The sequence below is a fragment of the Triticum urartu genome, chromosome 5A, assembly GCF_056163025.1.
Source record: "Triticum urartu cultivar PI428250 chromosome 5A, HENAU_Tu73, whole genome shotgun sequence".
Lineage (NCBI taxonomy): Eukaryota > Viridiplantae > Streptophyta > Magnoliopsida > Poales > Poaceae > Triticum > Triticum urartu.
This window is the reverse complement of record NC_141877.1, coordinates 54280598-54352030: the sequence shown is the minus strand read 5'-3', so window position 1 is coordinate 54352030 and position 71433 is coordinate 54280598. Positions and strand designations below refer to the sequence as shown.

The 71433-nt window shown below is 45.9% G+C and overlaps 2 protein-coding genes, 2 long non-coding RNA genes, 1 other non-coding gene and 1 pseudogene across 10 annotated transcripts; 4 read left to right on the top strand and 2 right to left on the bottom strand.

The window, feature by feature from the left end:
* Positions 1 to 38125: 38125 nt before the first annotated feature.
* On the top strand, positions 38126 to 51315 carry LOC147967985 (uncharacterized). Of its 4 annotated transcripts, XM_087525470.1 has the most exons (10): positions 38126 to 38358; positions 39516 to 39582; positions 39653 to 39742; positions 39837 to 39905; positions 39973 to 40074; positions 40188 to 40277; positions 40675 to 40809; positions 40899 to 41081; positions 50241 to 50338; positions 50503 to 51315. In XM_087525470.1, exons 2-9 carry the CDS (start codon positions 39525 to 39527, stop codon positions 50264 to 50266), a joined length of 753 nt encoding a protein of 250 aa, XP_087381596.1. In that variant the 5' UTR covers positions 38126 to 38358; positions 39516 to 39524; the 3' UTR covers positions 50267 to 50338; positions 50503 to 51315. The 4 variants fall into 4 exon arrangements, with proteins under 4 accessions (XP_087381596.1, XP_087381594.1, XP_087381595.1 ...); XM_087525468.1 differs by lacking the exons at positions 50241 to 50338; positions 50503 to 51315 and adding an exon at positions 42198 to 42442 and having other exon boundaries at positions 40899 to 42120; XM_087525469.1 differs by lacking the exons at positions 50241 to 50338; positions 50503 to 51315 and having other exon boundaries at positions 39985 to 40074; positions 40899 to 42442.
* On the bottom strand, positions 38659 to 50156 carry LOC125507819 (uncharacterized). The gene is made up of 3 exons (XR_007283046.2): positions 49403 to 50156; positions 48355 to 48549; positions 38659 to 39229 (listed from the first exon to the last, which is right to left on the bottom strand). It is a non-coding gene; the product is annotated as an uncharacterized LOC125507819 (long non-coding RNA).
* On the top strand, positions 42451 to 44701 carry LOC147967986 (uncharacterized; annotated as a pseudogene). Its single transcript, XR_015603143.1, has 4 exons — positions 42451 to 42623; positions 42698 to 42790; positions 42858 to 43782; positions 43869 to 44701. The product of XR_015603143.1 is annotated as an uncharacterized LOC147967986 (transcript).
* Positions 51316 to 52595: 1280 nt separating the features above from the next.
* Positions 52596 to 56566, top strand: LOC125507816 (uncharacterized). Its single transcript, XR_015603954.1, has 4 exons — positions 52596 to 54472; positions 54560 to 54775; positions 55160 to 55841; positions 56337 to 56566. It is a non-coding gene; the product is annotated as an uncharacterized LOC125507816 (transcript).
* Positions 56567 to 57248: 682 nt separating this feature from the next.
* On the bottom strand, positions 57249 to 61469 carry LOC125507815 (DEAD-box ATP-dependent RNA helicase 9). Its single transcript, XM_048672322.2, has 7 exons — positions 60961 to 61469; positions 60082 to 60209; positions 59567 to 59975; positions 58951 to 59049; positions 58621 to 58845; positions 58325 to 58486; positions 57249 to 58244 (listed from the first exon to the last, which is right to left on the bottom strand). Exons 1-7 carry the CDS (start codon positions 61357 to 61359, stop codon positions 57816 to 57818), a joined length of 1851 nt encoding a protein of 616 aa, XP_048528279.1. The 5' UTR covers positions 61360 to 61469; the 3' UTR covers positions 57249 to 57815.
* A 1097-nt stretch (positions 61470 to 62566) lies between these two features.
* LOC125507814 (uncharacterized) lies at positions 62567 to 66226 on the top strand. 2 transcript variants are annotated; one of them, XR_015603952.1, is made up of 5 exons: positions 62567 to 63221; positions 63897 to 63966; positions 64057 to 64482; positions 64854 to 64955; positions 65801 to 66226. It is a non-coding gene; the product is annotated as an uncharacterized LOC125507814 (long non-coding RNA). The 2 variants fall into 2 exon arrangements; XR_015603953.1 differs by having other exon boundaries at positions 64057 to 64511.
* Positions 66227 to 71433: the final 5207 nt, after the last annotated feature.

Genomic DNA, 71433 nt, shown 5'->3' with positions numbered 1-71433 from the left:
GGCCTGCCCTGGCTGCCTTTCCTCTTCTCCACTTTAGGCCCATGAGGCCCATTAACCCCCCGGGGGGTTCCGGTAACCCCCCGGTTCTTCGGTTTTATCCAAAACTTCCCCGGAACACTTCCGGTGTCCGAATATAGCCGTCCAATATATCAATCTTTATGTATTGACCATTTCGAGACTCCTCGTTATGTCCGTGATCATATCCGGGACTCCGAACAACCTTCGGTACATCAAAATACATAAACTCATAATGAAACTGTCATCGTAACTTTAAGCATGCGGACCCTACGGTTCGAGAACAATGTAGACATGACCGAGACACGTCTCCGGTCAATAACCAATAGCGGGACCTGGACGCCCATATTGGCTCCTACATATTCTACGAAGATCTTTATCGGTCAGATCGCATAACTACATACGTTGTTCCCTTTGTCATCGGTATGTTACTTGCCCGAGATTCGATCGTCGGTATCCAATACCTAGTTCAATCTCGTTACCGGCAAGTCTCTTTACTCGTTCCGTAATACATCATCTCACAACTAACACATTAGTTGCAATGCTTGCAAGGCTTATGTGATGTGTATTACACCGAGGGCCCAGAGATACCTCTCCGACAAACGGAGTGACAAATCCTAATCTCGAAATACGCCAACCCAACATGTACCTTTGGAGACACCTGTAGAGCTCCTTTATAATCACCCAGTTACGTTGTGACGTTTGGTAGCACACAAAGTGTTCCTCCGGTAAACGAGAGTTGCATAATCTCATAGTCATAGGAACATGTATAAGTCATGAAGAAAGCAATAGCAACATACTAAACGATCGGGTGCTAAGCTAATGGAATGGGTCATGTCAATCAGATCATTCAACTAATGATGTGATCCCGTTAATCAAATAACAACTCTTTGTCTATGGTTAGGAAACACAACCATCTTTGATTAACGAGCTAGTCAAGTAGAGGCATACTAGTGACACTTTGTTTGTCTATGTATTCACACATGTATTATGTTTCCGGTTAATACAATTCTAGCATGAATAATAAACATTTATCATGATATAAGGAAATAAATAATAACTTTATTATTGCCTCTAGGGCATATTTTCTTCAAAACCTCACGCAGGCTGTCGAGGAGCAGCCGGCTCTGCTGATGGCGGTCCATGCTGGGCTGGTGCAGATCGCCGACGAGCCAGCACACGAGCATGTCAACCTGAACGAGGAGAAGGTGATCCCTACGGCGAGCCCGACTGATGTGTGGTACCTCGATACGGGGGCCAATAATCACATGACCGGAGACCGCAACATGTTCTCATCCATCGACGAGACCGTCACTGGAACCGTCAAGTTCGTTGACGGGTCGGCCGTCGACATCTGCGGCAGAGGCTCCGTCAAGTTCATGTGCAAGAACCAAGCACACCGCGTCCTCACGGAGGTATATTTGATTCCTAGATTGCAAAGTAACATTATAAGTCTAGGACAGCTTGATGAGGTGGGATGCAAGACCGTGGTTGAGGCCGGCGAGATGTGCATCTTCGACGCCGAGCGCATGTTGCTGGCGAGGGTGAGGCGATCACCCAATCGCCTGTACAAGTTGCATCTGCAGATCACCTTCCCCGTCTGCCTCCTTGGGAAGGCGGACGACGCACCGTGGCGCTGGCATGCACGCTATGGGCACCTGCACTTTCGTGCCCTGCACGACCTCGCCGCGCGAGACATGGTCACAGGCATGCCCATGCTTGATCGGGAGCAGCAGTTGTGTGATGGGTGCGCCATAACGAAGATGCATAGGGCTCCGTTCCCGCGCGCATCCTCATATCATGCGGAGCAGGGGCTAGAGCTAGTCCACGGAGACCTATGTGGCCCCATCTCACCGGCGACACCGAGCGGGAATCGGTTCTTCTTGCTGATCGTCGACGACTACAACCAGTTTATGTAGGTCGAGATGCTGCGCACCAAGGACGAGGCCTTTCGCTTCTTCCGCAAGATCAAGGCGCTCGCTGAGACGGAGCACCAAGTGAAGCTAAGGGCGTTCCGGAGTGATCGCGGTGACGAGTTCAACTCCCTGGAGTTCAAAAGCTACTGCGACGAGAACGGCATCAAGCGGTACACGACGACTCCCTACTCTCCGTGGCAAAATGGAGTGGTGGAGCGCCGCAACCAGACGGTGGTGGAGATGGCGAGAAGCCTACTCAAGTCTATGTAGGTTCCGGCGCGCTTCTGGGGTGAGGCGGTGAAGACCGCCGTGCACATTCTGAACCGGGCGCCGACGCGTGCGCTCTGTGGTGTCACACCGTACGAGGCATGGCATGGACAGAATCCGGACGTCTCCTACCTGCGCACATTCGGCTGCACCGCATTCGTGAAGAAGGTCGGGCAGGGCGTCACAAAGCTCTCGGACAGAGCGGCGTCAATGGTGTTCGTGGGGTACGAAGACGGCAGCAAGGCATATCGGGTCTATGATCCGGCAACGCACAAGCTGCACGTCACCCGCGACGTCGTCTTCGACGAGGGCAGGCCATGGAGCTGGGATACGGCGCCTACTGATGCTGTCGCAGCCGCGACACATGCTGCACCGAGCACTTTCACCGTGGAGTACACGGTCACCGCGCCCTCCGACGACGACCCCGCAAGCGAGGCAGGGAGCGGTAGCGCGACACCGGCGACACCAGAAGAGCCGTGTATGCCGTCCCCTGGTACACCGGCTGCACCAAACGAGGCGGCGTTCGTCACGCCTCCCACCGGCGAGTCTTACGACTCCGAGGGGTTGCCGCTCCGCTACCGCACGTATGAGGAGCTGATCGACAACACCGACCCGTACGAGCTGGAGTACAGCGGGCTGTGTCTCGTGGCGGCCGAGGAGCCAGCCAGTGTCGATCTGGCGCTGGAAGAGGCGTGCTGGAAGCGCGCCATGGACGAGGAGATGAACTGCATAGAGGGCAACCAGACTTGGGAGCTCACCAATCTTCCTCAAGGACAGCATGCGATCGGGCTAAAGTGGGTATTTAAGGTGAAAAAAGACCCACAAGGTAACGTGATTAAGCACAAAGCTCGTTTAGTTGCAAAAGGCTATTCACAAAAACCAGGAGTGGACTTCGACGAGGTGTTTGCACCCGTGGCGCGCATGGAGTCTGTGCGGGTGCTCATCGCGCTCGCTGCTCGGGGCGGCTGGGAAGTCCATCACATGGATGTCAAGTCCGCGTTTTTGAATGGAGACCTTGCCGAGGAAGTGTATGTCCGGCAGCCGCCGGGCTACATCGACGACAAGAACAAGCACATGGTGCTCAAGCTGCGCAAGGCGCTGTATGGGCTTCATCAAGCTCCTCGCGCATGGAACGCGAAGTTGGACAGCTCTCTGGTGGAGCTCGGCTTCGAGCGGAGTCCCTTGGAGCATGCAGTCTATAGGAGGGCGAAGGAGAACGACTTCCTGATCGTGGGGGTGTACGTTGATGACTTGATCATCACCGGCTCCCGTGCGTCTGACATCGTCGAGTTCAAGGAGTAGATGAAGGCGATGTACAGCATGATCGATCTGGGCCTCCTCTCATATTACCTCGGCATCGAGGTGAATCAGACGGAGGAGGCGATCACTTTGTGCCAGAGCAGCTACGCGCGGAAGATTGTCAAGTACGCGGGCCTAGAGGGTTGCAACCCTTGCCACACACCCATGGAGAACAGGCTGAAGCTGATGAAGAATGACGGCAGCGACGCCGTCGATCCCACTGAGTATCGGAGCATTGTTGGGAGCTTGCGGTACTTGGTGAATACCCGGTCGGACATCTGCTACGTTGTTGGACTCGTCAGCCGCTACATGGAAGCTCCAACAGCTCTGCACATGGCGGCTGTGAGGCATATACTGAGGTACGTTAGCGACACGGCGACGTACGGCTGTCGTTATGAGCGGCATGGTTCGTCGCGTCCACGGGTGGTGGGCTACAGCGACAACGACTTCGCTGGTGATCCGGATGACCTCAAGAGCACCACCGGCACAGTTTTCTTCTTCGGCTCCAGCTGTGTACGTACTTTGGGCATCACAGAAACAGAAGACGGTGGCTCTCTCGTCGTGTGAGGCGGAGTATATTGCAGCAGCTACGACTGCCTGCCACGGTGTGTAGCTCGGCCGGCTGGTCGGAGAGCTCCAAGGCGAAGCACCCATGGAGTCCAAGCTCCTCGTCGACAACAAGTCCGCGATTGCGCTGTGCAAGAATCCGGTTCACCATGACCGGAGCAAGCACATCGACACTCGCTATCATTTCATACGCGAGTGCGTCGAGGAGAAGAGGATCAATGTTCAGCACGTGAGGACGGAGGAACAGGTTGCTGACCTTCTGACCAAGTCGCTCGGGCGTGCAAAGTTCGTTGAGTTCAGAGAGAATCTCGGCATCGTCGACGTGAAAGGAGCAAGCCACGACTGAGGGGGTGATTTGTTAGCATTCATTCGTGTCATAGACAGTCTAGGTGCATATTTGTTTTTCTTTTCTTGTACGTGTTCATGCCGTGCGCATGTTGCATAGCTGCGTGCGTGTGTGTAGCCCGGGTCGTGCGCTAGGTAGCCCGGGGCACTGGCCACTACCAGTTCAACGTGGGATGGCACGTTGTGCGTGTTGGGAGTGCCGGAAGTATAGGATCAGCTGTTAGCTTAGTCTGCATGTAGCTCAAGTTATAAGGAATAAGGAGAAAAACAGAAAAGCCGCAGGAAGTGTGCGCGGCACAAAAATCTCTTGTCATCGTGTTTCAGTTACAGGGAGTGTGAGAGTCCATCTTCAGTGAGAGAGAGATCGCCGGCGATGACATGTAGGCGGTGGCGGAGCATCACCACTGATTCTAGGTTCCTCGGCCGCTTCCGCGCGCACCACCGCAAGCCGCCGCCCCTCGGCGCCTTCGAGTACATCCAGGGCGACCTCGTCTTCACCTCCTTGCTCGACCGTCCCGACTGCATCCCTCCCGGGCGCTTCGACCTGGGACGCTACAGCGACCACCGCGACTACAGCGTGCTCGGCTTCCGCCACGGCCGCGTCCTCGTCTTAGACCATGTGCGCAAGGACCTCGTCATGTGCGCCCCCGTCACCGGCGAGCAGCGCCGCGTGGCTGTTCCACCCGAGTTCAAGATGGGCTCCCTCAACGGGGCCGTGCTCTACGCTGCCGGCGACCCTGGCCACGTGCACGGTGAATGCCACTCCAGCCCCTTCAAGGTGGCCTTGGTATCCTTGTGCAGACATGACTATAGACCCCTCGCCAGTGTTTACTCCTTGCCTCCTCGGATACCGGGGCATGGAGCAACCTCGTCTCGACGGCGGCTCCATGTCAACTGTTTGATGCTGGTATGGATGGCTCACTCGTTGGTAAAGCACTTTACTGGTTGCTTACAACTATGGAGGCTGGCATTGTTGAGTTTGATTTGGAAGAGTAGAGTCTAGTTGTGATCAAGGGGCCACCCGTTACAGATGGTTTCCCTGGTGGTGGTACCCATCGGATCATCAGGCTGAGGATGGCGCTGTTGGCTTCGCCATGATGTCTTACCCACACTTCCAAACGTGGCAAAGGAACGTCGATGCTCATGGTGTTGCCACATGGGCGCCGTGGAAGACCGTAGATTTGCGTAACATTCTCGGGCCCCGTCCTCAGATTGGGAGAACCAGAAGGATGGCGCGATTGACACGAGGCTGGGACTATGTCAAGGGGACGGGAGGTATAATGTGCTATGTTGAGGATACTGATGTCATTTTTATACATATGGACGTCAATGTTTACATGATTCAGCTTAATTCAATGCAATCCAAGAGTATTCCTGGAAAGCGTTTTAGAAGTGCCTACCATCCATTCATGAGTTTCTATACACCAGGTAATTGCTTGTCCTTAGTCCTAATATTGTATGAGCTGCCAAATTCAGTTATGTTTCATAAATGGTTGCTCAAACATCTTAATTCTATCTCTTAAGTCACAGACAACTTAAGCCTAATCAGCAATTATCCGTTTGATAGATAGACAAACTTAATCTATAGCCATATTTTCCTTATGTTCTCATTAGCTTTCTTCATTCCTGGAAGGTCCAAATCAAATGTCAAATGGTTAAAATTGCAAAATCAAATGTCACTTAGTAACTTAATTGAGATGTTTGGAATATCAAAGCTAATTATATTCTTTTATCCCTTACTTTTTAAACTCGATAAGAACAACTTTGGTTGAATCCATACCTTAAATGATATTCCTGTCATTCCGATATCTTGGGTTTATTAGGTTTTGCTAAGACAAGACTTTGACTTGGTCGCAAAAGAAAGGCTTTGACCAAGAATTACTTCTTTACCGCATGGTTTATATGATGTAATATTGCAATTCTCAGTACACTCTTTTGAAAACAAATCAAGTGGTACCAAGTTCATGTCATAAAAAGGAGTGAATTGCAGAAAACCACCATATTTGCGTATAGGTTTGCAGAAAATACCGGTTTACGAATTTCTGTCAGAAACCACTGATTCTCGGCTTAATCTTTTGCAAAAAACACTATTTGATGACTTTGTTCGTTTTAATGACGATTATAACAGATGGAGCCCACTCTATGCTGATGTGGCGTAACGGTTCATGATAAGCGCCATTAGACAGGGTCTTTTTGACAAAAACTCCAAACCTTTCTAAAAAAATCTCAGTGCGTCCTTGATCCAGATCGGAATCCAAATCTCTCTCGTACTCCCGATGGATGTGCCGCTCCTTCTCTCTCTCGTTCTGCCGGCGGATGCCCGGGCTTGCTCGCTGGCCTCGCGGGCCTCGGACGCCACCAAGAACGCCTCGCCGAGCAGCAGCAGCTCCACCGTGCCTCCTCTGCGCCGGCCAAGCCACGAGCAGCAGCAGCTCCACCTGCTACTGTTGACGCCATGCTCGACCTGCCCAAGCCCGACGATGACACCGCCCTACGCCCGCGCACACCGGTCGCCGCCGCCTTGCCGAGAGGGCTCGCCCTCGTGTGCGCCGACCTGCTGCACCGCACCTCGCCGAGAGGCTCGTCCTCGCGTGCGCTCCTCCTACCGGTCGCGGGAACTGCTAGACCTGCCACGGCGGCATCCTGCGCTCCTCCTACGGCGAGTCCCCCCACTGGCCTCCTCCTACCGGCTGCAGGGCTGCCAGACCACGGCGGCGTCCGCCCCCTCCCCCCGCGAAGCGCAGACCTGCTCGTCGCCGGTGACCTGTTCGCCTTCGTAGCAGGCGTCGCGGCGCACGGGCGTACGTAGTTCTCCATGCCCAGCCTGGTGCTCGACCTCGACGCCGGCGAGGTCCATCTGCCGGCTTGGCCGCCGCCCCAAGCCGGCGACGAGAGCCCATGGGAGCCGTGCTGCAGGTTCTGTGCACGGGGTTTAATTGCGTTTTTGCTTTATGATTGAGGGGTATCTATGTAAAATTTCAGGGACTAGTTTGTAATATTAGATCAAACGCCGTCTAACCTGAGCCGTTATGCCACGACGTCAAATGTGCGCCCCACATGTCATAATTGAGGTTAAAATGCCCAAAGGGACAGGTTAGTGTTCTCTGTAAAAAAATTAGGCTGAGAATCAGTGGTTTCTGGCAAAAATTTGTAAACCGGTGTTTTCTGCAAATCTAGCTGTCAATGTGATGATTTTCTGCAATTCACTCCATAAAAAGGCATATTAACAAAGTAATTATTCATCAAAGCCTCATCTTAATGAAACCTAATACGTGAGAATATAGTATTTATTTTTTGTCACTTGTAGACCCTCTTGTAAGTGACTAGTACTCGCTCTGTCCGTGTTTATTAGGCCTGCTAACCGAAAACTCTGGGACCATGATGGGAAGGGAAACTAGAGTATAAGCTTGTTTGTTGCTAATTAATTAGCTTGCATTGCATAACAATATCTGCCTGTGCAGTGAAGCCGAACGTGGCGCGCACGCCTTGCACCTTTCTATGCTCCCATCGCTAACTAATTCCGTTGCATGCAGCACTTCCCTAATTTCGTCACAAAAAAAGTACTTCCTAATTAATTTCATTGCACGTGGCCTAGCAAACTTGAACGTCGTTGGTTGCCCCGCTGACCCAATAAACACTATGGATGGACTATATTGGTAGCACACAAAATAAATTGCATTTCTTGGCTCTAATCATGCTCCAATTATTTAAAACTGCATACCTAAAGTCACATTTGTTGCTAAAGTTTATTAGTTTGGTGTTCTAATTGTGTTGGTTGACAACTTGACATGACTAAGGACAAGTTTACATGAGATAAATTCTGTACCATGTCTTGGTTTTTCTTATTGGCTAAGTGTACTGTTTCTAGATATTCCTTGTTAGTATAAAAATGAGCTATAAATCATCTATAAAATGTGAGTTACAAAAGTGATTTCTTTCGCTCAAGTGGTGTTTCTAGCTATCCATCTGTCTTTTCCTTGGAACTATTTTTAATTGGCTGACTTCTTGTGTCTCCAGGCACAGCCATTGCTGGTGGATATAATGAAGCTGGGAATGGCTGACTGGTTTGATGTGTGGATGGCGACGGTGTCAGGTGCTCGGAGAGGAGCCGAGGAGTGCGCTGGTTCAGGAGCGAGCTCTTCTCGCTCGGGCTCCGATCCAGAACGGGCAGGAAGGCAGAGGAGGGTTGGATCGAGGGGAGACCTCGGGTGGAGTCCGGTTGGTGGGATTGGATCGGGGGAATGAGGGGATCCCAAGGAAGAAAGGTAGGTGGGCTACGACGGCGTGGGGATTGGACCAGATCCCTAGAAATTAGGGTTGCTGGTTAAATAGTGAGTGGGTTAGGTTAGGGGCTAAACGGATCCTCCGATTTAGATTGGACGCTCGAGATAAATAGGCTAGGGAGACCAAAAAGAAAAACGGAGGTATTTTGTAGATGTTTGGGGATGAACCGGATACAACGGTGACGACTGCCCGGGTCGGGTTCGGGACAGCTTTCGGACGCGCACGTGAGGGGGTCGATGCACTGTGCAAGGAGGGGTTTCAGGGCCTGGCGGTTGATAGCGGACTGTGCAGAAAGCTTTGGGCTGAGAGAAGAGAAGAGAGAGAGACCCGGCGACTGTTTTCGGAGACCGAAAACGTCCGATGTTTGGCCAGCTATATTGCTGCTATAGTTTAATGGTTGGGCTATCAAACGGACTCTGAATGCGATGAAACTTGGCAGGCGGTCTACTGACAATATAACAACACCGCATGCCAACTTTCAACCTATTTCGAGAACATTTTCCGGCCACTTATAAAATAATATTTCTGACATGCCGCGGGCGCGTGCAAGTGTGGTTGGGCTCAGAACGGACAACGGGGAGAATGGGGAGACACGAACAAATGCAAGTTTTGAAAACATGATGATACAATGCACATGATGACATGACAAGATGCAACACGCAAGCGAATGACATGACAACGACAGCGAATAACTGAAAGACACCTGGCGCAACGGTCTCGGGACGTCACATAAGTCACAGACAATTTAAGCCTAATCAGCAATTATCCCTTTGATACATAGACAAACTTAATCTATAGCCATATTTTCCTTATGTTCTCATTAGCTGTCTTCATTCCTGCAAAATCCAAATCAAATGTCAAATGGTTAAAATTGCAAAATCAAATGTCACTTAGGAACTTAATTGAGATGTTTGGAATATCAAAGCTAATTATATTCTTTTATCCCTTACTTTTTAAACTTGATAATAACAACTTCGGTTGAATCCATACCTTCTTAAATGATATTCCTGCCATTCCGATATCTTGGGCTTATTAGGTTTTGCTAAGACAAGACTTTGACTTGGTCGCAAAAAAAAAGGCTTTGACCAGGAATTACTCCTTTACCACATGGTTTATATGATGTAATATTGCAATTCTCTGTACACTCTTTTGAAAACAAATCAAGTGGTACCAAGTTCATATCATAAAAAGGCATATTAACAAAGTAATTCTTCATCAAAGCCTCATCTTAATGAAACGTAATACGCCTGCATATGAGAATATAGTACTTATTTTTTGTCACTTGTAGACCCTCTTGCAAGTGACTAGTACTCCCTCTCTCCGTGTTTATTAGGCCTGCTAGCCGAAAACTCTGGGACCATGATGGGAAGGGAAACTAGAGTATGAGCTTGTTTGTTGCTAATTAATTAGCTTGCATTGCATAACAATATCTGCCTGTGCAGTGAAGCCGAACGTGGCGCGCACGCCTTGCACCTTTCTATGCCCCCATCGCTAATTAATTCCGTTGCATGCAGCATTTACCTAATTTTATCGCAAAAAGTACTTCCTGATTAATTTCATTGCACGCGGCCTAGCAAATTTGGACGTCGTTGGTTGCCCCGCTGACCCAATAAACACGATGGATGGAGTATATTGGTAGCACACAAAATAAATTGCATTTCTTGGCTCTAATCATGCTCCAATTATTTAAAACTGCATACCTAAAGTCACATTTGTTGCTAAAGTTTATTAGTTTGGTGTTCTAGTTGTGTTGGTTGACAACTTGACATGACTAAGGACGAGTTTACGTGAGATAAATTCTTGGTTCTTATTGGCTAAGTGTACTGTTTTCTGGATATTCCTTGTTAGTATAGAAAATTAGAGTTACAAAAGTGAGTTCTTTCGCTCAAGTAGTGTTAGCTATCCATCTGTCTTTTCCTTGGAACTGTTTTTAATTGGCTCACTTCCTGTGTCTCCAGGCACAGTCATTGCTGGTGGATATAACGAAGCTGGGATGGCTGACTGGTTTGATGTGTGAATGTGCTGAAATGGTTCAACATGTAAGAAATTTTTCTGAATATAGCTTGTGAGATTTGGATTTTTCGATTAGTTTTTTTTGTGTAAAATATCTGGCTGCATCATGGGTAACATGCACTCACAAGCTATTGTCCATTTGGCTATAAGGATTCACACATATGAATAGCACAGAGAAGAACTAAAATGTATGATGATGCCAAACTAAAATGTCTCCTTTTTTTATCTTACATGATATACAGGGTTGAATATGGGGTGTGGATGTTAAAATTACACGCGTCGTATGTGCCTATGTGGGCACTCATAGAAGTTCTCCTTGGCTTAGCCGCGTTTCAAATGAATATTCCATTGGACCATTTTCTTGTATAAACAGTAGCATAGGAGACATGGAGTATCTACACCCGAGCTCAAATGCTCCCTCATGAACAGTAAGTTTGAGGCTATACAAGTTGGGAGTGTAGAATCTGGATCGATGATTTTGCTTTTTCCAGCTATACATTAGTAGTCCATTTTCCTGTTATTATATAATGTAAACATCAGTAAGTTGGAGGCTATATATTAGTATTGCCTATCAGGTTACTAATGGATTGGCATCTTTCCTTACTCCGGGTGAAGGAACGGCTGCTGCAGTTCTTGCTGAGTCCATCGCATCGCATCAATGTGTTTGACAAAAAAATTAACTATCTAAACGAACTTGCTGAATGTGTGCTAGTCTACCAAAGTTTCGAATGTAACCGTGTTAATAGAGGGAATTTCAGCTTCCCCGGGTGATATGGTTGTGGTCATGTCAAATCTCATTGATTTTTTGTTGTTGGCAAAATGTTGTGAGTACTACTTTTCATTCATTAAGAGAACTGGCAGAGCCATACAGAGTACATGGAAGATACTCTCTCCGTTTCATAATTCTTGTCGTGGTAACTAAAAACTTACCACAACAAGAATTATGGAACGGAGGGAGTATAAACATATAAAACTTACCACGACAAGAATTATGGAACGGAGGGAGTATAAACATATGGGCAAACGAGCAGAGCAACGGAAGTGAAAGAAAGGAGAAGAAACAAGAATGTAGAGAATAAAGTTCAGGGAGGCTCATGGATAAAGAATGGGGCTATAGCTCCAATCTTGGTTTGATGCCAACATCTCACTTCTTGCATAGTCTTGTCTATGAGCTGAGTCGCGCTGATGGCTTTGTTATCAAACAAACAGTGTTCCCCTTCTTCTAAATCATCCACCAGGTGAGCATCATAGTTGAGTTCCAAGCTTCTTGGAGCAACGGCAGTCCAACCTTGAAGCCAATTCGCGTCCACCAGGAAGCCAAGTTGGCCGTGAGCTGCTGGGGCGCCAGCGAGGGCCTAAGAGCCTTGTACTTTGGTACAGAGGTGCTTTGGGAAGGTGTTTTATAAATTAAACCGAATTTTCTCACGCACAAGTGAGTATCTCTATATAAGGGGTTCCTAATTAAGTCTCTAGCCTCTACAAGTAAGCACTAGTGCTTAATAAAAACTGGTTTATTTTTTCTAAGCACCTCCCGTAAACACATTGCACTGTGCAAGGCTCAAGGGCAACTCCTGCTGGAATTTAGTCTATTTTGGGCAGCCCAATAACTATTTCAGAAATTCCTAATAAATCCTAGAGGCCCACTTAGCCCATTTGTGCAAGGCAAGGGATACTACTAAAGTTTAGTCCCACATTGCTAGTTTAGTGGGAGTTGGACCTCCTTATAAGGGAGGTTCTTTCCCCACTTGTACGAGCATGAGAACAAGAGGGATATCCAGATGGGTTTGTACTAGATGGTCAGGAAGGAAAAGTATGCAAATTGCTGAAGTCTTTATACGAACTTAAGCAAGCACCCAAACACCTCGTTGTTTTGAGATGAAGGATTTAGGAGTGGCTGATGTCATTCTAAACATCAAGTTGTTGAGAGACGACGATGGTGGGATTACATTGCTTCAATCTCACTATGTCAAAAAGATCTTGAGTCGCTTTGGCTATAGTGACTGCAAGTCCTCTCCAACACCATATGATGCTAGTGTGTTGCTTCGAAAGAATCAAAGAATTGCTGGAGACCAATTGAAGTATTCTCAGATTATTGGCTCGCTTATGTACTTAGCCAGTGCTACAAGACCTGACATCTCTTTTGCTGTTAGCAAACTGAGTCAGTTTGTTTCAAAACCAGGAGATGTGCATTGGAAAGCTCTAGAAAGAGTTTTGCGTTATTTGAAAGGCACTGCAAATTATGGAATTCACTCCACTGGGCATCCAAAGGTGCTTGAAGGGTATAGTGACTCAAACTGGATCTCAGATGCTGATGAGATAAAGGCCACGAGCGGTTATGTATTCACTCATGGAGGTGGCGCTGTTTCTTGGAAGTCTTGCAAGCAGACCATCTTAACGAGGTCAACAATGGAAGCAGAACTCACAGCACTAGATATAGCTACGGTTGAAGCAGATTGGCTTCGCCGGCTCTTGAATGACTTGCCGGTTGTTGAGAAACCTGTACCGGGTGTCCTTATGAACTGCGACAATCAAACTGTGATCATGAAAGTGAGCAGCTCAAAGGATAACATGAAGTCATCAAGACACGTTCAAAGAAGGTTAAAGTCTGTCAGGAAAATGAAAAACTCCAGAGTTATTGCGTTGGATTATATCCAAACGTCTAAAAATCTGGCAGATCCTTTTACCAAGGGTCTATCACGTAATGTGATAGATAATGCATCAAGGGAGATGGGTATGAGACCCACAATATGAGTTGTTCACAGTGGTAACCTCTTCTTTGTGATCGAAGATCCCGTGAATTAGATGTGGAAGACAAGTTGTTGGTCAACTGAGAGGAGAGTATTCGTACTATTCATAATACCACTCCATGAAGATGCAATACTCTCCTAATCTGCATGGCAGGTTGATGTATATCTTAATGTGTTCTAAGTGGCTTATTTAAGTAGATATGTTATCCTGCAGAACATCTTTTGAAGAACACACCTATATGAGTCTAATTGTCAAACGTCGCAATCTATGAGAGTAGGGTTCTCTCTAGTAAACTCATGAAAGGTCACGGAGTATGACGCATAAGCTCCACCCGCGGGGAAGATCCACGGTAGCCACGTATCGGTCAAGGCTTTATGTGAAGCTAGATTCGTAGAAAACTTGCAGTTCAAGGCCCAGTCCACTGTTCAAGTTGCTTACTATTGTAGCATAGAGTTCTAGGTGGAAGTTCAACTTAACAGTCTCCACTGCAGTACCGGTATATAAAATAGTGTTTTGGAACCAAAAGCAAATTTCTGTGTGCCTCTGGGATCTAGTGGGGGATTGCTGGAATTTAGTCTATTTTGGGCAGCCCAATAACTATTTCAGAAATTCCTAATAAATCCTAGAGGCCCACTTAGCCCATTTGTGCAAGACAAGGGATACTACTAAAGTTTAGTCCCACATTGCTAGTTTAGTCGGAGTTGGACCTCCTTATAAGGGAGGTTCTTTCCCCACTTGTACGAGCATAAGAACAAGAGGGATATCCATGCGCGCTCCTCCTCCGCCGCCCGCCTCGCCTCGTCACGACGTGCCGCGGGTTGCGGGAATGAGCCGAGCTGATATCTAAATTTTTGCCACGCACAATGGGTATACGAAAGGTCACGTGGGAGTTGAAACGTTTTCTGTAGTGGACGCTGAATTCGAACGGCGCGCCTCTTTGGCCTGTTCGCTTCGTCTCCCTTCGTTGCTTGACCTCCTGCCACAGCCTCTTCGCATCCTTCTCCTGTGCCTATATAAGAGAGGTCGCTCCTCTCTAGAGAGACACAACAGAAGCTCATCTTCCTCTCGCCACAAAGTTCCGACCATTGCGCTGCTGCTACGTTCTTCCCCATCCCGTCTTGCGGCATGCACCGCAGGTCGGGACAGTAGGCCTCCGAAACCGCACCTTTTCAGTCATGTACTGGAGAAGGGTGATAAGGTTTTTGGGGAGTGCTCAGCGCGACTACTGGCTGCTTCATCACGGACGATCCGGTCACCGACGACTACTTCCCCGACGACGACTTCTTCCCCGACGTCCACGACCTCCTCGACGACATGGGAGGCGAGGACACCGACCCCAAGTACAGCGCTTCTGCTGCTGTTGTCCCGTACATGTTCTTGTCTTTCCTGTTAAAGGTTCTGCTGCAGTTCCTTGTTCTAGTCCTTGTCCTACACATGATAGGTTCTACTTCATATATGCTACTTGCTATACTGTCTGTTTTAGATTTGATAGGCTACGGTTCATATATGCAGAAGCTATTTACCTTCTCTCTGTTAGAACGCATGACTTGTTTTATCTCTACTATATTAGTCATGATTTATCTAGTATTTCTGTTAATAAAATCATTTAGTAAATTGCTCATATTTCCAACAATCCAAAAACCTTATTATAGGCAATTTACCCCAATTGGTTTTGCTGCTTCCATGAGACCTCCTATGTTTGAGGGTATCCACTATAAGAGGTGGCGCGTGAGAGCAGTCTTATGGTTTCAAACCATGAGTTGCTATGATGCCACTCTCGGCAAGCCTGAAGGAGAGCTTGATGCTCAACAGGCACAAGCTTTTCAGAAAATGGATACTCTGTTTAAGGATGCTCTCTTGAGTGTTCTTGGTGAGAACATAGTTGATGCTTATGCGTCCATTGATAATGGAAAAGATATGTGGGATGCACTCGAGACCAATTTTGGGGTCTCGGATGCTGGCACTGAGCTGTACATCATGGAGCAATTCTATGATTACAAGATGACTGAAGAGCGCTCCGTGGTTGAGCAAGCTCATGAGATATAGTCATTTGCTAGAGAACTTGAGCACTTCAGTTGTATGCTACCAGACAAGTTTTTTGCCGGAGGTATCATCACTAAGCTTCCCCCTTCATGGAGGAACTTTGCAACCTTGCTGAAGCATAAGAGGAAGGAGTTTTCCGTCCCGGATCTCATTGGCACTCTTGATGTGGAAAAAAAGGCGAGAGCAAAGGACACAGTGCTCGAGGTATTGAGGGAGGATCTAGTGCCAATGTGGTACAGAAGCAGAACTTCCAGCCCCACAAGTTCAAGAACAAGGGCAAGTTTGATGGAAAAGCAAAGTTTGATGGGAAGAATAAGGCTGTGCAACACACGAACTTCAAGAAGAAGAATGGCAACAAGAAAGGTGCTTGTCATGTGTGTGGGGATCCTGATCATTGGGCTCCTAGTTGCCCTAATCGCTATGACAAGCGTCATCCTGGGAAAGGCGGCAAGACCGCTAATGTTGTCATTGGAGACACTGACATGAAGGATGCTGGGTATGGTATATTTCCCACTATTCTTTCAATATGTCATTCTCCTGACTGGTTGATTGACACGGGTGCTAATGTGCATGTATGCGGTGATATTTCCATGTTTTCGTCTTATCAGACCGTAGGGACTTCAACCGTGCCGATGGGCAACGGTTCAAGTGCTTCTGTTCGTGGTGTTGGCACGGTCAATCTGAAGTTTACTTCGGGGAAGATCGTGCGGCTGAAGAACGTGCATTATGTCCCCTCCGTCAATAAAAATCTTGTTAGCGGATCTCTTCTGTGTAGAGATGGCTACAAGCTTGTCTTTGAGTCGAATAAATTTGTAATATCCAAGTATGGAACCTTTGTTGGTAAAGGCTATGAGTCGGAGGCTTGTTTCGTTTATCCTTATCAGATGTTTGCAATAAAGTTGTTAATCATATTTGCAACAATAGTGAATCCAATGTGTGGCATTCACGTCTTTGTCATGTTAACTTTGGTTGCATGTCGCGACTAGTGAAGTTGAACTTAATCCCTAGTTTCACCACCGTCAAGGGATCTAAGTGTCAAGTGTGTGTGCAAGCTAAGCAACCTCGTAAGTCTCACACGACTGCGGAAATAAGAAATCTTGCACCACTAGAGCTCATACATTCAGATCTATGTGAAATGAATGGTGTGTTGACAAAAGGTGGAAAGAAATATTTCATGACGTTAATTGATGACTCCACTAGATACCTTCGTGTGTATCTTCTGAAATCTAAGGATGAGGCTTTGAATTTTTTTTCAAGATCTATAAAGCTGAAGTGGAAAACCAACTTGATCGGAAAATCAAGAGGCTTAGGTCCGACCGTGGTGGAGAGTATTTTTCCAATGAGTTTGATGCTTTTTGTGCGGAACATGGTATAATCCATGAGAGGACGCCTCCCTACTCACCTCACTCAAATGGGGTGGCCGAAAGAAAGAACCGTACTCTAACTGATTTGGTTAACACCATGTTAGACACATTGGGTCTCTCCAAGGCATGGTGGGGGGAGGCGATATTGACAGCATGTCATGTCCTGAACCGAGTCCCCACAAAGAAAAAAGAGATAACTCCATTCGAGGAATGGGAGAAGAAAAGGTTAAAACTCTCTTATCTGCGAACATGGGGTTGTTTGGCGAAAGTCAATGCTCCAATTTCAAAGAAGCGGAAGTTTGGACAAAAGACTATGGATTGTGTTTTCCTAGGATATGCTTTTCATAGCATTGGCTATAGATTCTTGGTTGTAAAATCTGAGGTACCTGACATGCATGTCGGTACGATCATGGAGTCGAATGATGCGACTTTCTTTGAAGATATCTTTCCCATGAAGGATATGGCTACCTCATCTAATCAGGAGATGTCTAGTTCATCAAATCAGGAACCAGTTACAATTACCGAATCTACAATTTCGATGAAACAATTTGAAATTCCTATGGAGGAGAACAATGAAGTTCCTATTAGGAGCAAGAGACAGAGGACTGCAAAGTCCTTTGGTGATGATTTTCTTGTGTACCTCATAGATGACACTCCCAGTTCTATTTCAGAGGCCTATGCATCTGAAGATGCTGACTACTGGAAGGAAGCGGTTCGTAGCGAGATGGATTCCATCTTGGCAAATGAAACTTGGGAGATAACTGATCGTCCTTATGGGTGCAAACCTATAGGATGCAAATGGGTATTCCAGAAGAAGCTTAGGCCTGATGGTACTATTGAAAAGTACAAGGCTCGACTCGTGGCTAAGGGTTATACCCAAAAGGAAGGTGAAGAATTCTTTGATACTTACTCACCTGTGGCTCGACTGACCACTATTCGAGTTCTACTTTCACTAGCTGCCTCGCATGGTCTTCTCGTTCATCAAATGGATGTTAAGACTGCTTTCCTAAATGGAGAGTTGGACGAGGAAATTTATATGGAACAACCAAATGGGTTTGTACTAGATGGTCGGGAAGGGAAAGTGTGCAAATTGCTGAAGTCTTTGTACGGACTTAAGCAAGCACCCAAAAAGTGGCATGAGAAGTTTGAAAGAACTTTAACAGCTGCAGGCTTTGTTGTGAATGAAGCTGACAAATGTGTGTACTATCGCCATGGTGGGGGCGAGGGAGTTATCCTGTGCTTGTATGTTGATGACATACTGATTTTCGGAACCAATCTGAATGTTATTAAGGAGGTCAAGGATTTCCTATCTCGTTGTTTTGAGATGAAGGATTTAGGAGTGGCTGATGTCATTCTGAACATCAAGTTGTTGAGAGACGATGATGGTGGGATTACATTGCTTCAATCTCACTATGTGGAAAAAAAATCTTGAGTCGCTTTGGCTATAGTGACTGCAAGCCCTCTCCAACACCATATGATGCTAGTGTGTTGCTTCGAAAGAATCAAAGAATTGCTACAGACCAATTGAAGTAATCTCAGATTATTGGCTCGCTTATGTACTTAGCCAGTGCTACAAGACCTGACATCTCTTTTGCTGTTAGCAAACTGAGTCGGTTTGTTTCAAAACCAGAAGATGTGCATTGGAAAGCTCTAGAAAGAGTTTTGCGTTATTTGAAAGGCACTGCAAATTATGGAATTCACTACACCGGGCATCCAAAGGTGCTTGAAGGGTATAGTGACTCAAACTGGATCTCAGATGCTGATGAGATAAAGGCCACGAGCGGTTATGTATTCACTCATGAAGGTGGCGCTGTTTCTTGGAAGTCTTGCAAGCAGACCATCTTAACGAGGCCAACAATGGAAGCAGAACTCACAGCACTAGATACAGCTACGGTTGAAGCAGATTGGCTTCGCCGGCTCTTGAATGACTTGCCGGTTGTTGAGAAACCTGTACCGGGTGTCCTTATGAACTGCGACAATCAAACTGTGATCACGAAAGTGAGCAGCTCAAAGGATAACATGAAGTCATCAAGACACGTTCAGAGAAGGTTAAAGTCTGTCAGGAAAATGAAAAACTCCGGAGTTATTGCGTTGGATTATATCCAAACGTCTAAAAATCTGGCAGATCCTTTTACCAAGGGTCTATCACGTAATGTGATAGATAATGCATCGAGGGAGATGGGTATGAGACCCACAATATGAGTTGTTCACAGTGGTAACCTATTCTTTGTGATCGAAGATCCCATGAATTAGATGTGGAAGACAAGCTGTTGGTCAACTGAGAGGAGAGTATCTGTACTATTAATAACACCACTCCATGAAAATGCAATACTCTCTTAATCTGCATGGCAGGTTGATGTATATCTTAATGTGTTCTAAGTGGCTTATTTAAGCAGAGATGTTACCCTGCAGAACATCTTTTGAAGAACACACCTATATGAGTCTGATTGTCAAACGTCGCAATCTGTGAGAGTAGGGTTCTCTCTAGTAAACTCATGAAAGGTCACGTAGTATGACGCATAAGCTCCACCCGCGGGGAAGATCCACGGTAGCCACGTATCGGTCAAGGCTTTATGTGGAGCTAGATTCACAGAAAACTTGCAGTTCAAGGCCCGGTCCACTGTTCAAGTTGCTTACTAGTGTAGCATAGAGTTCTAGGTGGAAGTTCAACTTAACAGTCTCCACTGCAGTACCGGTATATAAAACAGTGTTTTGGAACCAAAGGCAAATTTCTGTGTGCCTCTGGGATCTGGTGGGGGATTGCTGGAATTTAGACTATTTTGGGCAGCCCAATAACTATTTCGGAAATTCCTAATAAATCCTAGATGCCCACTTAGCCCATTTGTGCAAGGCAAGGGATACTACTAAAGTTCAGTCCCACATTGCTAGTTTAGTGGGAGTTGGACCTCCTTATAAGGGAGGTTCTTTCCCCACTTGTACGAGCATGAGAACAAGAGGGATATCCAGACTAGTAGAAAAAGGGTCAATCGTGAAGCACATTAGTGCCGGTTTGTATTTGAGTCGGCACTAATGTATACATTAGTGCCGGTTCCAACGGCTAGCCGGGCCGCTTTCATTAGTACCGGTTCGTGGCGAACCTTTAGCACCGGTTCGTGCCACGAACCGGTACTAATGAGAGTGGTGGTAGGATGTTGTCAGAGTGGGGCCCCTCCAGCACCTTTTGTACCGGTTTGTGCCACGAACCGGTACTAAAGGTCGTCCTATATAAACCCTTCGTCCACCAGCACTCTGTTCTTCCCCCTTTCCCCTCTCCGGCCCTCTCCTCTGTTCTTCCCTTCTTCCTCTCGAGTTCATCACAAAATTTGCCCAAAATTTGTCAAGATTTGAAGGCCGTCATCCATTCAAATGATCACAAAGGTTAGAAACTTTGTCCTTTCATCTCTCATTGCTAGATTAGCTCTTGCATTGGTTTATATAGTGATTAATTTGTGAGTTTAGTAATTTGGGAGGATATATATATATGTGCTAGTATTTGATTTATATGCAATCTGAGGTCAAAAATAACACTTAGTTTGCATATGTAGGTGTGGTTTACTTAGTGCCTTCTAAATCTCCATCGTAGCCACCGTCGATCGCCCGCACCGTCCCGTCACCGGCACCACCTTGTGGTGAGCCTCTTGTTCATGAAATTTTATATAAAAATTGATGTGTGTGATTTGGATATATAGTTACTCGTATAATTATCTTACCCGTACGTTGTTTGTTATACATATAGTGCCATGGTTTTGATATCCGTCCCCGTCGGCCCTAGTCCTTGTTATGATTCGGATGTGGTATGTATATTCTCTTTTAAAACTAGTTGCATTTCGTGTTTATGACAAATTATGCCCATCAAGTTGACATAGAAATTTTTTCTAGGAGGTATCTGAACCTGAAATTCCAACCGACCCTATTGCCGAGAGGTTAAATTTAGTTGAAAGAGAAAACGAGTACTTGAAAGAAAAATTGAAAAGAATTGAGGGGGATAAGATGGAATTGGAGTTGCATGTTGCCGATGTCGTCGATGATCACAAGATCAAGATGGAGAAAATGCGCTTGAAGATTAGAAAGATTAGAAAATATGCCATCGATAGTGAGGCTTGGTATCATTATGCTGTTGGATCCATTGTTACCTTAGTTGCGATCTTGATCGTATTTGTTGTTGCATTTAAATGCTTTAGCTAGAGAGTTATTTGTTTGTTGCATTTAAGTGTTGTATGAACTTTATGTATGAACTTGTATTAATTTGGTCTATTCGGTGTTGTGTAATGAAGATGAGCCGGCAATGGATGTACGATGACCGATGCTCTCCCCAGTTCGTTGAGGGTGTGCGTACTTTTCTGCTTGCGGCTGAGGCAAACAAGCGGGCGGATGGTTTTATGCCTTGTCCATGTGCTCGCTGTAAGAATGGTCACAATTACTCTACGTCAAGAACCATTCACGTCCACCTGTTTAAGACCGGTTTCATGCCCCCATTATAATGTTTGGACCAAGCACGGAGAAAGAGGGGTTATGATGGAAGACAATGAAGAAGAAGAGGACGATGACAGCTATCCTGGCCATGGGTTCCCTGAATACGATGATACAACAATGGGGGAAGAAGCTGAGCCGGCAATGCGGGAAGAAGCTGAAGAAGAGGCATCAGATGAGCCCATTGATGATCTAGGTCGGGCCATTGCCGATGCAAAGAGAAACTGCGCAAGTGATTTGGAGAAGAAGAAGTTGCAGCGCATGTTAGAGGATCACAAAAAATTGTTGTACCCGAATTGCGTAGGTGACAAGAAAAAGCTGAGCACCACACTGGAATTGATGCAATGGAAGGCAGAGAATGGTGTATCTGACAAGGGATTTGGAAAGTTGCTGGTAATGATAAAGGATATGCTTCCAAAGGACAACGAATTGCCCGAGAGTACGTACGAAGCAAAGAAGGTTGTCTACCCTCTAGGGTTAGAGGTGCAGAAGATACATGCATGCCCTAATGATTGCATCCTCTACCGCGGTGAGTACGAGGATTTGAACGCTTGCCCGGTATGTGGTGCATTGCGCTATAAGATCTGCCGCGATGACCCTGGTGATGTCGAGGGCCGGCGCCCCAGGAAGAAGATTCCTGCCAAGGTGATGTGGTATGCTCCTATAATACCACGGTTGAAAAGTTTGTTCCAAAACAAAGAGCATGCCAAGGCGATGCGATGGCACAGAGAAGACCGTAAGAAAGACGGAAAGTTGAGAGTACCCGCTGACGGGTCGCAGTGGAGAAAAATCGAAAGAAAGTACGGGAAGGAGTTTGCAGATGACGCAAGGAGCGTATGGTTTGGTCTAAGCACAGATGGCATTAATCGTTTTGGGGAGCAGAGCAGCAACCATAGCACCTGGCCTGTGACTCTATGTTTGTATAACCTTCCTCCTTGGTTGTGCATGAAGCGGAAGTTCATTATGATGCCAGTGCTCATCCAAGGCCCTAAGCAACCCGGCAACGACATTGATGTGTACCTAAGGCCATTAGTTGAAGAACTCTTACAACTGTGGAATGGAACAGGTGTACGTGCGTGGGATGAGCACATGGGGGAAGAATTTGACCTAAAGGCGTTGTTGTTCGTGACCATCAATGATTGGCCTGCTCTCAGTAACCTTTCAGGACAGACAAACAAGGGATACCGCGCATGCACGCACTGTTTGGACGATACCGACAGTATATATTTGGCTAATTGTAAGAAGAATGTGTACCTGGGACATCGTCGATTTCTTCCGAGCAGGCATCCCGTAAGAAAGAAAGGGCAAGCATTTCAAAGGTGAGGCAGATCACCGGACGAAGCCTCGCCACCATACTGGTGCTGATGTACATGATACGGTCAAGGATTTGAAGGTGGTCTTTGGAAAGGGTCCTGGTGGACAACCTGTTCCGAATGACGCCGACGGACGCGCACCCATGTGGAAGAAGAAATCTATATTTTGGGACCTGCCCTATTGGAAAGACCTTGAGGTCCGCTCCACAATCGACGTGATGCACGTGACGAAGAATCTTTGTGTGACCCTGCTTGGCTTCTTGAGCGTGTATGGGAAGACAAAAGATACACCTGAGGCACGGGAGGACCAGCAACGTATGCACGGAAAAGACGGCATACATCAGGGTCATGCAAGCTACGCTCTTACCAAAGAAGAGAAGGAAATCTTCTTTGAATGCCTGCTCAGTATTAAGGTACCGTCTGGCTTCTCGTCGAGTATAAAGGGAATAATAAACGTGGCAGAGAAAAAGTTCCAGAACCTAAAGTCTCATGACTGCCACGTGATTATGACGCAACTGCTTCCGGTTGCATTGAGGGGGCTTCTATCGGAAAACGTTCGATTAGCCATTGTGAAGCTATGTGCATTTCTCAATGCAATCTCTCAGAAGGTAATCGATCCAGAAATCATACCAAGGTTACAGAATGATTTGGTGCAATGTCTTGTCAGTTTCGAGTTGGTGTTCCCACCATCCTTCTTCAACATCATGACACACGTCCTAGTTCACCTATGCGAAGAGATTAACGTTTTGGGTCCTGTATTTCTACACAATATGTTCCCCTTTGAGAGGTTCATGGGAGTCTTAAAGAAATATGTTCATAACCGTGCTAGGCCAGAAGGAAGCATCTCCAAGGGCCGTCAAAATGAGGAGGTCATTGAGTTTTGTATTGACTTTATTCCTGACCTTAAGCCGATTGGTGTTCCTGAATCGCGGCATAAGGGCAGACTGGATGGAAAAGGCACGCTAGGAGGGGAACAAATAATATGTATGGACGGACATTCTCTCACTGAAGCACACTACACAGTTCTACAGAATTCCGCCTTGGTGGCTCCGTATATGGATGAACACAAGAATTTGCTACGCTCCAAACACCCGGAGCGGTCTGATGACTGGATTACACGTGAACAAACCAGGAGTTTCGCCAGCTGGTTGCAAGCACGTACCATGCATGACACCTCTATTGAAGATGACCTGTACTTGCTGTCCCAGTTACCATCTTCGAATATAATGACTTTCAAAGGGTACGAGATAAATGGTAATACATTTTACACAATCGCCCAAGATAAGAAGAGCACCAACCAAAACAGTGGTGTCCGCTTTGATGCAGAAACCAAGACGGGAAAGGAAACATATTATGGTTATATACAGGACATATGGGAACTTGACTATCGACGTGGTTTGAAGGTCCCTTTGTTTCGGTGCAAATAGGTCAATATGACACGAGGCGGGGTAACGGAAGACCCGCAGTACGGAATGACAACAGTGGATCTCAACAATCTTGCATATGCAGACGAACCATTCGTCCTAGCCAATGATGTGGCACATGTTTTCTATGTGAAGGACATGTCTACCAAGCCAAGAAAAAGAAAAGATAAGGAAGCGAATGCATCGTACGATGAGTCAAAGTGGCACATAGTTCTTTCTGGGAAGAGAAACATCGTGGGAGTGGATGACAAGACAGACAAGTCAGAAGATTATGAAAAGTTTGATGAAATTGCTCCATTCACAGTGAATATTGACCCGAGCATCCCGTTAAATGATGAAGATTTTCCATGGCTATGACGCAAAGGGACACACGCGAAGAAAAAGTTTCACACCCAAAGATCTGGGATGTGATCGGCTTAGCTATCATCACTTTCTTCTGTGTTTCACACCCAGGAGGGAATCTCTGTAATAGTTAGGGTAGCTAGTTATGTGTTTTGGCATTTGAAACGCGAAGAAATTTTATGTGCAAGCAAATTCTTTCATGCATTTATTGATTTTTTTCAGCTAAATGACCCTGAAATTGAAAAGCATTTCAAATGAACTCAGAAAAGGATGAAAGTTGGCATGGTATCATAATTTCACCCACATAGCATGTGCAAAAAAGTAGAGAGGGTTACCGCAAAAACTGGATACACTTCGTGTACAAAATGGACAATCTGTTTCGAAGTATCAGGGTTTCGGACGAAAACTCATCCGTTACAAAGGCATTTCATTTTTAAATAACTTAAGCATTACCAAATTGAATATAATGATAAAACACACTAATATTAAACATAAGAAAAAAGAATCACTGGAAAATGTATTTTTAAAGTTAAGTTATTCACAAACTAGTGATTCACACAAATTTCAAATAATTCAAAATTTAAACTATTCAAATTTAAAAACTACCGGCACTAACTGAAAGTTTCTAAAAACTATCAAAAATATTCACAAAGAAACTCTAAATACAGCAAAAAATAACTAAAAATAAATAAAACAAAATAAATAAAGCAGAAAAGAAAAAACTAAATGAAAAAAGCCCACCTACCGGGCCACAGCGGCCTGCATACGACTAGAAACCCAACCTGTTGTTGGGCCAGGATGCAGGCCCGCAAGCCCAATAGGCCCCACAGGGCAGAGTAGCAGAGGTAGGCCCAGAAGGCCTGCTTTAGAGAGGAGCTCGAGACAGCAGCGGTGGCGGGGCTTATATAAGAAACACTTCGAAAATTTTCAGTTTCTCATCTCCCACTTCTCTCTGCCGCCGCCCCGTCCCGCGCCGTCGCCGCCCCCGTCGCGCCGTCCCCGTCGACTCCGCGACGCCCCTGTCCTCGTCGCGTCGTCCCCGTCGACTCCGCGGCACCCCCGTCGCCGTCCCGGTCGCCGATCCCCTCGCTTCGCCGTCGCCGTCGCCTTTGGATCGACCTCGCCCTCGCCGTCGCCGTCGCCTCGACCTTGCATGCGCGCGCTGTGAGCCCCTCCCCTGGCCCCTCTCCTCCCTCCAATCGATCGTAGCGCACACCGGCGCCGGCGCCGGCGCCGATCGTAGCGCACACACACGCGCGCGCGCACACACACACACACTACATGCACACACACACACTACACACACACTAGACGCGCGCACACACACAATTTTTCTGTTTTTAGCTTTTAGTTTTTTCTGTTTTTCTGTTTTTCATACAAAGTTTTAGATGAATTAATTAATTAGATTGGATTAATGTCAAATAGTATGTATAAATGTTAGTTATAATATATATAATGTCAAATGTTATAGAAATGTTAGTTATATAGAAATGTTAGAAATTTTGGAAATGTTAGTTTTAGCTAGCTAGATGAATTAGATTAATTTCAAATTGTTAGACGATGATCGATGTTTTTTAGTTTCTTATATTTTTAGTTATAAAATTTAGAATTTGCATATATGAAATCATCACAATCCATCATTTAAAAAATGTTACTTTACTTTTGCGGCATATAGTATTTTGTTGTCGACGATGCCGGGCCCGCATCCTCGCCGTCGACACGTCCGCGACGACGTCCTGCTTCAGAGGACCCATGTCCGGGACTGGGCTCCGCCGGGCTGGCACTGGGAGGTGCTACCTTCAGGGGCGCGACGCTTGGTGAGGAACCCGGCCCCGGGTCCCGTCGTCGACCCTCATCCCCTTTGGTGGCATTCACGTGGGCCACTTTCGGTGCGGAGGGAGCCGGCCCCGCCGGAGGTGGTACGTCGCCGTGTCAGGGAGGAGGACGAGCACGTCCATCGCTACATGGCTGCTATGGACGTCAGGTTCTCCAATACCTGGCAGGTTCTTTGGGGAGATCACCCGAGCTATGATCCAGTGATGGTTCCAGCAGATCTCAAAGACAGGAATGGGTACGCTTGTCAGAACACTATTCACAATTTTTACACCATTATCGATATCTAGTCACACAACTAATACACATGCATATTGATCTCCTTCTTAACAGTTCAAAGAGGTGCGGGACAAGCTCCTAGAAACGGAGCGCGTAGAAGCACTTCAAGAGGAAATAGCGGGATTTTTGCTCGACCAGGTCATAAATCCGAAGGGAGAATACTATTACCCGCTACCGCCCCCATCGAACATGTCATGAACCACTTCCAATTGTCATCGTGCTCCGAAGGCACCAATTAGGCTAATGCCACTGGCTCCGAAGGCAACATGCATATGTAGGAGAAATTGTATATAGCTATACATGTGTGTATGTGTAAATTAATATGGTGGTTTGTGAGACATTGATGATATATATATATATGATTGGTTCTACTAGAAATTCTATTTATATATATATATATATGCATAACGTGTACAATGTGTAGTACCGTAAAATACCAGCAAACGAAAAAGAATTAAAATGGAAAACATAAATTTAAATGAAAAAGAAATCATAAAACCAAAAATCCCCCAAACATTTTAGTACCGGTTGGTGTTACCAACCGGTACTAAAGGTCTCCCGGCCCCCGGAGCTGGCTCGTGCCACGTGGTTGCCGTTTAGCACCGGTTCGTGCTGAACCGGTACTAAACGGGGGGGCCTTTAGTGCCGAAATGTTAGTGCCAGTTCCGAAACCGGCACTAAAGGGCCTTACGAACCGGTGCTATTGCCCTGTTCTGCACTAGTGCCACGCGCGCTCCTCCTCCGCCGCCCGCCTCACCTCGCCACGACGCGACGCGCCGCGGGTTGCGGGAATGAGCCGAGCCGATATCTAAATTTTTGCCACGCACGACGGGTATACGAAAGGTCACGTGGGAGTTGAAACGTTTTCTGTAGTGGACACTGAATTCGAACGGCGCGCCTCTTCGGCCGCTGCCTGTTCGCTTCGTCTCCCTTCGTTGCTTCACCTCCTGCCGCAGCCTCTTCCCGTCCTTCTCCTGTGCCTATATAAGAGAGGTCGCTCCTCTCCAGAGAGACACAATAGAACCTCCTCTTCCTCTCGCCACAAAGTTCCGACCACTGCGCTGCTGCTACGTTCTTCCCCATCCCGTCTTGCGGCGTGCACCGCAGGTCGGGACAGTAGGTCTCCGAAACCGCACCTTTTGAGTCATGTACGGGAGAAGGGTGATAAGGTTTTTGGGGAGCGCTCAGCGCGACTACTGGCTGCTTCATCACGGACGATTCGGTCACCGACAACTACTTCCCCGACGACGACTTCTTCCCTGACGTCCACGACCTCCTCGGCGACATGGCAGGCGAGGACACCGACCCCAAGTCCAGCGCTTCTGCTGCTGCTGTCCCGTACGTGTTCTTGTCTTTCCTGTTAAAGGTTCTGCCGCAGTTCCTTGTTCTAGTCCTTGTCCTACACATGATAGGTTCTACTTCATATATGCTACTTGCTATACTGTCTGTTTTAGATTTGATAGGCTATGGTTCATATATGCAGAAGCTATTTACTTTGTCTCTGTCAGAACGCATGACTTGTTTTATCTCTACTATATTAGTCATGCTTTATCTAGTATTTCTGTTAATAAAATCATTTGGTAAATTGCTCATATTTCCAACAATCCAAAAACCTTATTATAGGCAATTTACCCCAAGTTGTTTTGCTGCTTCCATGAGACCTCCTATGTTTGAGGGTATCCACTATAAGAGGTGGCACGTGAGAGCATTCTTATAGTTTCAAACCATGAGTTTCTATGACGCCACTCTCGGCAAACCTGAAGGAGAGCTTGATGCTCAACAGGCACAAGCTTTTCAGAAAATGGATACTCTGTTTAAGGCTGCTCTCTTGAGTGTTCTTGATGAGAACATAGTTGATGCTTATGCGTCAATTGATAATGGAAAAGATATGTGGGATGCACTCGAGGCCAAGTTTGGGGTCTCGGATGCTGGCACTGAGGGCATCTCCAGCCGCGCCCCCAGGAAGGCCTCCCCAGGCGATTTTTTCGTGCCGGTGCCGAAAAACGGCCCAGTCGCACCCCCAGGAGCCCGATTTTCGCCGGCTTGGGCCGAAAACAGCGCCGGCAGACCCAGGCCGAACCCGACGCGCTGGGGGCGCCCGGGGGCGCCGGGGCGAGCTGTTTTGGCGCGAAAAAGCCGCGGGCCAGCCGCGTCAGCGACTCGGCGCCTCGTCTTTCCCCAACGGCCTTGGTTCCCGTGGGGAATCAATGGCAAGGCTGCCGCCGGTCAGCCTTGCCATTGATTCCTCACGGGCGGCGCGTCACGGGACGGCGCGCCGACGCCTTCCCTCCCTCGCACGCGTACACACGGGCGCGGCGCGGCTATAAAAGCCGGTGGCCTCCACTCGCCTGTGCCCACACCAGCCCCGCCCCTCGCCGCCATCCAGCCCCTCCCTCTCCCTACCCCTCCCGAGCGCCGCCGCCCAGCCCCTCCCTCTACCTCTCCCGAGCCCGCCCAGCCCCGCCGTCGCCATGGCAGAACGCTTTCCCGGAGACGAGGCGGCGGCCAACGGCTTCGGCCGCCGTTCGCTCCGCAAACAGGAGTCCTGGCTCCTGTTCCAGGCGAACATCTCGGCGCCGCCGGACATGCGCGCCGGGCCGATGGGGTGGAGACTCAGCGCCGGGGGAGTACCATTCCCCCGTTGCCCGACGCCGCGGCGAAGCCGAAGTACTTCGCCGAGGAAGTCGAGGTCGTGCGCGCCTCCCTCGCCGACACGCAACTCTCCCTCCCCAGTACGCCGCCGACAACCACGCGGCATGGGCGGCGTATTTCGAGCGCCGCCAGCAGCAGCGCTTGGCGTCCACCAACGGCGCGCCGGTGGTCGGCGGCCGGCAGAACAGCGAGGGCCGCCACCTGTGGTGTGGCGTCCCCGGCCGCACACTCGAGGGCGTGCTCACGTACCTCGAGGGCGGCAACGACCCGCCGTTGGCGTACCCCCCGGCGAGGGTGGCCGCCCCGGCACAGCACCGACGCACCGGGCCATGGGCGCCAAGGAGGTTAGGGTCCTCCTCCTCCTCTTCTTCCTCCCAATCCTCGTCGCACTCCTCCGGCCTCCGGCCCTGCTCGGCGTCAAGGCCGAGCCCGCGGCGGAGACGCCGCTTGGCCGGCGCACTCGCAGCGCCGGCATTGTCATCAACGAGGGCGGCCGGCGCGCCTCCCCCTCGTCGGCTCCTCCGCGCTTCGTCAAGCCAAAGACGGAGCCGGGGCTGGCGCCGGTGAAGGCGGAGTTTGAGGACGACGACGCGGCCCTAGAATGGGCGCGCCAGGACTCCATTGCGATGGAGAAGGCGCGCCGGGAGAAGGAGAAGGAGCGCCAGTGCGCCGCCCTACACCGCTTCGAGGAGCGCCGACGCGGCCGCGATGAAGGCAGGGTCGTCGTCTTATGCGACGGCGACGACGATGCGCCGCCGCCAGTCCGCCATGGCGACGCCGGGCAGGGGTCCAGCAGGGGCGCTCGCGTTAAGGAGGAGAAGGCCGACGACGACGATGGCGGCGACGTCGGCGATGACTTCAGCCCCTTTCTTTTTTTAGATTAGGTTAATGTAATGAAAATGCGCGAATTTTGCCGAAATTTGCCATGTTTGGCCAAAATTTAACTAGTTTTATCATAACTTCGCCGAACGGTCCTTTTTTTTAATACGCGCCTGGGGGGCGACGGCTGGGGACCGACTCGCCCCCAGGGCCATTTTTTGCGCCGGCTCACCCCCAGGCGGCGCTTTTTGACGCCCCCTGGGGGGCCAACGGCTGGAGAACAATGAAGTTCCTATTAGGAGCAAGAGACAGAGGACTACAAAGTCCTTTGGTGATGATTTTCTTGTGTACCTCATAGATGACACTCCCAGTTCTATTTCAGAGGCCTATGCATCTGAAGATGCTGACTACTGGAAGGAAGCGGTTCGTAGCGAGATGGATTCCATCTTGGCGAATGAAACTTGGGAGATAACTGATCGTCCTTATGGGTGCAAACCTATAGGATGCAAATGGGTATTCAAGAAGAAGCTTAGTCCTGATGGTACTATTGAAAAGTACAAGGCTCGGCTCATGGCTAAGGGTTATACCCAAAAGGAAGGTGAAGACTTCTTTGATACTTACTCACATGTGGCTTGACTGACCACTATTCGAGTTCTACTTTCACTAGCTGCCTCGCATGGTCTTCTCGTTCATCAAATGGATGTTAAGACTGCTTTCCTAAATGGAGAGTTGGACGAGGAAATTTATATGGAACAACCAGATGGGTTTGTACTAGATGGTCGGGAAGGGAAAGTGTGCAAATTGCTGAAGTCTTCGTACTGACTTAAGCAAGCACCCAAACGGTGGCATGAGAAGTTTGAAAGAACTTTAATAGCTGCAGGCTTTGTTGTGAACGAAGCTGACAAATGTGTGTACTATCGCCATGGTGGGGGCGAGGGAGTTATCATGTGCTTGTATGTTGATGACATACTGATTTTCGGAACCAATCTGAATGTTATTAAGGAGGTCAAGGATTTTCTATCTCGTTGTTTTGAGATGAAGGATTTAGGAGTGGCTGATGCCATTCTGAACATCAAGTTGTTGAGAGACGATGATGGTGGGATTACATTGCTTCAATCTCACTATGTGGGAAAGATCTTGAGTCGCTTTGGCTATAGTGACTGCAAGCCCTCTCCAACACCATATGATGCTAGTGTGTTGCTTTGAAAGAATCGAAGAATTGCTAGAGACCAATTGAAGTATTCTCAGATTATTGGCTCGCTTATGTACTTAGCCAGTGCTACAAGACCTGACATCTCTTTTGCTGTTAGCAAACTGAGTCGGTTTGTTTCAAAACCAGAAGATGTGCATTGGAAAGCTCTAGAAAGAGTTTTGCGTTATTTGAAAGGCACTGCAAATTATGGAATTCACTACACCGGGCATCCAAAGGTGCTTGAAGGGTATAGTGACTCAAACTGGATCTCAGATGCTGATGAGATAAAGGCCACGAGCGGTTATGTATTCACTCATGAAGGTGGCGCTGTTTCTTGGAAGTCTTGCAAGCAGACCATCTTAACGAGGCCAACAATGGAAGCAGAACTCACAGCACTAGATACAGCTACGGTTGAAGCAGATTGGCTTCGCCGGCTCTTGAATGACTTGCCGGTTGTTGAGAAACCTGTACCGGGTGTCCTTATGAACTGCGACAATCAAACTGTGATCACGAAAGTGAGCAGCTCAAAGGATAACATGAAGTCATCAAGACACGTTCAGAGAAGGTTAAAGTCTGTCAGGAAAATGAAAAACTCCGGAGTTATTGCGTTGGATTATATCCAAACGTCTAAAAATCTGGCAGATCCTTTTACCAAGGGTCTATCACGTAATGTGATAGATAATGCATCGAGGGAGATGGGTATGACACCCATAATATGACTTGTTCACAGTGGTAACCTATTCTTTGTGATCGGAGATCCCATGAATTAGATGTGGAAGAAAAGTTGTTGGTCAACTGAGAGGAGAGTATCCTTTCTATTCAAAATACCACTCCATGAAGATGCAATACTCTCCTAATCTGCATGGCAGGTTGATGTATATCTTAATGTGTTCTAAGTGGCTTATTTAAGCAGAGATGTTACCCTGCAGAACATCTTTTGAAGAACACACCTATATGAGTCTGATTGTCAAACGTCGCAATCTGTGAGAGTAGGGTTCTCTCTAGTAAACTCATGAAAGGTCACGTAGTATGACGCATAAGCTCCACCCGCGGGGAAGATCCACGGTAGCCACGTATCGGTCAAGGCTTTATGTGGAGCTAGATTCACAGAAAACTTGCAGTTCAAGGCCCGGTCCACTGTTCAAGTTGCTTACTAGTGTAGCATAGAGTTCTAGGTGGAAGTTCAACTTAACAGTCTCCACTGCAGTACCGGTATATAAAACAGTGTTTTGGAACCAAAGGCAAATTTCTGTGTGCCTCTGGGATCTGGTGGGGGATTGCTGGAATTTAGACTATTTTGGGCAGCCCAATAACTATTTCGGAAATTCCTAATAAATCCTAGATGCCCACTTAGCCCATTTGTGCAAGGCAAGGGATACTACTAAAGTTCAGTCCCACATTGCTAGTTTAGTGGGAGTTGGACCTCCTTATAAGGAAGGTTCTTTCCCCACTTGTACGAGCATGAGAACAAGAGGGATATCCACGCGCGCTCCTCCTCCGCCGCCCACCTCGCCTCGTCACGGCGCGACGCGACGCGGGTTGCGGGAATGAGCCGAGCCGATATCTAAATTTTTGCCACGCACGACGGGTATACGAAAGGTCACATGGGAGTTGAAATGTTTTCTGTAGTGGACACTGAATTCGAACGGCGCGCCTCTTCGGCCGCTGCCTGTTCGCTTCGTCTCCCTTCGTTGCTTCACCTCCTGCCGCAGCCTCTTCGCGTCCTTCTCCTGTGCCTATATAAGAGAGGTCGCTCCTCTCCAGAGAGACACAACAGAAGCTCCTCTTCCTCTCGCCACAAAGTTCCGACCACTGCGCTGCTGCTATGTTCTTCCCCATCCCGTCTTGCGGCGTGCACCGCAGGTCGGGACAGTAGGCCTTCGAAACCGCACCTTTTGAGTCATGTACGGGAGAAGGGTGATAAGGTTTTTGGGAGCGCTCAGCGCGACTACTGGCTGCTTCATCACGGACGATCCGGTCGCCGACGACTACTTCCCCGACGACGACTTCTTCCCCGACGTCCACGACCTCCTCGACGACATGGCACGCGAGGACACCAACCCCAAGTCCAGCGCTTCTGCTGCTGCTGTCCCGTACGTGTTCTTGTCTTTCCTGTTAAAGGTTCTGCCGCAGTTCCTTATTCTAGTCCTTGTCCTACACATGATAGGTTCTACTTCATATATGCTACTTGCTATACTGTCTGTTTTAGATTTGATAGGCTACGGTTCATATATGCAGAAGCTATTTGCCTTCTCTCTGTCAGAACGCATGACTTGTTTTATCTCTACTATATTAGTCATGATTTATCTAGTATTTCTGTTAATAAAATCATTTGGTAAATTACTCATATTTCCAACAACTCCAAGTCTTCGACGCCGGTCATCAAAACGAACAAAAATGCTCATCACACAACCCAAGACCCCTGCCCCTCCTCCCCGATTTGGGGCTGGCCTTAAGAGATTTCGAAAGGCCAGGTAATTGCTCATTCTTGCTATGTTTCCTACATTATTGCTCAAACATCTTAATTGTGCCTCTTAAGTCACCAAGGCCTTGTACAATGCAAGACACTTAGGGAAGGAATCCTTGCTCATCATGGCTCTGCAGAGCTAAACAAGTGAGTAGTGTTGTGGCCACCGGATCAGTGTAATAAGAATTGACGACCTCTTGTGTCCAATGTGATTGCATCGTTCGCGATATTTGAATCGAAATTGCAAGCCCACCATCCTTGCCATGTCTTTTCTCTGCAAATCTGTATTAAGATTCTGATCTTGGAGATGACAAAGACTATTATGATCGGGAATAATAATGAGGGCCCCCCCTCTACAAATAAGCACGCCACTTGTCCACACCATTATGACAGCTAAAAACTCCTTCTCATACACCGATAACTTCTCGTTCTTGAATATTGGCTTGTTGTGGAGGGAGTTGGCGAGGGGGGAGGGATGGAGCCTTCCCTTTTTCCTTCTACAGTTAGCTTAAGATGCGTGGTTTAGATGAGTAGGCTATTTTCTTTTGGTTCTCCTGTAAGACTTGGTGATTTCTATATTAATGAAAATCGGAGAGATGTCTCTCTTTTATCAAAAAAAAAAGAATCCCGAGACAAACTGGGTTAAGAGTGGCTAAGTTCACAGAAGGTCCAGAATCCAATGGGTCAATCAATTGATACAAACCGACAGAAACTAGTGGAATGTGGACTTGGTGAAGCAAATGTTCCCTGCATATGATGTCGAAGCCATATGTGCGATCAAACTCCCAGCATGGAAAACAGAGGACTGCATAGCATGGCATATGGAGAAGTCTGGTATTTTTTCAGTTAAAAATGCCGACAAGTCGGCTACCCAGAGAGAGAGAGAGAGAGAGAGAGAGAGAGAGAGAGCCCACCAGCCTCGAGCTCTTCTAATGAGGCATATGACAGAAGCATATGGAACAGGGGCGGAGCTAGACTTATTCAAGGGTATGCAATGCATACCCAACAATTTTGGCAAAAGAGAATCAGTATATATGTCCATACATACATGTATATGCATGATAGCAGTCTTTTCACGTGTAGAACTCAGGAAAAAACAAAATGCATAGCCATCCCGTGCCCTCCCACTTCATTCCTTACGTGTCTGGGCCTAAGTATTAGCTTGAGCTGCTATCGGATCAGTAAGACTTTTAAACTTGCAACAGACCTTGAACTGCCTATATACCAGCCCTGCCTCTTGCCCTCCTGCTATATCCCAATATCACGCCTTGTCCTCAACAAGCATGGCGCATGCAGCACACTCCACGTCAACAAGGCAATAATGTAATTATGTGAGCTTTTCATCTGGATTTGTTATTTTTGAGAACATAGAATGATTTGTAATGTATTGATTGATTTTCTTTCAGAATAATTTTATTAGCTAATTCAATGTAGTCTGTTGCATTCAATCAAATTTAAGCACTAATTTGCATTTGTTCGGTTAACACTTGAGAGAGGAGCTAAATTGACTTGGCAGTTGGCAGTGATATTGGAATTGTAGACTATAGTGTTAAATTATATTTTTCTCCTTATTTTCAAAATGCCACCAAACTATTCGAGATTGTTTCTAGAAAGACAAATTGTAGTTCATCATGGTCATTGTGAACTTTCATGTCATATATTATTATATGTTACAAAAAAAATATAGCTTCGCATACCCATGTAAAAAATCCTGGCTCCGCCACTGATATGGAATCTAATCTGGCAAGCAAAAGTTCCATAGAAAGTTAAGATAGCAGGTTGGTGGATCACCAATGAATTGACGGCTACGAGAGAAGATAAAATGCTCCATCTGTGGCATGGAGGATGAATCGGAATTTCATGCGGTCATTGCATGCACTCCGGCGAGAGCACTCAGGGGTGAAACTAGGATAGTATGGCAGCTGCCGCCGGAAAGATGCTTCTGTTATACTGGAGAGGATTGGCTCCTTTGTTTACTTAGTACCTGTGCTGAAGTCATGCATGCCAGAGTTCTGCTAATCATTTGGAGACCATGGCATCTTCGGAATTTGTAAGCGTTGTGTTTTCCTCAAAAAAAAAAATCTACACTGGAGAAATTATGTGACCCAAATACTGAATGTTGGACTGAGCAAAAGAGCACTTTGACATCTTGGCATACAATTGTTGTTCGCGGAGAATTCCCAATACCTGACGCAGATGCTCCATGTGTTGCTCCCAATTTTGATTGTAGACTTAGGATATCATCAAGGAATATAATCACATATTCCTAGTTGTCCTCTTTCACGACGTATTTGGCAACGGATCAGCCTCTCTCCTTCAAGTACCATTGATGGACTCTGGGACTACCGCCTACCTACACAGGTGGATGCGGTAATCTGGCACTCCATCCTCCTCATCATCCTATGGAAGATTTAGGATTCCAGAAATGGTATGACCTTCAAGCAACAAAATCACCACAGTATTCTCACCCTCAGGCGCATCGTGGATGATCTCATGCTCTAGATGCACCGGATGAAGAAACCGGTACACAAGCAGGCCGCTTCCTCCTGCGTTCCTACCTCTTATCACGACTTCACGTGCTTATGTAATTCCCCTTTGTAATCAGTCTGACGATGGGTTACAAACTTGAGAAATATATTCAGGTGGGGAGCCCCCCCGGTGATTTTTCAAATATATATATATATATATATATATATATATATATATATATATATATATACTTCTAAGGGAGCAGTTGATAGTCTCTCTTTCAGGGTTTTTTTAGTCCCATCTCCCACGGTTTTTTTTCGTCCTAAAAAAATCTGCGAAATTTCGTAGGTTAACCAGGGACAACTCCCACCTTTCAGGTTTTTTTTTGTCTCACCTCTCATGGTTTTTTTTGGTACCTCGTCCCACCTCACACTAAGCCGCCACGAACCGCAAAAACCGCCTACCTTAGCCAAATCAACAAATCTCTCTCATTAATGCAATTTTCTTTAGGAAACAAATAATAGATTCTTTCCTACCTTAGCCAAATCAACGGATCTCTTCTATTAATGCAATTTGCTTTAGCAAACAAATAATAGATTCTTTCCTACCTTAGCCAAATCAACGGATCTCTCCCATTAATACAATTTGCTTTAGCAAACAAATAATAGATTCTTTCCTACCTTAGCCAAATCTACGAAATCTCTCTCATTAATGCAATTTGCTTTAGGAAACAAATAATAGATTTTCAGGAAACAAATAATCTCTAATAATTTCTACTCCTAATGAAGCAGTTGGTAGTCTCCTCCCACCTTTCATGGTTTTTTTTGGTAACTCCTCCCACCTTCGTTGGTTTTTTTCGTAGATTTTTTTCGTCCCCTCCCTCACTTCATCGGTTTATTTTGGCGTCACCCTCTCACACAACGAAAGAAATCTAAACAGATCAGAACTTTCCATACTGGCGCAAGTTATTTAGTAATGTAGAATCAATCACGAACAATCTCTAAAGATCAAATCTAAATTAATTAACCTTACCTTAAATCACTGAATTACATTAATTAGAAACAAATAATTGATTTTCAAAAAATCGCTCAATCACGTAAACCTTACCTTAACTCACGGATGGTAATCAATCTCCAAACAAAGGAAACAATACATCGAGGGAGCAGTAAATAAACTCCTTTTCTTATGACATGTATATGACCTTTCCTTCCCTCTACGTTGTGGAGCGTTCTTGATTCTCGAGGCCGATACTTGGGCTGCGTCACTGGGTCGCGACGGTGCTGGAGGATGAGGACGGCGAGGCCGGGTGCCGCGGCATCGCGTTGGCCGCGGCCGGTGAAGGGGGCAAAGAAGGGCGGCTTCCCTGGCCCTGGCCATGGCCGTGACCCTGGGAGTTGGTGCAGTGGAAGTGGCACTTGAAGGACACGGCGTGGGTGGCCGATGCGCAGACGCGCTTGGAAGCGGGCCCGTGGCCCGTGCCGGACGGCGCCGACGCCGACCCAGGCCACCTCCTCCGCGTATTCTTGGAGCTGTGGCTGGCCGATTTACATGAAATTAATTCCCTCAGTTGTGGTGGCAAATATAATACATATAATCCATATTCTTATGTACTAGCGTGTGTGTGTGAAATAGATGGATTATGGTCCCGTACCCAATAAGATGGATATGTGTGTGTGTTAGAGAGAGAGAGGGAGAGGGGGAGAGAGTGAGGAAGAGGAAGGCAGAGAGTGTGTGTGAGGAATTGATGGTAAAAAGGTCGCCAATGTCACTTGGTATATATGAGAATATTAATATTGAACTTTTAAAGTTAATGTGGCCCCGTTGCAACGCACGGGTGTTCTTCTAATATATATCTCTGCTCCTAATGGACGAGCTGGTTGAATAGTCCCCCCACTTTCGTCTGGTTTTTTTTCAACCGGTTTTTTTCGTCTGGTTTTTTTTCCATCAAATTACCCCTACCCCCACGCCCACACACCGAACCCCACCCACGCAGGTAGCCAAAGAAACTGCGCCCTGCCGCCCATCAGGATCCCCATGCCCCATACCCCGCCGCCAATCCCCATACCCCGCTGCCGATCAGATCTGCGCAGCCGTCGTGCGATCTGCGCACTCCACAGCACCGCCGCCGCGGAACGACTTGACAGTGCCGCCGCCACGTTTCTGGATCGCTGGCAGTTTTTGGATCACGCGCCGCCACGGAACGTGCGATCGGCGACGCTGTACGGTTTCAACCCCGGGTATGAACACACATGTGTTGTTTGTTTGTTATGTCTACGTGTACAGATCAGGGCGATCCTGATGGATTCGTGTTCAAACTAAATCAACCCATGCCAGACTTCTTTTTCCACCTCCACCGCCGGCCGCTGCCCGCGCTCGGACCTCACAAATCAAACCCCTCTGTAACTAATACAAGAGCTTTTAGGTCACTACTTCCGTGACCTAAAAGGCCTCATATTAGTTTACAAAGGATGTACCTCAATCTAGATAACATGAAAAATACTTTTAGTACTGAAATGTTGAATTGCACGACATAGAAATAAACAATCTCCCATCCAGAACTCCTTGGGTATCATCTGAATTGGTTATCCTTCGTAAAAAAATATTAACAGTCACTGAAACATTACAACATAGTTGCATCAATCAATACCTTGCTGCCTGGATCACTTGTTTCTGTAAAAATTACACCACAACTTCATGTGCCCACGATATTTGAGGTTCAGAGCAGTCCTTGAGAGTAGTTTGCGAATCAATTACGGAGAAGGATTCCAGAGTGATTTTGACTGGATTTTGACTGGATTCCAGAGTGATTTGGAATTTGGGATTAATACATGTCCGCGACAGCGCATTAGTAATGAAACAATTCTCTGAAAGAATCAGCAAAGTAGAACTTGTGACGTTTCATTATGTCCCTCCAAATAACCTTGATGGATATCCTTGTCAGAATAGCAGAACCGCATACGAATCAATTAACACAGCAATGGGAAGATAAATAATCATTCTGAATAGCAAAGAATAGGTAAGTTCACATGAAAAAATAGGTCACCTTTCTAAATTCTAAACCTGTACAATAGCAAGCTGCGCTTGTGATCTTCGACGGCCTTCATCTGCCTGCGGTCAGATGAACAGGACATCTTAGCATCTTGAATTCTTAACTTGTATCCAGCAGAGTCAGTTTACAAAAAAATGGAAAGTAGCAAAGTCCGTTGGACATGTCTTTCTATTTTCATATATATAGCAAAACTCATAAATCTGTAACAATCTGCCCGTATGGACTGGATTTCTGTACAATGGGAACGGGCCTTTAGTACTGTTGGTATTTCACGTGATCTGCTTGCAGAGTCAGTTTACAAGTTTTTGCTATATACCTGAGTCTGTTGGACATGTCTTTTTTTAGTAGTTACATATGGGGACTCCACACAGCAAGCCAGCGGAACAGACGACTTCATCACATGTACCTCCAGGTATATGTTCACCTATAAATTGTGCTACACAAGTCAAACATATATATGTTCAACTATATATGTGTTGCAGGCCCGATGGAGGGGACAAGTGTTGACGACTCTAACGAAGGGATTATACCCGTAGCCGATGATGTTGACAAAATTTACCCACGTAGTACAGGTATAAGGTTTATTTTTATCCTTTTTAGTTGAAAAATCATACCTAACAGACTTGGGCACAACCGATTCTAATGTATCAACATCTTGACTTCTAGGAGTCCATACTACTCCCTCCGAACGTATGATACTTGAGACCGATGGTGATAGCACATATGATACTCCAGGTATATATCTACCTCCATATATATGTTCAGCTACATATTTTGTTATACATGTCAAACACCATCACAGGAGATGTTGCAGGCCCGATGGAGGGGCCAAATGGTGACGACTCTAACGAAGGGGTTATACCTGGAGTCGACGATGTTCACAAGAATTACCCAAGTAGTCCAGGTATTAAGGCTGTGCATATATACTGATATTGCTTTTATGCTTTTTATGTGATAAATCATACCTAACAGACTTGGGCAGAACCGATTCTAAAGGATCAAGCATGTGACTTGTAGGAGCCCATATTACTCACTCGGACTGGATGATTCTTGAACAGGCCGATTGTGAAAGGACATGTGTTCATCAACCTTCCCATCTGATTTCGGGTAAGTATTATGTTGCCGAAAGGTTAAGACCATGTGCCTACAACTTTGCCTTATTTCGGTCCAATATATATTTATGTTAACATGATGCAGACAACCCTCCAATCTCATTCCTTTATAATGTAGATTCGTTGCCAGCTCTCAGTAATCTGACAAAATAACTAGGTAGCATGCAACGTGACAGTTGGGAAGAGAGGTCGCATAATGTTCCACGCCACTCACAGTGATATCACTAATGCAGATCATGCAGACAACCCTCCAATCTCATTCCTATATAATGTAGATTCGTTGCCAGCTCTCAGTAATCTGACAAAATAACTAGGTAGCATGCAACGTGACAGTTGGGAAGAGAGGTCGCATAATGTTCCACGCCATCCTCACAGTGATATCACTAATGCAGATCAACCACCCTCTGTGGACCTTGACGAAAAAAGAAAGGTGATAAAAACTCAGAGGCGAACTGCTTATAGAAAGAAACAAGAGGAGGCTACCGTCAAGCAACAAGATGAAAATATGTCTGCCCTTACGATATCAGGTAAGAATGCTTTATGGGAAGGCACTGCGATGATATTATATATACTCCCTCCATTCCACAACATAATGTGATTATCATTTCACATGCAGATATGCTGAATGTGGGTGGGTTACCTCTCGGTGATATCACTAATGTGTGTCAACAAACCACGGTGGACCTTGACGAGAAAAAAGAGCAAAAAAAGGCTCGGAGGAGAGCTGCTTATCGAAAGAAAAAAGAGGAGGAATCCAGCAAGCAACAAGATGAAAATCTGACTGGCCTTACGATATCAGGTAAGGATGATTATGTTTATGATGACCATATGTATACTTTCTTAGTGAATAATGTAGGCGACACATGTTTCCTCACCCCAACCCCATGAATAATTGACCAAGAATATAGAATAAAAATAATTGACCAACACAATTCCTGATCATTTAGGTTCAATTTGATATAGGGCAGACATACGACTTTTGAGTACATATAGACTTTATGTATGGACACGGAGGGATTCTATAAAAAATAAACCTAGATTAAGAAGTAGCTTCAACCAGCCCTGTTACCTCTCGGTGAACAATGAAGACCCTAAACCCTCCGGGCAGATATGCAAAATGTTCCCCTGTTACCTCTCGATGATACCACCCCAACTACATCCAGCAATACATCATCGTTTAACCAGACCGTGCAGATATATAAAGTAAGCGTTTGTGTAGTACATGAAATCTTCTTGAACAATGAAGACCCTAAACCCTCCGTGCAGATATGCAAAATGTTCCCCTGTTACCTCTCGGTGATATCACTAATGGGTGTCAACCATTCTCGGTGGACCTTGACGAGAAAAAGAGCAAATAAAGGCTCGGAGGAGAGCTGCTTATCGAAAGAAAAAAGAGGAGGCAGCCAACAAGCAACTAGATGAAAAACAGCCTGATAAAGAACACAATTGTGACTTAACAGACAAGCAAATTGAGCAGAGAAACGCGCGGAGGCGAGCAAGTTATCGGAAAAAAGTGGGTGACGGAACGATCGATCTTCAACAAAAAAATCAGAAGTTGCAAGAATGGCGCGTGCAACACCCTAAAACCATGACTGAGGATGAAAGGGGGGAGTCAAGTGCAAAGAGAAAGGCAAAGTATGCTGCAAAGAAAAACATGCCGTGTGCTGAATCGATCGCAATGCCACGTCCAGATTTAACTAGCACATTGTCCAACCCTCACACACATTGTCTGACTCTCGCACTTTCAGCCCTCACGCAACAATTCGACAGTGAACAAATAGATCATGCTCCTACGGTCAATGTGGCCCCCACATACATTCGCAACACCGAAACCGATGGTACATATCCTATCAACCATCATCTTTCATCATGTAATCATTCATGATATATAAATAATGATTCGATGATGTTGTAGGTGCATATCTAAGCAGAACCTTCGGTGATGGTGCTATACATGGCAACCTCATCGAAATCAATGTGCACCTACAAAATGCCGACCAGCAAGCCAGTGATCCGGTAACAATAGCGGATAATGGAGTGGACGAGCAGAGTCATGAGTAAGCAGCGCGTGGGAGGAGAGAGCGAGCTTGCAAGGGAGGTATGGCGGCAAAGAAGCGTCAGCAGAAAATTGGCAAGCAAAAAACATGTACGCAGGTACCGCGTGGTGAGAGGAATGCTCTACGCGATCGGCGTAATGAAAGGTTTGCAGGTAGGGTGATGACCCCAACTGTCAGGTCCATCTCCATACCGGAAATGAGCTCAACTGGACAACCTACCGTAGTGGAAGCACACGGTGCCTCGACCTCATCTAGCACGCCGGAGTACACGATCAGAAGTGAAGGTAACACTCCCATCCTTACTCTCCTTGCGTCCCTTGAGACTAAACCCTCATTTATTGGTTTCGCACCTGAGCAGACAACATGGACGCTTACCTTAGTCGTCTCATGAATGATAATGTCAACCCTGATAGCCTCTTTGACGATGAGTATTACCTGTTTGCTGGTGAAGGTATGTACACCCACTTGAGCAGCTCGCCCGTTTGAAATATCACACTAATTATAAACATTGTTTGCAGGCTCAGATGCTGATGACATGGAGCATGACGAATTGGAAGACTCAAGTCACAATACCTATGTCGACCATGATCCATTGGACTATGTCTACTCAAACCTCCCAGACCACACACACATCCTGAAGCATGCCGCAAATTGCGATCACTGCAAAGCCAAGAAGTTTGTCCGAGGCCCCGGGATTCTGCTGTCGTAGTGGGCAGATCCAGCTGAAGCAACCGGAGCCCATCCCGGAGCTAATGAGGCTTTGGTCTAGCATGGATGCAGACTCAAGGCATTTTCGGGAGAACATACGGTTCTTCAACGGCCACTTCTCCTTCACAACCCTCGGGGTCAGCCTTGATGAAAGCTACACAAACATGAAGTCTGGGGTGTACACATTCCGGGCGCACGGCACCATCTACCACAACGTTCATTCCTTCAGGCCAACATCACATCCAGATCATCTACAATTGTACTTCTATGACGACGACCCAGGCCTAACCCATCGCAAGGCTGCCACCGAGCAATTAGACCAAGATGTCGTCAGAAAGTTAGTGGACATACTCAGGGAAAACCCGTACTCCCAGCAGTTTACGAGTTTGGGTGCACACAGGGACAACCTCGACAATTACAGGATAGACCTCAACACTGACCAGAGACTAGACCAACGGAAGTATAATAGACCTCTGTCATCTGAGGTCGCTGCAATTTGGGTGGAGGGCACTGACCTAGCGAAGAGGTTCGATCGTAGGATTACACTTTGCGGGAATGACAACCAGAGGCATAGTATACATGTGACGGCTGGCTCGTATGACCCTCTCTCTTACCCACTCCTCTACCCAAGGGGGGAGCTCGGTTGGCACCCGAAACTTCCTAAACGTGATGTCCCTTGGCCAGTTGTGCAACAACCAAGAGGTAGAGGTGATGATGGTGATGATGAGGACGCAGGTAAGCCTTATGCGTATTCTGTCTTTTAGATGAATTGTATACTTCTCATATGAATCCTAATGTCCGCGTTACTCATCCATGTGCAGAGGGGAATAGCAGGTTATGCGTCTCGGTGAGAGACTACTACTGTTACATGCTCCAGACACGACCTGGGATATTCAATCCCATACTCTGTGGAGCACGATTGCTCCAGCAATGGGGGGTGGACATGTACATCAAGATTGAGAGTTGTAGGTTGAAATGGTACAGGAAGAACCAGACAAAGATCCGTGCCGACCTGTATAAAGGAGTTGTTGATGCAATTACATCCGGGGAGACCCGGGCAAGCGTTGTTGGAGTAAGGATAGTGCTCCCTGGAACGTACCCAGGTGGCAACCGTGACATGAAGCGAAGGCATATGGATGCCATGGCAATTGTCCATACCTACGGGAAGCCTGACATCTTCTTGACCATGACCTGCAACCCTAACTGGGAAGAGATAACAAATGAGTTGTTTCCTGGCCAGACTGCGCAAGACCGACCTGATCTTGTGGCTCGTGTGTTCCATGGCAAGCTAGAGGCTATGAAAGAGATGTTGTTCAAGAAGAATATCCTGGGTGTTGTTGTCGCACATGTATACGTAGTCGAGTTCCAAAAGAGGGGCCTCCCCCACGCACACTTTTTGTTGATCATGGACTCTGCCTATAAGCTTGTCGTTCCGGAGCAGTACGATCGACTCATTTCTGCCGAGCTCCCAGACAAGCAAAAGTATCCTGAACTCCACGCCTTGGTGGTGAAACATATGATGCACGGACCATGCGGTGCTCTCAACCCCAAAAATGTTTGCATGCAACAAAACGAGTGCAAGTGCAAATACCCGCGGCCGTTCAATGAAAACACGGCACAGGGCAAGGACTCATACCCTGCTTATCGTCGTTGAGATAATGGTCGGCAGGCTAAGGTCCGGGGTAAAATGTTGGACAACAGATGGGTTGTGCCGTATAACCCTTACCTTCTGCGGATGTTCAATTGCCACATCAACGTTGAGGTTTGCTCCAGCATAAAGGCCGTCAAATACCTTTACAAGTACATATACAAGGGCCATGATAGGGCTTCTTTCAGCATCGACCAGCCAGACGCCGATGGTAACATTGATGAGATCAAAAGATACGTAGACGCGAGGTGGGTTACTCCTCCAGAGGCGATGTGGAGGATATTTGGCTTCCCCTTATGTGCCAATGACCCGTCTGTCCTACAGTTGCCTCTTCATCTCCCGAATATGCACAGGGTGGCATTCAATGAGCAAGCTCACTTGACCGATGTAGTCGCCTCTGAGAAAGCTTCCAAATCCATGTTGACAGAGTATTTCAAAGCTAACCAAAACCATCCGTGGGCTAGGAATATATTATACAAGGATTTTCCTGGAAGGTTCACATGGCAGAAGGGTAAGAAGTATTGGAAAGAGCGGGTGGAGCGTTATCAGATAGGTCGAATTGTGTCTGCCAATCCTGCAGAGGGGGAGCGATACTATCTGCGTGTGCTGCTAAACCATGTTGCTGGCAAGACATCCTATGAGGACCTGCTCACCGTGGACGGTAGGCTATGCGGGAGCTTTAGAGAGGCTGCCGAAAGGTTGGGACTCATCGAGGCAGATAACACGCTCGACGACTGTCTTACCGAGGCAGAGCAGTGGGCAATGCCATGTTCGCTCAGGAGGCTCTTCGCAACAATTTTGGTGCACTGTGAGCCAGGCGACGTGCGTGGTTTATGGGATAGGCACTTCAAGCCTATGTCTGATGACTATCGGCGATCACACACGTGCCCGATTGAGGTGGAACAGATGGTGTTGCTTGACATTAGGGGTATGTTGCAGTCCATGGGCAAAGACATAGCTGATTTCGCTCTTCCATGCATTGACGATGCGTTCGACCCAACCGAGGGCGAGGCCAGAGAAGTGATCGAGGAATCCAACGTCGATTTTGACATCAACGACACTAAATTGGCTTCGTCGCTAAACTCGGAGCAGAGGGTTGCATACGACGAGATACTAGCTTCTGTTGAACGCGGTGATGGGGGTGTGTTCTTTGTTGATGGACCGGGAGGTAAAGGGAAGACCTTCCTGTACAGGGCACTGCTCGCCAAGGTTCGAAGCGAGGGAAACATCGCTATCGCTACCGCGACATCAGGCGTCGCCGCTTCTATCATGCCTGGAGGCAGGACTGCCCACTCGAGGTTCAAGATCCCATTGAGCTGCGACGATGGCGCCTCATGCACCTTCACGAAACAGAGTGGTACCGCCAAGCTACTGAGGATGGCCTCATTGATACTATGGGACGAGGACACCATGACTAAGCGACAGGCGGTCGAGGCACTGGACAACAGCATGCGCGACATCATGGGAAGACGGGACCGACCCTTTGGAGGAAAAACTGTTGTGTTTGGCGGGGACTTCAGGCAGGTGCTTCCGGTCGTCAGGAGGGGGTCCCGGGGTCAGATAATTGATGCAACCCTCCGAAGTTCACACCTCTGGAAGGGTATGCGCCAGCTAAGGCTCGTCATCAACATGAGGGCTCATAATGACACCTGGTTTGTGGATTACTTGCTAAGGGTAGGCAATGGCACCGAGGAAGTTGACGATCAAGGAAACATACGACTCCCTGAAGATATTTGTGTGCCATCTACAGGCGAGGGTGACGACCTGGAGAAACTGATTGACCATGTGTTTCCGAGACTAGATGACAACATGTCCGATCCGAATTACATGACTTCACGCGCAATCCTCTCCACCACAAACGACAACGTCGACAAGATAAACATACGCATGGTAGAGCGTTTTCGGGGAGAAGAAGTAATCTACCATAGCTTTGACAGTGCAGAAGACGACCCGTATGGCTACTACGCTCCCGAGTTCCTAAATGGATTGACTCCCAACGGTCTGCCTCCGCATGCACTCAAACTGAAGCTCAACTGCCCTGTCATACTTCTGAGGAACATTGATCCGGCTAATGGTCTGTGTAACGGGACGAGGCTTGTGGTGCGAGGTTTCCAGAGGAACGCCATCGACGTAGAAATCGTGATTGGACAACATGCGGGTAGGAGGGTTTTCCTTCCTCGAATACCCCTATGCCCGTCTGACAACGACATGTTTCCATTCAAGTTCAAGAGGAAGCAATTTCCTGTAAGGCTTAGCTTTGCTATGACGATTAACAAGGCTCAAGGACAGACGATTCCGATCGTTGGCGTGTACCTACCTAATCTGGTGTTCTCTCATGGTCAACTCTATGTTGCATTGTCTCGAGCCACCGCAAAGATCAACATAAAGATCCTCATTGAGAAGGAGAAGGAGAAGGAGAATGGCAAGAAGCAAAGCAGTAAATCAAAGAAGCGAAAAAGACCTGCCTTGTCCTTACAGACCTCGATGAAGAACATCGTCTATAAGGAAGTCCTTACAAGCTGAACTCCGCTCTTAGATATGACAGGGATTTACTCTTATGCTACATATAATTTGGTGCTCTTCGGTGTTCTTGTACAGATCTCTATCTTTCGATGTAACCAATTGAACTTTATTATGTTTATACTACAAGTCAAGTAATAATATATTGCCTCGAATTTGAGACTTTGCAAGTTGCCAAATTTTGTTGTATGTGACATTATTTTTCGTTTTGCTGGTTTGCTTATGTATATTATTCTTTTGTTGTTTTGTAATCAATCATCTACTACATCTAAACTCAGCTCTGTTTTCCTGCACAAATATTGCACACTGCCTGGGTCACTCTGTTGTTGTAAAACTAGACTCCACTGGAGTGTTCTACATTAGAGAAATATTTATGATGCGGCCCCAAAGCAGGCACGGACATTGTTATTTATTTATTTATTTTTGCTATGTTATTTATTTCCCTTAAGCAGAATAACTCTGGTTGCTTGATCATGACCGGAGACTATCTTTGGTATTAGAACTACAGTTACACCAATGGTTATTTGCATCTCAAGTTAAATTAGTCACTGTTAATCAACAATGAAATGTGGCCGTTGGTTCTTTGATAATTGATGGTACAGATGGGCAAAGCAGCAATAATATACCACACTGGATTCATGATACAGGTGGTGAAAGCAGGGATGATATACCACACTGGATTGATGTTACAGATTGGACCCAAATACCTCCCTATTTTTTTTCCAAAGGGTGTGATACTGGACCACCACACAATATCGAAACTACATCTTTATATTATTTATCATATGTGGAGGTCTCTGTATATTCTCTTATTTCCCCCTTATTTGAATTTTATAATCCTTACTTTTCAATACATATCTGGACATTGGTGGGACAGAATGTAAACATAAAAATATAGACTTCTTGTTGAGATTAATATGCACCTTTATTACATCCAGGGATAGGGTTTTGGAGAATTTTCATCCGCTTGGTTACTTTCTCACGCCGTGCCCGTAAAAGAAAGTAGACTTTCAGCGACCAGATTTGTAGCTTTTGTAATGGGGAGTGTGAATGTGTATCCATGGGATGTATAAGAATATGCAAATTCAAAAAGAATACATTCAGAATAGTCAAAACTGAAAATTGTGCATTGAACTGACCGTTTCTGCAAGGCTATGGCTGTCAGTTGCTTGACCCCTTCTTGCCCTCACATGGATGAAACCTTGCTTTGGTGGTGGGGGATTTTGACCAACAGCCTTAGTAGTATTTCTTGAATTAGCTTCAGTATCTTTTCTGAAACTACCACTCTCATCACTGGACCTATGTGCCTTGAAACACTTTGCTTCTGTATCAGTCTGCACATTAAGATTCCAGTGAATTAGCGATTAGGACAGACGGGAGAAAGAACAATGATCACTTGCTCTCTGTATAAGCTGTGCTGTGGGCATTTTTCTTTATTACTAGAATATAACAAAAATATTGTAAACCACCTTCTAGCCTGCCAAGTGAAACAACTATTAAACTGTCAATCGGCACAACACAACTTTTATAAGGGAAACAAAGATGGCACCACTGAAATCAAATATCACATATGACAATAATGATAGCTTGCAGACCATCACGAATATGATGCCTGCTAAAATATCACAGTAGGTTATCATGTTTATACTCAATCTATACTGTACTCACTGGACGATTTATACTCCCTCTTCAGTTATAAAAAAATACAGTACTCTGTATTCCCGAGTACTCTCATTGCAAACAATAATATTACACGAAAATATCACAAATATATTAACTTTGATCTCTGTTACTAATTAGGAAGAAGGTCATTTCTACTGAAACCACAATGACAATGTCAATCCCACTCCTAGAGTTGTTGCAGATCAACAGCTGCTGTGAGTACAAGAACTCTCCTCCTATCTGCAAGATCAGCAGTACAAGCAATACATTTTCTGAGTATATTTTCATATTTTCAGAGTACTTGAAGCAAGATTACTAAAGTTACTGAAATTTACTTCAAGCAAGATTACTGGAGTAAAACACGCTCACTATGTTTACTGAAATTTTACTAAAACTGTGCCCACAACTACATCTCCTACTCCTAATCTGTACCCATACGCATACAAATAAATTGTACCCTATTCCTAATCTGAACCAAAACGCACGGGCAACCATGAGTAAAGGGAGGGGACAGGGGAAGCTCACCACGCGCTAGAGATGCTGGCGAAGAGGAGCATCGTCGAGCAGGATATCCTCGAGCAGATGTACGTCGTCGAGCAGGATGTCCACGATGCCGTAGGAGACGAAGGGGAGGGCGTACCCCATGCAGCCAGGCCGTCGGCGACTGCTCCTCCCGCTACTCCTCACAGCACCATCTTCAAATTCAGAACCGCCGCCTCCACTCCTCACCATCTTCAGATGTGCTCTTGCTCCTCCCACTCATCCTCATCGCGGGGACGTCCAGACACTTCAGATGCAGCCATGGGTACAACTCACCAGCTGCTCCTCGCCTCCGCTTTGGTAACAAAAACAATCTTGTGGCGACCTCGCTGGTGCAGGCGACGCGGGTGAGAGGGAGCGGCGAAGACGTCACAGGAAGGCGGCGGCGGCGACGCGTGTGGGGTGGAGGCGAGCGTCGACGTCGACGCGGGCGAGATGGCGGCGGCGACGCGAGCAAGAGAGGCGAGCGGCAGCGACGCGAGCAGCGGAGTGAGGCGAGCTAGGGATTTGGACGAGACAGTGCGGAACGAGTGAGTGAAGCGAGTGAGGCAAAATTGAAAACGGACGAAGTTTCTATTACCTTTGTTCCGAAATATAAGTATATGTGACGATAAATGAACGTGGATTCTAAACGCTCTTATAAAAACTTTACGGAGGGAGTGTATGTTCATATATTTATATGAAATCAGCAGTATCCAGTTTTTTATTGCAAATGAAAAATGTGTTAGTCTGACTTTTGTTCTAAGATATTATATTTATTTATTTATTTAATGCAGTATAAAATATTCTTTGTATTTTTATATGTTCCACTTTTGTTCATCAGAGATAAAAAGTGATGGATTCCAATGATATTTTAGAAATATCATGCACATCGGCACTAACGTAACGATGACGGGTCGAACTGAGACACAACGAGAAGAGGTGCATACCACTAATTCTTCTTTGTATGTATGAAATGAAATGAATTCCTCTTCATTCTTTTGTGCTAAAATAAGAAAGTTAGATTCGGCGATGCCCCTCCCCTTTCGGGGCGCATTCCGATTATGTTATTCAAAAGGTGTATTTTTATATGATTATTTTTTCAGGACATGGGAGAGATAAAGATGTATTCTAGCGACGTTGAAAAAGAATTCATCAACAAGGGTTATGAGACGATGTCGTTGGAAGGGGACGAAAGGTTTCGAAGTTTTTTACAACACAATGACATTGAAATTGCAGGGATTTGTCTGGCTATTTTGGTTTTCATTTATGCTCTCGCGAAACGGTAAAAAACTGGTGAAGCTGGTTGGCGCGGTGAGTATTGTCCGTTACAGACATTTTTAGACCTTCCATGTGAAGTATTCATGTTAACTACATATATTTCTTTTGCATGATAGGTATGAGTTGAGAAAGTAGTTTTTATTATACTTGCTCAAACATCATGTGAATGAAGTTAAAGAGCACTTTTATGATATTGTGCGGGAATTTCTTAAGCCCGTCAAGTAGATCTTAATAATTTATAACATATTTTTAGTTTGGTCATCATTTTATATGTATACATTGTCAATTTGCCATTTTGTTATCGGTTTAAATTACAAGTGAAGTGGACTTCAATTATTATGCAATTGTGACCGTGTTATATTATCTCTACCTGTGAAATTTAACATGCATTATCTTTATATAACTTCAACTAAATATTTCAGCAGCCCGTGGCAACGCACGGGCATTCTACTAGTAGGTAAAATAGATGGGGCACCTAGGTGCCTGGGCACCTTGATTGTTTTGGAAACCGTGATATATTTAATTAGTTTCCTACTCATTCTTCATGCAAGACTTTCCATACTTATGATTTATTTTTGTTTCCTAATTATTAGGCATGCAAGACTTGCCATATAATAAATCGTATTAATGTTTTTTTATTTGAACTGCCATGGTTATCTAATGCGTGTATTTTTGTTTCCTAAATATCTAATACATACCAACTCGTATATACTCAATATTTTTTGAACTCTTACATATCATTTTTGGTTCCTAACTATCTAATATGGGCATCAAATACCTACTAATGAAATTATTTACATACATGATATGTATATACCCAATAATGTATTTCCTAACTATCTAATACTTGTATCCGGTACCTACTGACGATGTACATACACGGTACGTATATTCCAGGTCACGTAAAATATGGCTACATATATACCTGGCTATGTAAAATATACCCAATGAACTTCTACTGTACCTTCGTAGCAAAAAAAACTCCTAGTATACCCACATAGTTTATACGGCATGGTCACATAAATATTCTAGTATATACCCAACGAACATAAATAAAACAGTATAACCAATGTGTCTGCACACGTATATACCCGGCTATATGAAAAAGTGTAGAAACTGTTAGGTATCATGTCAACGTATATATAGTAAAATATGACTACATATATACCCGACTACATGAATTATGGCATCCATAGGTATCTGAATACCCGGATACAAATCTCACGTCTGGGGGGTATGCAAAAAAATATGATGGGTATGCACATACCAAAAAAATATCTATTTTGAAAAAAGCTTGAAGACGTACATGTGTATTTTCCCATGGGGACAAAAGATAACTATACCTTCTATTTCCAAGACGATTATATACATACGTATCTAATTATGTATATGACTTCCTATTTTTATGTAAAAAAGAAAGAAGTGCATGTATAAGAAATAAAGTTGGGGACGTACCATGGAGAATGCATGGCCGGACCATTAATTACTATTTTCCCCCTATATTGTTTAATCTGGGCATTAAGTGTCCATATGAAGCAATAATTTGTAATAATTCTTTCCTAATAAAGAGCTAATATGGTTGACCCAATACTGCTAATACTAATTACACATGCACACATTTCAATGTCATCCAACGATTTGTAGGCAAGGTGCTTGGGCACCTAGGTGTCCAAACTGGCGTCCTATATATATATATATATATATATATATATATATATATATATATATATATATATATTCACAAATCTACGAATGAAAGTCGTTTTGAATGCCGTTTTGTCTTCATCATTTTCACACACGCGAATTTGATCGTATCCTGCACAGAGGTCCACAATGGACAAAGGGAATTTGTTTTTGACAGTCACTGAATTCAGCTTGCAACAATCAACACAAAATCGCCAACCACCCTCTTTTTTCTTTACCAGCAAGACAAGGGAAGCATAGGGACTCAAACATGGTTGCAAGACGCCTGCAGCAATCATTTTAGCTACCCGACGCTCGATCTCGTCTTTTTGTTGCGGAGAATATTTGAAGGATGAGAGTTCGGGGCGTATGACCAGGTTCCAGATTCAAAGCATGGTCATAAGCACGATGAGGAGGTAATTCTGAAGGTTGTGCAAAAACATCTGTTTTGTAAAACATTGAGGTCTAGCGGTAGGACGGTACTGATGTTGCCCTGATCATGCACCTGATCCACAATTGCCATTGGCCATACATCATTTACAGTTAAAAGCGTGCTCTTGGTTTGGACGGACGGAAGCCGTGTCTTCGACGGCGCCGTTGCAACCAGCTCTAAATCTAGCCAACCGAGTCGTCGGAACGAATTTCACACCCGTCGCAATGGAATTTTACGGCCGGGTCGAGAGAATTTGGGCGCATGCGGACGCAAGTCTAGGCTGTGGTTACCAAATTGCGAGTGCCCTGGGTAGACTGCAGTGGGAGAGGATCGGGGAATTGGAGGAACAACAGAGAATAAGAGGAACGAACATAGAAGGTGAGAGCGGTTCCGGCGAGCACATTCCAAACCACTTTCCCCTTGGCTTCTTCCTTCGATCCCCCAACCCCCGAGTCCAGATGAGTGAGAGCGGTTCCGGCGAGGACATGACCCACCGCCGCCGCCGCCGCGGCAGCAGCCCGCCTACGGGGCCTGCCTCCCTGCCGGGCGACGGCGATCTCCTCTGGGAGATCCTCCTCCGCCTCCCGCCGCAGCCGTCCTCGCTCCGCCGTCTGCAGGCAATGGCGGCGCCTCGCCACCGACCCCAAATTCCTCCGCCGCTTCCGCGAGCACCACCGCAAGCCGCCGCTCCTCGGCGTCTTCGAGTGCCGCGACGAAGCCGTGGTCTTCACCTCCGTCCTCGACCCTCCCGACCGCATCCGTCCCGAGCGCTTCGACCTGGGACGCTACAGCGGCCGCCGCGACTACACCTTGGCCTGCTGCCGCCACGGTCGCATCCTCGTCTTAGACCATGTGGACGAATACCTCGTCGTGTGCGCCCCCATCACCGGCGAGCAGCGCCGCGTGGCCGTTCCACCCGAGTTCATGACGGGCCCCCTCAACGGGGAGGTGCTCTGCGCTACCGGCGACATTGGCCACGTGCACGGAGAGTGCCACTCCGGCCCCTTCAAGGTGGTCCTGGTGTCCATGATCGGAGAGGATTTTCGACCCATCGCTTGTGTCTACTCCTCTGAGACCGGCTTATGGGGCAGTCTCGTATCAAGTCCATGTTCACCTCCTTTCGGGTATGGTAGAACTGGCAGACTTGTTGGCAACACACTTTACTGGTTGCTTTGGTCTGTTATGCGGGATAGCATACTTGAGTTTGATTTGGAAAATTTGAGTCTGGTTTTGATGGATCAGCCACCCATTGACGATGATTTTCGCCTTGCCGGCTGTCAGATCATCAAGGCTGAGGATGACGCTCTTGGCTTTGCCTATTTGTCTTACCCAAGCTTCCAAATGTGGCAGAGGAATTTCAATGCTCATGGTGTTGCCATATGGGTGCTGTGGAAGACCATCGAATTGCATAGCATTCTTGGGCTTCCTCCTCATATTCAGAGACCCACAGCTGAGGTGGTAACTGTTACGGACTTGATCTTTCAAAAAACTGTTACGGACTTGGACCATGCTGGGAAGATGGGAGTTATACTGAGCTATGCTGAGGATACTGATGTAGTTTTTTATATTTGTGGATGCAAATGTCTACATGGTTCAACTTAATCCAATGCAATCCAAGAAACTTCATGAAACAAAGTGCATCCTTGACAACTATCCTTTCACAGGTTTCTATACACCGGGTAATTGCTCATCTTAGTCCTAATATTTTAGGAACAACCCAATCCAGCTATATTTCTTACAATGTTGCCATATGGGTGCTGTGGAAGACCATTGAATTGCATAGCATTCTTGGGCTTCCTCCTCAGATTCAGAGACCCGCAAGTGAGGTGGTAACTGTTACGGACTCGGACCATGCTGGGAAGATGGGAGTTATACTGAGCTATGCTGAGGATACTGATGTAGTTTTTATATTTGTGGATGCAAATGTCTACAATTCAAGTGTATCCTTGACAACTATCCTTTCACAAGTTTCTATGCGCCAGGTAATTGCTCATCCTTAGTCCTAATATTGTAGGAGCAACCCAATCCAGCTATGTTTCCTACAATGTTGCTCAAACATCTTAACTGTGCCTCTTAAGTCACTAACAAGTTAAGCTTAATCAACAATCGTCCCTTTGATAGATGGACAAAATTTACTCATGGCTTTATTTTTACTTTTATATGTCATCACTAGTTGTATTTATTCTTGGAAGATCCATATCAAATGTCAAATGAGTAAAAAATGCAAAATCAAATGCCACTTAGTTGGCATGTGTGGAATCTCAAACTAGTTGTATTCTTTTATCCGGTACTTCTTTTCTGTTTAACTGTTTTAATTTTGGATTTTTTAGTCAATGATAACAACTTATGTTTACCTTCTTAAATAGGCACATCCATTGCTGGTGGATCTAATGGAGCTGAAAATGCTGCACAACACATTGGATGATTGCTAATGTGCTGAAATGGTTCAGCATGTAAGAACATCTTCTGAATATAGCTTAAGAGATATGGGGAATTCTGTCTTTTTCTCTATGGAAATATGTGGCTGCCAACATGGGTAAAATGCACTCTCAAAATATCGTCAATTTGGCTGTAGAGATTCACGCATGTAAATAACATACACAACAATTAAAATGATGGTAATGCCGAGATAAAATGACTCTTTTTGTTGCAAATGATATCCAGACGTTGAATATCATGTGGATGTTAAAATGATGTGTACCTATATGGGCATTCATAGTGTTCTCCTTGGTTTAGCTTTTTCAAAGTCATTGAATTAGTAGTGCATTTTGTTGTTATAAACATCAGCCATAATGGCCCTACAAGTTGAAGACGAGAAGATTGACGATTTTGCTTTGTCCAGGCATGTGTGGAATCTCAAACTAGTTGTATTCTTTTATCCGGTACTTCTTTTCTGTTTAACTGTTTTAATTTTCGATTTTTTAGTCAATGATAACAACTTTTGTTTACCTTCTTAAATAGGCACAGCCATTGCTGATGGATCTAATGGAGCTGAAAACGCTGCACAACACATTGGATGATTGCTAATGTGCTGAAATGGTTCAGCATGTAAGAACATCTTCTGAATATAGCTTAAGAGATATGGAGAATTATGTCTTTTTCTCTATGGAAATATGTGGCTGCCAACATGGGTAAAATGCACTCTCAAAATATCGTCAATTTGGCTGTAGAGATTCACGCATGTAAATAACATACACAACAATTAAAATGACGGTAATGCCGAGATAAAATGACTCTTTTTGTTGCAAATGATATCCAAACGTTGAATATCATGTGGATGTTAAAATGATGTGTACCTATATGGGCATTCATAGTGTTCTCCTTGGTTTAGCTTTTGCAAAATCATTGAATTAGTAGTGCATTTTGTTGTTATAAACATCAGCCATAATGGCCCTACAAGTTGAAAACGAGAAGATTGACGATTTTGCTTTGTCCAGCTATACATTAGTAGTCAATTTTGTTGTTATAAACATGAATAAGTTGGAGGCTACGTATTGGTATCCAATCAGGTTATTGATGGATTGATGATTTTGCTTTCTCTAGGCGAAGGAACAGCTGCTGCAGTTCTAGCTGGGTCTGTTGCATCGTCTATGTGTTTGGCAGAATTTATAAGTTATCTACCCGAACTTCCTGAACGTGTGCTAAGTTTCTAATGTAACAAGATGCTTTTAAATAGCCTACTATTTTGCTGTATCTCCCGAGTAATATTTTCAGTCGTATTTCATTGTATCTTGTTTATTTTATATGGTTGTGCTTGGCAGCCCTTCTCATCAGCCAGGATTGAGTTTTGGAGTGCATTTTTTACTCAGTTAACCATAATCAAACATACTGAACAAAATCCAATCGATGGTATATGTCCTCCAAGAAAAATCAAGCACCTTTTCAGTTATATCGAGATATACTCACCGTGTAGTATATGTCCTGTATCATGGTAGTAGTAGTGATTGGTTCGACATGATTCACATTGTGGGTTTTGAATTGAGCCATAATGTCTCTATACAAACATTCACACAACTGGGGAACACAAAAAACTCCATATGCACCGGATGCCTCTATACATACATTCACACAACTGAGGAACATAAAAATCCATATGAACCGGAAGCAAAGATATGGATGTCGTACAGGAGGAAACTTAGGTGCTTGCAAACCTCAGGAGGAAACAAGTACTCCCTCCATAAAGATAACTAAAGGAGTGATCTAAATGCTTTTTGTCATATTTTGTTCGACAACTGCTTCTTACAAAGTATATTGGTGACATTTAAGGTAGCAAAAGATGCCATTGGTGTCGAGCGTGCAGGCCAGGGCTTTGTAGCTGAGCCACACAGCGGTTCCACCCGTAACTTAAAAAAAATCATAAGTAAATTAAAAAATGAAGTAAATATGCTAAAGAGCATGCAAAAAATCATGGTGAAACAACATTCAAGGAGCTCTACACAAAAAGAAAAACGAGTCTTCAAGCCACACTACATCTTTATTCTTGGTTTTAACTCGGATGCAATGTATAGCATAAGTCCTATAGCCAACAGAGCAGAGATGGTTTACACGCCCCGAGCCTTAGCGGTTAGCAATAATTAGTCATGGTATCAGATGCATAGATCTTAACATTTGCTTCTAGAGACTAGTTCTGGCCATTAGATAAGGTCCACAAAAAGCTTGATAATACAATACAAAAACTACTACTAAAGAAATAGATATATATTGTGATCCGCAGAAGACAAGGCACACTGCATATATTTTACAAGGAACCCTGCTGCAAATAGCTTGCACCAGGAAACGGAAAAAGAAGAAAGCCTCGTGATTATTTCCAGCTGCCTTCAAAGTTGGCGGCTCCAGGCAATATAAGCGTATGTTGTCCACGCTAGAAATTCAACCTTGTACTACCCAACAAGAATCAGACCATGTTAATTTACCTCTTCTGACAGAGGGCTTTCCATATATAAGAACCATCAAGCTGAACCGGTTAACCCGGTTGCCTTCCGCTCCAACCAAAAATTTGCTGGGCTATGGGGGGTTGATCAATCAAGAGCTTTTGCCTCCAAAGCTGCCGAATCCACCCCAGCTAGAGCCAGAGCTACCAGAGTTGCTACCAAACCCGCCAGACCGCCCTGAACCAGAACTCCCAAACCCACCACTTGAGCCGAATCCACCTCCACCACCACCTGATCGGCCAAACCCTGAATCACCGAATCCACCACCACCACCTGATCGGCCAAACCCTGAATCGCCAAATCCACCACCTCCGCCGCCGCCTGACCGACCAAACCCACCACCTGAACGACCAAAACCGGAATCACCAAACCCGCTACCTCTGCTGGAAGAGTTGCCAAAACCACCACCGCGGCCACCAAAACCACCACCACGTGAGCGCCCACCTCCACCTCCACCTCCGAACGAATCATAACCACTAGCCATTGTCAAGTCAGAACCTTCAACATTGATCTTTGGAAGCTGCAAAAAAGAGAACACATTGAGCATAAATGCCATAAGAAAAAACTCAAGCAGCGACTTTAAATGACACAAAATCTCACCTCCGTAAACTTGCCTCCAACGTCATTCTCGATGCCCCTGACAGCTCTACTTTGGTTGTAGCTGTACATCACAATTGCAGTGCCTTTCTTCCCAGCACGGCCAGTACGGCCAGACCTGTGAACAAATATCTCTGAATTGTTTGGCAATTCATAGTGTATCACCTGAAACAAGGAAACACAGCCAGTCAAGGGGTTTGACAGCAGATGTTGCAATGAGATAATGTTGCCAGCTTTAAACAGATTAATAATGCAGTTCTAAATGACAAAAGGAAAGGTAATGACAGAAAAACACTAACCAGATCCACATTTGGAATATCCAAACCACGAGCAGCAACATCAGTGGCAATCAAAGTATTAAAGCGCCCTTCACGAAATCCTTGAAGTGTCCTCTCTCTCTGTTGTTGTGTAATATCTCCATGAAGAGCCTGACACTGGACACTTCGACTCATAGTGAATGACAACCGATCAGCATCCCTTTTTGTTTGCGTAAATACAATGCACTTGCCACCTTTAGCATGGTCCTGCAATGAACTCACACACACATTACGTCATAGAGTGCAGAAAGAAACTTAGATAGCACTTAAGAAACAAATATTCCATTGATACTACAGAGAAAACATCCTTGCCTGAATCAATTGCCCAAGGACAGCAGGTTTTGCATGATTCTCTGTAGCAATAGACAACAGAGAAATCCCTTCTGCCAGCTTCTGGTCATCTTCACCCACCTAGAAAAGAAATAGTATCATAAACCAAATCCAGCTAGTAGCTATGTATTTTCTTAATTAAACAATGTGCTTATGATGTCATGCAGGTGCAACAAAGAGCAAACTTAACCCATAAATGTTACTTAGTTCATAACTTTGAAGTTTATTAACTTCAAAAATGATTTAACGCTATACAAATCTTCAGGGAAAGACTAAAGAGTTGCAGGCACATCCACACATATTATCAAAACCTGAAATTGACTATGCAAGTTTTCAAAAAAAAAGGTGTCTTTGGCATTTACACCACCAGAATAATTTTCTTAATCCTCTTGATACTAACACTAATGCTTATCTTACTAGAAAAGACGCAACAAAAGTCCAAGCCTAACATAACAAAATTGAAGTTACTTCTCATGATAAGTTCCAATGCAAGTAGAGACAGCAAATGCATGACAAATAAGGTCAGATATGGATACACAAATTTTGCAATGAAATCAAAGTTGCAGTGTTCAGTAAAACATGGGTAAGCATCACTCACAAGATCAACTATGACAGGATCTTTGAGGTACTTCTGCATCAGCTTGCGTATCCAGGGTGGCATTGTCGCGGAGAACATCAAGGTTTGACGTTTGGCAGGCACATTTTGCAAAATTTCCTCAACAGCTTCATCAAAACCCACTGACAGCATCTGGTCTGCTTCATCGAGAACAACAAACTGGACATTTGACAAATTCAGAGCACGTCTATTTAGCAGATCAATTACCCGTCCAGGTGTCCCAACAACTACATCAACACCCTGGCTAAGTACTTTCATTTGTTGCTGAATTGGAGTGCCTCCATATACACAGAGTGTATCCAGCCGGGAAGAATCAACAAATTCTTTCTCAACTTGTTTTGCAAGTTCCCGTGTTGGTGCCAAACATATCGCCAGGGGATATATTCCAGGTCTGTGAATCCAGAGATTCAATTGAGGTGACAATGCAACACAAGATGGCACTAAAAGGAGTAGAGGGAAAATGAATAATGATTGATGCGAAAAATGTCCAAACTTACTTGTTAGCTGCGTTATGGCGAATAATTGCATCCATTATGGGGATTCCAAATGCCAAAGTTTTCCCTGTCCCCGTTTTGGCACGGCCAACCATATCCTTGCCTTGCATTGCTGGCTCAAGGACAGCTCTCTACACATCACAGCAAAAGGAAGGGGATTTTAACATCCAAAACACAAGGCATCCACTAATGGTGTGATCATGTAAGCAGTAAACAATCTACCCTACTGCCAGGAGAATATTGAAAGATGACAAACATAAAGGTACGCACAAACAGATAAAAAATTGGACCTATACAGGGATGGTTTGATTGACTCAATCTAGAAGCAGAAGTAAAAAAAACAGCTGAGCATGCATAACTATTATCACAAGAGAAAGGGACACGCAAGCACATAATAATACCGAGTGATAATCGCAACTGCTGAACAATATGATGCAACCTTAAATTTTTTGTCTCTCGTTAGAAATTACAAATTAATTAATTAAGGTTCCATAGACTAACTTATATAGTGTATAAATTTCACTGGCAATAAAACATCTGTCCATTCAGAACGAACCAAAAGATCACAGTTGCCTCGCATAGGGCAGTGAGGTAGTGGAAAACCACACAAAACTATCATAGTGGGGAAGAACTGCTCCGCAGTTCCGCGCATCGGAGCAAGCCTCCTTCTGAGCTATGTTCAGAATTAATTAACTGCGGAGAAGTTACAACATTCCAAAAAGAGGAAATGTTCTCGTTCCTACAGAACACAATTAACTGGGCAGCAATCAATCAAGCAGTAGCCCCAGAGAGCAAACAAACCACGGACGATCAAAGGAGGTAGTAATCACGTTCCAATCGAAGAGAGGGGGAAAAGGCTGCGTGCCTGCCTGCTCCCCTTACCTGGATGGGGAACAGCTTGGTGATGCCCTTGGCGGAGAGCTTGTCGACGATCTCGGACGAGATCCCGAGCTTTGCGATCTCAAGCCCCTCCTCCTTGGCGCCGGCGCCGGCCCCAGCCACGCCCCCCGCGGGCTTCCTCTTATCGTCGTAGTTCCACCCCTCGTCCGCCGCGAACTGAGCGTGCGCCCCGGCCCGCGCGGCCCCCGTCTCCCGGAACCCGAGCGGGGCCGGCCTGGAGTGGAACCACATCGCCGGCGGCGGGAGCGGCGACCTTGGGGGCAGGACCGACGCCGACGCCCCGGCGGCGGAGGGGCCCGCCGGGTGCTGCAGCAGCGCGGCCAGGATGGCCGACGCGGCGCGCCTCCGGAGGGGATCCGCGCGGCGGATCATGGCGTACATCCTGGCTGGCCCTGGCTGCTGCGGCGGCTAGGGTTTATGGCGGCGGCGGGGTTTAGGGTTCTGGTGAGGAGGAGGGGGGGACGAGGAGTGGAGAGGGGGAGAGAGGGAATGGGGTTGGGTTAATAGCCAGGCACCACGAGAGATATTTCTGCGGCTCCGGCGCGCGCGTACGGGGCGGAAATATCCCCTGCTCCCACGGACACCGACGGGTGGGGTCAGGAAGTCACCACCCAGGCGGGCCCCATCTGTACGTGAAACGGTGGAGGTTGCCTGGGGTTGTTGCGGGTGCCTCTAGCAGTAGCTGGGGTGAGTGAAGAGGTTACGCGGGAGTGCGGAGGGGAGGTGAGACGTAGGGAATGACTTGTGGAGCCACGAGCTTAGCGTGCCCGGGTGTCAGTGGGTTAAGGGTAGGAGGAGGTTTATGACGACGCATTGCTTGGAGGAAAAGCTATGGCGGTTTAGGAGGCCCTGGGCTTATTGCTCGGCTGGGTTGTTTCGCATGGGCTGTTGAATGTCGTGCGAATTCTTTTGAATGGGCCGGTTGTCAGGTGCTCAAAATTATTTTAGTTTGTAGTTTAATTATTTTTTTCAGGAGTAAACATGCTCAAATTTATATAGCGTTTGTACTCCCTCCGGTCCTTTTTACTTTGCATATAAGAATTGTCTGAAGTCAAACTCCACAAAATTTGACCATATTTATAAGAAAAAATATCAGCATCTACCATGCTAAAGTTATACAATATGAAATTTTAATTCATAACGCATCTACTGGTATTGATTTCACATTGTGAATGTTGATATTTTTTTCTATAAAGTTGGTCAAAGTTTACGAAGCTTGACTTCGGACAAATCTTATATGCGAACTAAAAAGGACCGGAGGAAGTAAGTGTTGTGATCAAGAATTAGCTCTTAGCTTCAACAGTCACGACCATAGAAATCTCTACTCCTAATCTCTCAGTTGGTAGGTCGCGTTCCGGGTTTTATTTTCGTCCCACCTCACCCGGTCTTTTTTGATACTTCTTTGGTACTTCCTCCCACCTCCCACTCAGCCACAATGAACCAAAAAAACCGTCCAGCCGAGTACCCCAGCCGCCCCCACGCGCCCAATCTTCTGTCGCATCCAACTAACCCGAACGAAAAAAAACCCAGCTAAAGCAAGCCGGCGAAAATTAACCAGCGAAAAAAAATCGCCCCACTCTGCGCCCTCAAGCGAGAAACAGTCGCCCGACTCTGTTCCCTCCTTCGCCCGCCGCCTCCCTTCGTCCCTTCACCGCCGCCGCCCGTCGTCCCTTCGCCGCCCCCGCTCCATCCATTCACCATCGCCCTGGCACTGATCCGGCGCGTAAATCGCACATCACAAGCGCCGACCTCCACTGATCCGGCGCTGGTCCAGGATCCGGCGCCGATCCTGGTCAGGACCCGTCGCCGGAGACATCCAGGACGTCCAGGATCCGGCTACACCTTTCACCAGCCGCCGCCGAGGAGCCCTACGCCGTAGCCAAGATCCGAGAGGAGCAGCCGCCGCCGAGATCTGAGAGGGGCAGCCGCCGCCGAGGTTCGAGAGGAGCTGGCCACCACGATCTCCCTCCCCAGCCAGCCGCCACCACCTCCTCCCTCACCCCCTCCCCCACGTGCCTGGCATAGGTGGGTCTCAGCCTCCCTCCTACCTCCGTCCAAGGCTAGGAACTCCCCTCCCCTCCCGATCTCCTCCCTTCGTCCAAGGCCACGAGCTCCCCTCCCCTACCCGATGTGATGAAGAGAGGGCCAGGCCTTGCCACTCCGGTGTTCGATGTGGCCAGATCCAGCCGGGGGACTCGCCGCAGAGCCTCTATGTCGGCGGAGCAGCAGCAGCCCAACAGAAGGTGGGTGCCCAATCCGTTTTTTGTTCATAGATTTCTATTGTAGTTTAATTTACTTGACATTTTGCCAAGTCATAGTTTTAGGACTATCACAACATATGTATTACTTTGCACCCATGTCCTCTGTCAAATTTGTTCAGTTCAAAGCATTAAGACTATGACCAGCTATCCAATTTGCAGTCCAGATATATTGTTTCCTTAATCAGCAATGCAAATTTGGGGCAGCTTCAATTTTCTTGTCTGATTTTATTTTGCAATCTATAATCTGAACTGAAAGGCAGGGGTACACGCGCGCATGTTTTGTAGTTGACTAACCATTAGTAATGCAAATTAGGAGCCCCTTTAATTTCTGTGAGCTGCAAGTGCAGTTGACCAATAATCTCATACTTGCTCATAAGCTGGTGAATTGAATCAACACGCCTCTTTTGGTTCCAACAAAAAAATTCCATGCTTAGGACTGTAAAATTACTTCTGTGTAATGTTCATATGGGTCCGGAGGACATTTTACACTTGATGTTTACTTGTGCACGAGCGAAGCAAGTCTGAGCTGCCCTGGGTCTTCTAGAAATTATTGAAGAAGCGTCACGTATCGATAGATCTGGATCCTTTGTGTTGGAAGAGCTGCTGCGTCGGACTATCATAGTTCATATCATAATGTTGATGCCTCTTTTGATATAGTGCTCAAATAAGATTAGGAGGAAGGGCATCACACTCTCCGAGAGCAAACAAGATACCACGTACCGATCCTGTCAGTGCATGTAATATCACTATGTTGTATTAATAAATATGCCTAATGTTGTATTAACAAATCTGTCTTTTCTTTTTTCACATTGTGTAGGATTTAGAATTATGACAAGGAGTCAGGGACACAATCAGATTTATACCATCCGTTGTGATGATACAAGGAAAGTAAACATATACGCATATTGTGTTCAACGTGATGATACAAGCGAAAGATGGCCTACGCCGCCAACTGATCTGCGCCAGCGTGGAAGGAGTGTTCAAAAGCAGCAGGAACAGTTGTTCCACTGCTGGTCAGAGGGAGAGCTTGGCAAGGGAGATAGAGGGAGCTCTACAACCACGATCTTGGCATACAACCCGATGGCATCATGCCCACTTAAGCTTCTTTCATGTTCCAATTCTTGCATTTGTTGGTCTTTTACTGTCAGAGCTTATGAAATCCATTACAAATGGAGGTGAGGCCAAGTCGTGAACTTGCTGAGACGTCTTTGGCTTGAGTTCTAAGGCTTGAATCTAAATGGAGGTGAGGCCAAGTCTTGAACGAATACTAAGGTTTGCATCTTTTATAAAGCTTGACAATTACTGTGTAGTTTCAGTTAACATGATAGTCATGCGTGGTGAATCTCTTTTCTTGTCCAGAGATTTCACGAATCCATTATTGCCTACAGAACAACATCCTAGGGCTCTCCCAGTTTGATTCTCTTTATTTTGCTATATCTCAGCTATTACATACATCATTTATGCTCTGAAGCTAACCATTGTATGCTTTGATTGGTTGCCTATTTGTCATTAGTTATTCTGTTTTGGCGGAATTACTATGTTATCAAATTTGAGTGTTCAACAACTTGCAGAAGTAATTACATGCCAAATTTCTAAATCTTAGTTCATATGCAGCTGGAAGAATTCCACGATAGACCATTGCTTCAAGGTTGGGAGCGGCCACAACATAATTGACATCAAAACCAGATTTGGGTCCTACATATCCGGTCTTGCTCGGTGAGATTTCTATTTTCCAATCCGTTATATACCTATGATTTATTTGCTACATGAGGTAGTGGCGGGATCACCTTTACAATGCCAAATTATATTTCTATTTCTATAGTATTAGCTACTAGCCAACAGCATGTGTTTACACTCTCATCAGTTAACAGAGTGATTAGTCATAGTAAACTATGTGTCAGCTTATGTGAGTCCAATCGATCTATATTTTACCGGCATTCCCCATTGTGTAAATTGGGATTATTTGCACCAACCTTCATACACTCCTAAAAAATGGTAGGGAAGACAAGCAAATAGGCACCAGTGGAGCTATGGCAAGGCTCAAAGGGCCATGGCCCGCCCTGGGCTAGAGTGAAAAGGAGTTTTACATGAAGTTTATCCCACAATATTGCATTGGTTTTTAGTTTGGTGGTGCTATTTGCACTATCCAGCCCGCCAACATTTTTTAGGTAACTCCGCCACTGCAAATAGGTATCACGATGGTTGCTGCCTAGAGGGAAATGAGAAGAAGAGAAGACACAACATGGAGAGGAAGACAATCAGATATATCACTTGTTGCTTTACATCTTTTGTTTGAGCCTTGCTACCTGATTGCTCTTGCAATTGAGGTTTTCCAGTGAGTGTTTTATTACATAGATAGGCTCTTTCTGATGACACCAAGGCTACGACAATGAGTAGGCATGCTCTTTTAAAAATGGGTAGGCATACTCTTTTCAAAATGAGTAGGCATCTTTCCTTTTCTGAATAATGGTAACATTAATTTGTTTACTTGTTAAGATTTCCCTTAAATGACTTACTATTGTTATGCACTTATGTTGAATGAAATTTTATCCATTTGGTAGTATCCTACAATGGTTTACAGATGGTGTGGCTCATTGCACTAAGATGATCGATCAGAGTCCTCAATACAGATCGATGACGCCTCCTCAAGATTCACTTCTTCGTAGCCCCCAACCTTGGTATAGTATAAAAACCTACAAATAAATCAGAAGAATAGGCAATTATCGGATGCTTATGTTTGTTGGTGTAGTAGCCCTCTTAAGTCCAGTCCTAGAGAAGTGTGTCGTAGAAGCATATCAGGAAGACATGGACGTGGATATGCATTATGGTTGTATTATGGACGTGGATATGGTCGCTATATTAGCTATATCTTTTACATATTTTTCTGAGTTTGTTCTCAGGGGTGGGTCGTGGCTACCTGATAACGGTCCAATTTGGTTGTTTTATGATTTTGTCAAGATATTTCACACCATACGGATTAACTATCACCAGTTTTAGTTAATGATTCCTGATATTTATCTCCCAATGGTTATCCGTCCGCACAGTTGCATGCAACTACAAGTAAACTAATTTTTTAACTTCCATTTCTTGATCAATTGACATTGGAAAATTAGCACTATTAACGCACTCTTTGTAGAACACTGCTAATACACTAAAATCTATTTGAAACTTATTTTCTGGAATACAAAGATTACTTTTTGATATATGTGAAATATAAACTCCTCTACACTAGAAGCACAAAGAAACATGAAATGGAACCCCACCTTGAAACACGTAAAAACAGATATGATGTTGATCTATGATATACCCCATTAACTGCAAAATTTAGCATGATGATGATGGAAGACAGTTTTAATCAAGGTGTTATTTTCGAGCAAAAACCCAACATTTTATTATTTTCCCTTGATTGCATGCCTCATTATTTAATCACCGATGCACATATGCTACCTTCATGTTTCAATCATATTTACTTACTCTTCCAAGGAATTTATGGCCAGATGTGTTCAAATGCCTTTATCTTTTGAACATGTTTTCATATGAATGAACTGTGGTGCTTTTACTTTTCATTAAGGTTGCTCGACCAAGGTTGTTCGGTGATTGTGTGCACTCCACATGCATCGCCTTTGTCGAGTAAGAAAAACATGTTTTATTTCTGATTATTTCCACATAATCTTCTTTCGGTTATTTGATTTTCTTTACGTTTGTCCCCTTATGCTCCTCTTATTCCCTCAATAAAGTTTGGCCTTGTAGCAACGCACGGGGACATACCTCGACAATAGCTATTTCAAAAAAAGAAGCAAAAGGAGCGCATGGTATATACCATTTCATATACCATAGCAGCAAAAACACATTGTGGTGGTCGCGCTGAGCTACGACGATGTGCATTCCTTAGCACCGGGAATTGGCCTAGGATGTCGTGGAGGGGAGAGGAGGGGGCGGGTGACACCGTGGAGGGAAGGAGAGATGGCGGTGAGAGGAAGGTGCGGGTTGAATGACGTGGCGTTGAGGGGAGGCAGCAGCAAGAGGCCATGGCGAGGAGAGATTGTGGCGACGAAGCCGTGACAAGGAGAGCAGGCCGGGAGAATGAGATGTGAGTGTGAACGTTCTGCCATGCAATGAGAGTCAGAGATTGAACTGTTTTGTTTATTGTAAGGTGAGAAGAAAAGGAGCTGTTGTTTGCTTTTTTTGTGAGAAAAGCGACTGTTTGTTGTGAGAAAAATATCACATACCTTTTTATACAGTGAAAAATAACACATACCCTAGCCAGTCATTTCTGGAGAATAATTACCAAGTGAGTTCCTTACTAAAATTCGGATGCGACTTACTCTACTAAAAAGCAAATGCCACTCACTCGGATTACATATATTGTATATGGGCTTATCTTATTTTTTTATTTTAATATGTGTTTATATATCGCTTTTGTTGATTAGAGATAAGAACTATGGCTTCGGATGATGCTTTGAAAATGTCAATTGACAAAGCTTTATGATTGGCGGACTGAAAACTCCACAATTAGAAGAGACATATATAAATAGTGGTTCTTCTTTATATATTTGTTTCACATGACAATATAGAAGATGTATTTTCATATATGCTTATTTTTGCAGAGTATGAGAGAGATGAAGATGTATGATGTCGACATTCAAAATGAATCGTTTGACAAGGTTTCCAGCATGGTGTTGTTGGAAGTGGCCTAAAGTTCACCGAATTATATACAATAATACACGTATATATGTGCAATCAGAATAAAAGATTAAAAGGCCCGTGGCAACGCACGGGCACTCTACTAGTGAAGAGATAGTTCCTGAGCTTCACAATATCGTGAGGCCGCAAGCGCCCTTCTTGGTCTTTCTGTATGGAACAAAGATGGAAGGGAGGAAAGCTAAGGCCAACTACAATGCACTGACCCATTTTGTCTCGCTGTGTCTGTTTGGGTCTGCATGGACAAAAAGCACGGATGAACGCAGCAACCCATTTCATTTGTATGTCTATTTGTGCTCGTTTTGACCCATTTTCACTCCAAATTTAAAAAGAAAGTTGACAAACTTAAAGAGTGTTCATGGTTTTTGAAAAGAAAGTTCACAAACTTAAAAGGTTCATGAATTTGGAAGAAAAAAAAAGTTCATCGATATTGAAAAAAATTCATCAAATTTTTTGAAGAAGCTCATTGCATTGGAAAACTTCCAGGCAGGAAAATATTGCTTTTGCGAAAAACACAAAAAATAAAAAAACATTGATTTTGAAAGAAAGTTCATCGATTGTGAAAAAAAAATCATTGATTTGAAAAATGTTAACAAAAGCAGGTAAATATTATCATTTTCTTAAAGTTCATCGAATTTTAAAAATAAGTTCATGCAATTTGAAAAAAAATCCCAGTTCGAAACGCAAAAATAAACAAACAGAAAAACAAATGGGCTGGACTGTGAACTGGACCTGGTGTATAGGGAGTGTGTGCCCTGTACGGATTACCCTATAAACGGCGCTCCCCCTGCCTCCCTCAAAATACCTTTTAAATGGCGCTTAAGGCGCCGATTAGGAAACGCCTGTGACAAAACCAAGGACACCTATGCAAAAGCCAACCACCGAAATCATTAGTTGAGGAGTGTTGGGGAACGCAGTAATTTCAAAAAAAATCCTACGCACACGCAAGATCCATCTAGGTGATGCATAGCAACGAGAGGAGAGCGTGTTGTCCACGTACCCTCGTAGACCGTAAGCGGAAGCGTTATGACAACGCGGTTGATATAGTCGTACATCTTCACGATCCGACCGATCCTAACATCGAAGATACGACACCTTCGCGATCTGCACACGTTCAGCTTGGTGGCATCCCACTAACTCTAGATATAGTTAAGGTCGAAGGAGAGTTTCGTCAGCACGACGGCGTGATGACGGTGATGATTAAGTTACCGGCGCAGGGCTTCGCCTAAACTCTACAACGATATGACTAAGGTATAAATCTGTAGAGGGGGGCACCGCACACGGCTAAAAAATTAACTTGTGTGTTCTAGGGTGCCCCCCTCCCCACATATATAAAGAAGGGAGGGGGAGGCCGGCCGGCCCTCCTTGGCGCGCCCCCAAGAGGGGAATCCTACTAGGACTCCAAGTCCTAGTAGGTTTCCACCAAAAGGGAGAGAGGGGGAAGGAAGGAGAGGGAGCTGGGAAAGGAAAGGGGGCGCCGCCCCCCTTCCTAGTCCAATTTAGACTCAAGGGGAGGGGGACGCGGCCTGCCTTTGTTGGGGAACGTAGCAATAATTCGAAATTTTCCTACGTGTCACCAAGATCAATCTAGGAGATGCTAGCAACGAGAGAGAGGGAGTTCATCTTCATACCCTTGAAGATCGCTAAGCGAAAACGTTACAAGAACGCGGTTGATGGAGTCGTACTCGCGGCGATTCAAATCGCAGAAGATCCGATCTAGCGCCGAACGAACGGCGCCTCCGCATTCAACACACGTACTGTTGGGGAACATAGTAGAAATTCAAAATTTTCTACGCATCACCAAGATCAATCTATGGAGAAGTCTAGCAACGAGGGAAGGAGAGTGCATCTACATACCCTTGTAGATCGCTAAGCGGAAGCGTTCAAGTGAACGGGGTTGATGGAGTCGTACTCGTCGTGATCCAAATCACCGATGATCCTAGTGCCGAACGGACGGCACCTCCGTGTTCAACACACGTACAGCCCGGTGACGTCTCCTACGCCTTGATCCAGCAAGGGGAGAAGGAGAGGTTGGGGAAGACTCCATCCAGCAGTAGCACGACGGCGTGGTGGTGGTGGTGGAGGAGCGTGGTACTCCAGCAGGGCTTCGCCAAGCACCGCAAGAGACGAGGAGGGAGAGTGGTAGGGCTGCGCCAAGAAGGAGATGTTCTCATGTGTATGGCAGCCCAAAACCCCCACTATATATAGGGGAAAGGGAGGGGCTGCGCCCCCACCTAGGTTTCCACCCCTAGGGGTGGCGGCCAGCCCTAGATCCCATCTAGGGGGCGGCCAAGGGGGGAGAGAGGGGGGCGCACCACTAGGTGGGCCTTAGGCCCATCTGAGCCTAGGGTTTCCCCCTTTTCCCTTCTCTCTTCGCCTTGGGCCCTGGTGGTGTTGGGGAACGTTGCAGAAAACAAAAATTTTCCTACGGTTTCACCAAGATCCATCTAGGAGTTCATCTAGCAACGAGTGATCGGATTGCATCTACATACCTTTGTAGATCACGCGCGGAAGCGTTCAAAGAATGGGGATGAGGAAGGCGTACTCGACGTGATCCAAATCACCGGAGATCCTAGCGCCGAACGGACGGCACCTCCGCGTTAAACACACGTACGGTCAGCGTAACGTCTCCTTCTTCTTGATCCAGCAAGGGGGGAGGAGAGGTTGAGGAAGATGGCTCCAGCAGCAGCACGACGGCGTGGTGGTGGTGGAGCTGCAGTACTCCGGCAGGGCTTCGCCAAGCACTATGGAGGAGGAGGAGGTGTTGGAGAGGGAGAGGGAGGCACCAAAGATGTGTTATGAGAGGCCCTCCTTCCCCACTATATATAGGGAGTCCAAGGGGGGGGGGGCGCCGGCCCTTGGAGATCCAATCTCCTAGGAGGGGTGCGGCCAAAGGAGGAATCCCTCCTCCCCAAGGCACCTAGGAGGTGCCTTCCCCCTTTGGGACTCTTCCCTTCTTGAACCCTAGGCGCATGGGCCTCTTGGGGCTGGTGCCCTTGGCCCATGCAGGCCAAGGCACACCCCCTACAGCCCATGTGGCCCCCCGGGGCAGGTGGCCCCACCCGATGGACCCCCGGGACCCTTCCGGTGGTCCCGGTACAATACCGGTGACCCCGAAACTTGTCCCGATGCCCGAAATAGCACTTCCTATATATAATTCTTTACCTCCGGACCATTCCGGAACTCCTCGTGACGTCTGGGATCTCATCCGGGACTCTGAACAACATTCGGGTTACTGCATATACATATCCCTACAACCCTAGCGTCACCGAACCTTAAGTGTGTAGACCCTACGGGTTCGGGAGACATGTAGACATGACCGAGACGACTCTCCGGTCAATAACCAACAGCGGGATCTGGATACCCATGTTGGCTCCCACATGCTCCTCGATGATCTCATCGGATGAACCACGATGTCGAGGATTCAAGCAACCCCGTATACAATTCCCTTTGTCAATCGGTATGTTACTTGCCCGAGATTCGATCATCGGTA

Coding starts and splice junctions, on each gene's coding strand:
- LOC125507815 (XM_048672322.2), bottom strand. CDS start 61,359: ATGTACGCCATGATCCGCCGCGCGGATCCCCTCCGGAGGCGCGCCGCG. Junction 59,050..59,566: donor ATCCTGTCATAGTTGATCTT/GTGAGTGATGCT, acceptor TTTCTTTTCTAG/GTGGGTGAAGATGACCAGAA. Junction 58,846..58,950: donor TCCTTGGGCAATTGATTCAG/GCAAGGATGTTT, acceptor AGTTCATTGCAG/GACCATGCTAAAGGTGGCAA.
- LOC147967985 (XM_087525468.1), top strand. CDS start 39,525: ATGGGGACTCCACACAGCAAGCCAGCGGAACAGACGACTTCATCACAT. Junction 39,583..39,652: donor TTCATCACATGTACCTCCAG/GTATATGTTCAC, acceptor TATGTGTTGCAG/GCCCGATGGAGGGGACAAGT. Junction 40,075..40,187: donor GAATTACCCAAGTAGTCCAG/GTATTAAGGCTG, acceptor TGTGACTTGTAG/GAGCCCATATTACTCACTCG.